The sequence below is a fragment of the Ovis canadensis genome, chromosome 24 (assembly GCF_042477335.2).
Source record: "Ovis canadensis isolate MfBH-ARS-UI-01 breed Bighorn chromosome 24, ARS-UI_OviCan_v2, whole genome shotgun sequence".
Classification (NCBI taxonomy): Eukaryota; Metazoa; Chordata; class Mammalia; order Artiodactyla; family Bovidae; genus Ovis; species Ovis canadensis.
In genome coordinates, this window is record NC_091268.1 from 17488005 (window position 1) to 17540962 (window position 52958).

The following is a 52958-nucleotide window of genomic DNA, read 5'->3' on the forward strand; positions in this document are numbered from 1 at the left end:
ATATGAAAGTGGAGGTTCCCAGGGTCAGGAACAATGTGGAGAATGGGTTCTCTTACTTCCTTGGGGGGAGTGTACTGAGGACCTTCTCATGACCTAAAAATCTTACAAACATGAAGGCCATTTGGCTAAAACATTATGCCCACAGAAAAGGGAACCTAAGAAATGATGAGAGGGACTTCCCTGGTGGTCCAATGGCTAAGACTCCATACTCCCAACGCAGGAGGCCCAGGTTCGATCCCTGGTCGGGTAACTAGATCCCACCTGCCACGAATAAATGACCCTGCATGTCGTCACTAAGACCGATGCAGCCAAATAAATAAATGAATAGAAGTGATTGGGAGGGTGTGCCAAATTTATAAATTAAGGTTTTCCTGAAGATATCATTTTTAGTGACAGCAACTTTTCAACTATCCAGCACTAGGAGACTGATTACAAGTTTGGTTCTGGTGATTTTTTTTTTTTAAAGTTTCTTCTTTGAGCTCCTTTGATTGCCTTTTATTTTCTAACAAGAAGGCATTATTTTGATAATCATCATAAAGTTACTTTTACTTTGCTAAGAAGTCTGGTTCTGCAGAGCGATTTTCCCCGTTATCTGAACATTTGCCCAAGGTGGGGGCGTGATGAGCAGCCCCAGCAGCCCCACACGTGCTAATTCTTCAAGCCATGATGTGCTTCCCACTTTAAAAGGAAAAACAAGCCTTTTCATTAGTCAGATGACCTGGTGGCTCTGCCATCGGATTCTGTAGGGGAGAGAGAGATCTCCTGGAGGTGGACAGAAAGGGAGACCCCTGTGAAGAGGGACTCTGCAAGGGACCTGGGCAGCTGGTGAATGACAATGCGGGTGAGGGCGATGGGAAGGCAGGGCCCAGAGCTGTCACAGCGTAGACAGGAGTGCATGGAAATGAGCGTCATTTCACCCACCTCAATTTGCTGCATTTTCATCTACCGGCTGTATTTAGCAAAAGGAGAAAATGTCAATGTTGAGCCATTTCCTCACTTCTAGATAAACACCAGGCCGGCTTGAGCAGCCGGATCTCAGCTCACCAACGCCCCCTCGTGTCAGATGCGGTCCCTGGGAGGGACAGGTGCGGAAAGGAAATGAAATTGTGCTGGAGAAAAATCCACCTGAGAAGGGAGAAGCTCTCAGCTGGGGGGCAGGTCCTATGAGAGAGACAGAGAGAAAGAGAGAGACTCCAAGGGAACTGGGAAGATTCAGCCTGGCCCTAGAGACGGTGGGGCAGCATCTACACATCCCTTAAGAAATCCCTCACAAGTGACGGTTCTATGGTCAAGAAGTCTGGGAAATGCAACCCACTATATTTTCTCTTTCAGATTCCTGATGCATTTTAGCAAGTAAAAGTCATTGAAAAGTTCTGCAACAAAAAATTTTTTTATTATTAAACTTTTATTCTGAAAAACTATTTTCTTTATATTTTTAATTTTTATCTTTTTATTGAAGGATAATTGCTTTACAGAACTTTGTTATTTTCTGTCAAACCTTGGTATGAATCAGCCATAGGTATATCCCCTCCCTTTTGAACCTCCCTCCCATTTCCCACCCCATCCCACCCCTATGTTGATACAGAGCCCCTGTTTGAGTTTCCTGAGCCATGCAGCAAATTCCCATTGGCTGTCTATTTTACATAAGGTAATGTAAGTTTCCATGTTATTCACAACATACATCTCACCCTCTCCTCCCCTCTCCCCATGTCCATTAGTCTATTCTCCATGTCTGTTTCTCCACTGCTGCCCTGGAAATAACTCTTCAGAACCATTTTTCTAGATTCTGTATATATGTGTTAGAATATGATATTTATCTTTTTCTTTCTGAGTCACTTCACTCTGTATAATAGGTTCTAGGTCAACAAAAAATGTTTTTCAAAGATTTCACTTTCCCCAAAGTCTGATCATAGGATCCTTTTACAAATGAAGTCTATTCACAGCCCTGGGAAATAACATTCCATGGAACACATAGTTGGGAGCCACTGCTAAAATAGAGCCATGGCTGAGGAGGGCTGGGCTGTTCCAGAATTGATCTAGAGAAAGAGAAGTAAGGCGGTCATTCTGGTGCTCACACTGGGGCCTCGGGAGCTGGGCGTTCTCTTCCTTTCAAAACTGCTGGCTGGGTCACAGGGTGGCGATGGTGATGTTGGCGATGGTGGTGATCGGGGTGTCGGTGGTGATGAGAGCCCAGGAGCAGTACTTATTCCGGGTCTGTTGTTCAGTCACTCATTTGTATCTGATCCTTCTGCGACCCCATGGACTGTAGCCTGTAAGGCTCCTCTGTTCACGGGATTTCCCAGGCAAGAATACTGGAGTGAGTTGTCATTTCCTCCTCCAAGGGATCTTCCCAACCCAAGGATCGAACCAGCATCTCCTGCATTGCAGGCGAATTCTTTACCACTGAGCCACCAGGGAAACTTGCTTCTTCTATACCAGATATTGTCCTAAGCCGTTTATAAATTAACGCATTTTATTCTAACCATCTGTAGGAAAGATACAAATTGTTAGATATAAAAAATGAAGCTGAACTCATTCATAGCTGGTGGGAACATACTATTGGTACATCCAGTTTAGAAGACAGTTGGGTGTGTCTCCCAGGCCGCTGTACAATTTGTGACATGTTCAAATCAAAATAACACCTTCGGGGCCACCCACGGGGCCTCCCGATGGCCTGAGGGGGCTATTTCTTCAGATAAGAGGCTTCTTGAGAGGCCCATCAGTCTCAGGTGAGATTTTCAGAGGTTGATACTGAGGGGGGTGAGGATGGCGTGGTGGCTGGCTGCAGCCTGTTTTCCTTCTGAAGGAAGGGCACCGTCACCCAGCCCAGGGGACCCCACCTGAAGCTGGGCTGGGGGCTGGGGGCTGGGCTCTGGGCACCACCTCTGGCTCTGCCCCCAGCACCTTTCAGGGTTAAAGTGGGAACTTCCTCTCGGGGCCGGGAGGGGGTGCCGCCCGTGAACTGCAGAGCAGCCTGGGCGGGCCAGAGCCCGGCAGGCACTGTGGGAGACCTCCTCTCCCAGGACGGGGGTGTGAGACCCTCAGAGGCCATCCTAAAAAAAGAGGGGAGATGTGAATATTTCTTGGTTTTGTTCACTTATTTGTCGACTAGATGCCCTCCCTCCCAGCCATGAGAAGGTTTGTCTGGGTCACTTGTGGGCCACCAGCTCTGAAAGCAGAGATCACACCCCCACACCCACGCCCTCCCCTTTCCCAGGTCCCCTCACTACACGTGGCTACAGGGCAGGCCTGCCCATCTTCCTGGTATCGGCTCAGAAGCTCCTGGGCTCCACCCCTGCTGGCTCTACAGACTCCTGGCCAGGCCAGGCCCAGGTCCCCGTATGGGTCCCTAGAAGGGATCAGTGAGGGACACTGTGTCTCAAGGGCCAGGCCTGGGCAAACAGGGCTGGCAACATATCTGGGCCCTACTGCCCGCCTCCCAGGACCTTCCTCCTCCGTCCTGCCCTCTGCACCATCAGGGGACTAACTCTGGCCCCAGAGGGAGCTCCCTGGTCTTGTCTTCCCAGGACAACACTGGGTCTGACATGAGCCTCATCAGCCAAACCTATGGTTTTTCCAGTAGTCATGTATGGATGTGAGAGCTGGACCGTAAAGAAGGCTGAGCACCAAAGAATTGATGCTTTCAAATTGTGGTGCTAGAGGAGACTCTTGAGAGTCCTTTCATAAATGATCTTTCTGATCGAACTAACCTTGAAAGGGTTTTGTTGTTTGCAACCAAAACCCACATAGCACAGATGGGTGGACGATGATTTAGGAGTTAAGGAGTGGTCTTGGAGTGGATGGGACGCAAGTGTCCGTGAGGGTGTCCAGGAAGCCACCCGGGGCCACCGAAAGTGCAGCAAGGTGTCAACTTGAACATATACACTTTTATTAGTAAAGGGGACAGAAGGGGACTGGGCCTGACTCAGCAGATGGCCCCAACTCTCGGGGGCCATCGGCTGGGCTCAGGCCAGCTGTAGGAATGGCAGAGCCCAGAGCAGAGGAAGGAGCAGCAGCATCGGGCAGGGGTCCAGCCTGCAAGTGTCGTTTTGGGCCAGAACCTCTCGGATCCACATGTAGTGCGCACTGACATTGGTGTAGACACCCGGCCGGTTGGGCCTACCGCAGCCCACTCCCCAGCTCACGACTCCAACTTGATACCACAGCCCTTTCTTTTCACAGACCAAGGGCCCACCTGAGTCACCCTGGGGACCAGCATGGGTGAGTCCAGCCTGGGGCGGCACGGGAGGGGTGAGCAGAGAGGCCAGGAGAGCAGGAGGGGCTGTGGAGCCAGGCAGAGGGGGTGCAAATCCCACCCCTCCCCTCCACCGAAGTGAGCAAGCCTCAGTTTCTGCATCTGCAAAGTGGAATAGTCGTCCCTCCCCCCGCCCCCCAGGGTGGACACGAGGCCTGAATGGAGGGCAGGGACACAGGGTGCTTTCTGGCCGGGGCAGGGAGGTGGGCGACTGGGGTGATATGTGAGCTGGGGACGGGAGGGACACTCACAAAGCAGGAATCCTTGCCGCCTTGAGGGTCGCCAGCGCAAATCATGTCTCCCCAGATGTCAACGCGGAAATCGGGCATTGAGAACAGGTGATTACACATGGTCGTGTTTATGATCCCGACCTGCACTTCCTGGAGGGTGTAGGGATATGGCAGACCTTCCACGGAGTTGAGGGAACAGAGAAAGATGGCATCCTGAGCCTCTTCTCTGCCATCAGAATGGCACAGGCTATGAAGGTACGCGGTGGGGGGACCCTGGGGCACCCACAGTACCTGGGACATTGCCCTTGACTCCTCTGCTATAGCCCAGCACCCAGCACGTGGTGGGTGATGAACACACCACAGAAGGGCCTAGAGACGGGACAGGCTGTTACAGCTTCCCTCTCTGCAGCCTGCAGACAACAGGCCCTGCTCCAGCCCCTGGGGAGAGACCTTAGCACTCCGGGGTGGGGCTGGTGCAGCTGGGACGGTTTAGGATCTGCACAGTCCAGCGCCCAGTGCCTGCAGGCGTGGGGCAGCCTGGCGCTCTCTCTCTCCCCCTGCAACGCGCCTGCCCAGCCCGAGCCCAGAGCTCTACCAGGCGCTCCTGCAGCACCCATAGGATGCAGTGCAATCAGCCTCCATCTCGGGTAAGAAAAGATTCAGGAGGAAGGTCACCCTCCCTCAACCCCGGCAAAGCACCAGGAGCCGCCAGAGCCTAATATGAACCCATGCATGCTAAGTTATTTCAATCGTGTCCAATTCTTTGCAACCCCACGGACCATGACCCACCAGGCTCCACTGTCCATGGGATTCTCTAGGCAAGAGTAGTGGAGTGGGTTGCCATGACCTCCTCCAGGGGGTCTTCCCGACCCAGGGATCGAACCCAGGTCTCTTATGTCTCCTGCGTGGGTCAGCGGATCCTTTACCACTAGCACCCCCTGGGAAGCCCTGATATGAGCCCAGGCCTGTCCAAAGTCTAGACCTGAATCACCTCCTTGTCCTGCAGAGGATGGTGACCCCATTAACACTGGAAGCTGGTGAGGCAATTGTTTCTCGGCTGCCAGGCGCTCTGCTAAGCCCTCATGTAGGAATGCTTTTAAGGCTCGGAACTACCCTCTCTGGTAGGAATTATTATTACCTCACTTTACAGATGAGTAAGGTGAGGCAGAGTGAGATGAAGTGCTTTGCCCAAGGTTTCCCCACTAGTACAGAGTATATCAGCTCTGAGGATGGGGTCAAGAAGTCACCTTCTACCTGTCGGACTGAGGGTTCAGCTGGCGCTGGGTGTAATTGCCTGTCAGCTGGGGGAGGGGCAGTGTCAGCCTGGCTGGGCCCCTCAGCTCAAGGCCATCCAGCCCTTTGGGCCCAAGAAGTCTACACTGAGGCACTTTCTCCAACCCCCTGGGGTGCAAGGAAAGGACAGGGCAGGTCTCCAGTCGACTCCCCTCTCCTTGCTGGCAATGCCAGGTGTGTGGCTGGCTATCCTCTCTGGGCCAAGGAGCCCTGGCTTCTCCATGGATCCCCAGGGCCTGGGAAACGCCCCATGCCTCTCTGGGCTTCCTCATCTGTAAAGCAGGCATAAAGATGCTCCCAGCCTCTTTGGCAGGTAGACTTCAGAAAGAAGAGAGTCCTTGGAGCCCAGAACCGTGCTGGGACACACAGTACACCAGGGGAGCTTGGTCTGTCACGGCTGCTGTGGTTGAGGGCGAGGCAGGGCCACGCTAGGCCCGGGAGCAGCGAGACCGGCGGTCTAATCTGTGAGCCCCTCTGGGGGGCCTGGGCCCAGTGGATTCAAGGGACTCGTGGTAAGAGAGAAATGGGTGGCAGCTAATGGCACCCCACTCCAGTGCTCTTGCCTGGAAAACTCCATTGGCGGAGGAGCCTGGTGGGCTGCAGTCCATGGGGTCGCTAGGAGTCGGACATGACTGAGTGACTTCACTTTCACGTTTCACTAATGCCAGCACATGCAGCCCCGCACAGACTGGATGGGAGCAAGGCTGGAGCAAGGCTCGAAGTTTCAAGGAGAGAGAATGAATGAGCTGGCACTCCAGGATGGGAGGGCTCCCCCCTCCCACCGCCCCTGTCGGTGCAGAAGGGGTGGGGGAGCTGGAGTGGGAGGCTGGATGGAGGGGGTGGGGGGAGCACCCTGCTGGGGTAGAAAGAAGGGTTTCCTGAAACACACACACACCCTCCCCCCACAGCACCCAACAGACACCCAGCAGGCTGGGGGTGCTAGCCTGGGCCTTCCTCTCTGGTTTCTGGCTCACAATCTCCGGAAGAGAAGGGGAGCTTAGGGTACAGAAAGCCCTGCCCTACGGGCGAGGGGCAAGAGTGGAGAGCCAGCGTGGGGAGAACACTGAGCAGGCTGCCCGTGGGAGGCTGGCGCAGCTGGAACCAGCAGGCGATGACACTGCCACCCTCGCCTGGCCCAGACCCATCTGTCCCCACACTCACTCAGCTCTTCTTCGACGTCTCCCCAGCCGGTCACCCAACAGTCACTGCTGTTCTCAAACTCGGAGATGGAGGCCATGACACAGATGGGCTGGATGTACTTAGTGTAGGTGACTGAGGAGGACAGCTTCACCAGGGCGATGTCATACACCGGAGCGCCCAGATAGAAGGGGCTCAGGAAAATCTGGTCCACATAGTACCGGTTGTAGTAGGCTTGCAAGTTCCAAATGGATGGTGCGGCTGACAGCTCCCCAAACTGGACTGACCAGTGAAAGGGATTTCGGTTGCTATCAAGGGAGGAGAGAGCCCTCAGGGGTCTTCAAAGGGAGGGTGGGCCACCCCAGCACGCCTGGGGCCGCTCCCTAAGATCGCCGGGCCACTGCCCGACTCATCCCGGACACAGGTCCTCCTTCCACAAAGAGGCCAGGGTAGAAATGGGGAGAGCCCCGAGCCCCAGCCAAAGTCCCACATCTGGGGACTTGGGGCAGGAGGGTGCCTCCCCTGCCAGCTCACCTGGCCAGTCACTCAACCACCTGTCGCCTCCAGGGCCCTCCTCTTAAGGGGACCAGCAGGTTCACGGGGGTCACACAGGCTGGGCTCCACACAGCTTTGGGGACCACTGACCCCACCAGCTGGGCTCGTGTCCAGCACTTACCTCAGCTCATTCCTCCCCCAGGGGGCACACCTCCTCTGGGAGGTGAGGTGAGGAAGGTGGAGGCTGGAGGTGCCATTTGGGGACAAACGAAGCAAGAAAGAGAACAAGACACACAAATGTTCCCGAAGAAACCACATAGGGTTTCCTCCAGGAGCGCCCTGGGGGCCTCTCTCCGGTGTGGAACGGGCTGCAGCCCAACCTGGGGCTCAGGAGCACTCGAGGGCAGCGCCCACGTGGGACATGGGCGCGCTTCCTGGCACAGACCCGGGACGCAGGGTAAGCGGGCCCCCTTCCCCCAGACTCACTTTTCAAAGCAGTGCGCAGCCGAGAGCGCCCAGCGGCGGTTGAGCAGGCTCGCTCCGCAGAAGTGGGAGCCCCACAGACGCAGGCTGCCCTGCCACGGCCACTGCCCAATCTCTGCATCCTTTCCACCCACTATGCGTGTCGGCATGACCCGTTGGCCACAAGGCCCTGGGATGGACAGACGGACACCAGGCTGAGCTGCGGGAGCCAGGCTCATCCTGTCCACCCTCACCCACTGGGAAGGGAAGGGGCTCCCCGGGGAACCGCGCGTCCTGGGGTCCTGCCACCCAGGAAGCGTCGAACGCTGGGGACCCGCCCCACGTGGCCCGAGGCCGCCCGCCCCGTCCTGCCCGTCCCCGGCCCCCCGGGGCCCATCAGTTACATGCGAGCATCGACGAGTTCTGAAAACCTGGAGTGGGGAGAGGGAAAGCTGAGGCGCCCTTCGCGCTCGGGCCCACGAGCCCTCCGCGGGGAAGCGCCTCCTGCACGCCTTACCTGGAAGCAGCAGGTCCTTGTCCCGAAAGGCTGGGGGCAGGAGACGAGGTGAGCTCGCCCCTGCCTCCTCGCGCCCCAGCCGCCCCCTCACCCCGGCTCGCGCCCGCAGCCCTCGCCCGAGCTCACCCTGCTCGGCGATTTCGATCCGCGCCAGCAGCTGCGCCAGCAGCAGCGCCGCCCCGTGCGGGCGCATGGCCTCGCCCCCGGCCGCCCGGCGCCCTCTCCGCTCCCGCCCGCTCCAGGGCCCCGCTGAGCGCCCCCTGGGGGAGAGGCAGCCGCGGGAACCCTGGCCGCCCTCGCCAGCCCGACGACCTCGCTGGTCCAAGGTTTGTTTGGGTACCTGGGACGTCACAGTGCCCGGCTTTGAGCTTGTTACTGGGACTGGTCCTCAACGACGTACCTTGCTATGGCCCGGGAACCGGTGCGAGCAGCCGACCCCTCTCTGGTTCGCCACGCTGGGGGCCTGGCCGCCCGCTGCTGCCCTCTGTACTGGCCGCTCCTTCCTCTAGAAAGGACCGAGGACCTGGCCTACCGTCAGGACTCTCGTGAAAGCAGAGTCCCAAGTCCTCACTGAGTACCGATTGGGGCCGGGCAGTGTTGGGCTGAGCCGGGAGGAGAAGAACCCTCACAAGCCTCTCCTGGGAGACTGGTGGTCTTGGGTCTCGTCCCACTCTCTGCGGGCCTCAGGCTGGTCCCCGCGTGTGGCCCAAGCTGCCCCCTAGTGGCAGGTTCCAGCCCTTTTGGTCACCCTCTGGGTGATTTTCAAGTTGAAATCGCCTTTTACAAACGTTCTTACCTGGGTCCTACGGGGAAGGAAATGGCCAAAAAAAAAAAAAGGAAGAGGGAAACATCTCTGGTTATTTATTCCTGTGTCCCTGTGACACTACAGACAGGAACCTGGGAGGAACCTGTGCCTACTTGGTGCCGCTCCGTGTGCACCAAGTGATGAGTCCCCATTGGCATTGGCTTTTGGGCAGGGGTCCCTCCAGGCAGGAGAGGCAGTCTGGAGTCTGGACTTGCAGGAATATCCCAAGCAGGTGGGCACCTTCGGGGATACTGGGCCCTGGTACCCTCAGCAGGGCCCAGATGGTGACTCTAAGGGAAGCAGCCGCTGCAGGCCAGAGCAGGCAGAGCAGGGTGTTCTTGACCTCAGGGCACATTGGGGAGACATGGGGGACGTGCCTGGTGCTTGGGGAGCGTGGAAGCTTCTCCAGAGGTTGAAGCTGGGCTGGCAGCACCCCTCCTGGACTTCACACACTGCAGAAGGGGCAGCGGGCGTGGGCTCTGGCTGGTGGGCTCAGGGGCACACTGTGTGCAAAAAGGGGTAAGGTTTCCCCAAAGAAGGTCCCCTCTGTGGTCTTTGTTACCCAGCGCTTGTGACTGGCCAGTCCCCATGAGCTTCCCGGGTCAAGGCTGAGTGCAGCCCCTTGCAAGAGATGAGGCACAGTGCCAGCACCTGCCTCCCCCACACCCAAGGGACCGCTTACACAGGTCCTGCCCTGGTCCTTGACAATGGTCCCAGAGCTCTCTCCTCCTCCTGACCACCTATCTGCCTGTCCCCTGCCCCAGCTGTCCTTTCCTGGTGAACACCAAGCTTGCTCCAGCCTTGGGCTGGCTTCTCTCTGTGGACTTCTCTCCCAGATGGTCACAGGGCAAGCTTCTTCTGAGCCTTCAAGTCAAGCCCATATGCCCCCCAATGACTGTCCTTCTCACTGACCTGTTGTATTTCCTTCCTGAAAGTGAAAGTGTGTCGGGAGCCGCGTTAGGCATTACTGACAAAACGGAGGCATGGCCCCAACTCCCTCTCCTTGTCCCGCAGGCACAGACCCGGGATAAAGGAGTCAGGCTTTGTGATTCTGACTTGTTTTTTCCTCTCCTTGGCTGAGTTGACTGAAAAGAATATTAAGGTGCTTATTGTTCTTGAGAGGAGCATGAGAAGGCACAAAGCCTTCTGCAGCTGTGCTCAGAGAATAATTCATAAAGTGAATCACTGACATTCATTCAAGGACCTTTACAGAAGAGTGTTCCAGGATGAGCACGTAGGCCACAGCTTGAGGCCATGGGAGGGATTGCCATCTGAAACCTATTTGTGAGGAAAATGTTTATGGCAAAGGAGTTTGCTGAATTTAGGGCTTAGGAATAATTAAAATAGTTAGAAGCTAAAGATTTAAGGAATGCTGTAATGTTAGCATATTTTACTATAGCTTACAGAGATTAGGAATTTGGGAGATATTAGTGGTTAGAAACCTTTTTAGAGAAAGTGAGCTCAGGATACTAGGGGCAAACAGGATTTAGAAAGATAAGAAATAAACTGAGGAATGTGGTATGCAGCCCAGACATTAGCATGAGTTACTGTGCATTCACAAGGACACATGAGACGAAGTAGATAAGAGAATCGCTGAGGCAGGAACTCCTTTTGAGGGGCAACAATGATTTATGGAGACAACAAATCTGGGTCGGGGGAACTGAAAATGTCAAATCTCTGACCTAATGCTTTTGTAAAAGTATAAAAGAGAATCTTAAGTTTGAAATAAATATGCAGTCCAAGAAAACTGAGAGGCTGCATCGTTACTTGCCGACACCACCCATCCCTTCAGGTTGATTCCCTGGCTGCTGGAGCTGGACTCCGGCAAAAGTGAAGTTGCTCAGTCGTGTCTGACTCTTTGTGATCCCATAGACTATAGCCTACCAGGCTCCTCTATCCATGGGATTATGCAGGCAAGAGTACTGGAGTGGGTTGCCATTTCCTTCTCCAGGGGATCTTCCAGACCCAGGGATCGAACCTGGGTCTCCTGCATTGCAGGCAGAGGCTTTATAATCTGAGCCATCACGGAAGTCCATTTCCTTCCTAGAACTTAGCGATATCCAAAATGATCTTGTTCTGTCATTTGCATGTGTAGCTGTCAACTGCCTCTAGGGACTGTATGTGACACAGCCGGTGAACGTTCAAGAAATTGAAAGACTGATGGAGGTCCCAAAGGACGCCCACTCCTGCCTCCTCTCCCTGCACAGTGTCAGCCCCCTGCCCCTGCCTGAGGTCCTGCCCTGTACTCCCTACGCCAGTGGCTGGCTTACATTTCTCCAGCCAGTTCTCAGGCTTCCCTGGAAAGATAGGGGCTGGAGAAAGAGGAAAAGAGATACGGAGCAAGCCCAGGGGATACCCTGCTGGTCCAGTGGTTAAGAATCCACCTTCCAATGCAGGAACCCTGGTTCCCTGATCAGGGAACTAAGATACTGTGCAGTGCCGCCAAAAGATTAAAAACAAACAACAAAAAAGTACCTATCTTGGATTGCCCCTCACATCGGCCTAGCCTGCAGGCAGCTCCCCCTCCAAGGGGCTCCTTGGGTCTCTGAGAAGCCCCAGATGCTTGCGTGTGTGCTCATTCTCAGTCATGTCTGACTCTGTGACCCCATGGACTGTGCCCCACCAGGCCCCTCCATCTGTGGGATTCTCCAGGCAAGAATACTAGAGTGCGTTACCATTTCATTCTCCACCCAAATGCTTGATTTAGGCCAAAATCATGCTCAGTACTGCATTATTGCTTTTTCATTTACCTGATCTCTTGATTTCTGAGAGGAAAAAAAATGTGGATTTATTAGTTCCTTGAATATTTAGAACATTTTTGTCTTATTTTTATGTATAACGTCTTTTGTTTTATTTTTATTATTTCAAAACAAAAATTGTTATTGGGGTATAAAAGCTCATGCCTCTTATATCTTTTCAGGCGCTTGTAACTCTTACCAACGTAAAATACCCCTGTGGCTCATAGCTCATTCTCAAGACTTTGAGCCTTGGGTTCTATTTTATCTGCAAGTATCTGGTGCGTGATCATCCACAGCCACTTTTATCTTGCTTGTGACTTTCCCCCCAGTATATATCCTTAGTCAAAACAAAATAAAAAGAAGATGTTTAGAAAGAAAGTGAAAGAAAGAAAGTGAAAGTGAAGTCGTTCAGTCATGTCTAACTCTTTGCGATGCCATGGACTGTAGCCTACCAGGTTCCTCCATCCATGGGATTTTCCAGGCAAGAATACTGGAGTGGGTTGCCATTTCTTTTTCCAGGGGATCTTCCCAACCCAGGGATCAAATCCGGGTCTCCTGCATTGTAGGCAGATGCTTTACCATCTGAACCACCAGGGAAGTCCTAGAAAGAAATTACAAGAAGTTAAATTTCTTAACCTACTTATGTGTGCATGCCGTGTCTGACTCTTTTTGACCCTTTGGCGTGTAGCCCACCAGGCTCCTCTGTCCATGAGGTTTGCCAGCCAAATACTGCTGTGGGCTGCCATGCCCTTCTCCAGGGAATCTTCCCGAGTCTCCTATGTCTCCTGCGTTGGCAGGCAGGTTCTTCACCACGTGTGCCACCTGGAAAGCCCAGCCTACTTATGCTTGGCCCTTATTGGAGTAGACTTGCTGGAATCCCTGTAAAATAGTAAAGTACCTCCACTAACAGTATTAACAGATTTTTGTTATTGGAAAAAAACAAACAAACAGAAGTTTCATGATTTACTGACACCTTATGGGGATAAAGAAAGACACATCCTGCCTGTTTGTGATTTTTTGTTTCTTTGGTCCCAGAAATTATTTTGAGAATGTCTAGATTATCAGAATTATGGAAGAGCCAGTGCATTTAACAGTAAATCTGATGTAAAGACATCCTTGTAATCAGCTATACCCCAGTACAAAATAAAAAGTTTTGTTAAAGAAAAGAAAAAAAGAATGAGATAATATCATTTGTAGCAACATGGATGGACCCAGACATTATCATACTAAGTGAGGTAAGTCAGAGAAAGACAAACATCACATGATATCACTTATATGTGGGATCTAAGAAGAGAATGATACAAATGAACTTATTTATGAAACAGAAATAGGCTCACAGACATAGAAAACAAATTTATGGTTACAAAAGGGGGGAGGGATAAACTTGGAGTTTGGGATTAAAATATACATATTGCTATATATATAAAATAGACAACCAACAAAGACCTACTGTATAGCACAGGGAACTATACTTAATATCTTGTAATAGCCTATAATGGAGGCAAATCTGAAAAAGAACGTGTGTGTGTGTGTGCATGTGTATAAAACTGGGACTTTCCTGGTGGTCCAGTGATGAAGACTCTGAGCTTCCACTGCCAGGAGGTACAGGTTGGATCCCTGGTCAGGGAACTAAGATCCCACATGCCACACGGCTCGGCTGAAAGAGCAAACAAAAAACTGAGTCACTTTGGCTGCACGCCTGAAACTAATACAACATTGTAAATCAACTGTATTTCAATTGAAAAAACTTTAATAAAAAATAAGAATGAAGACATCCTGACACTCCTGATCATCAAACGTCCCTTAGAACTCACAGCCATTCAACGAGTCTTTTGTTGCTTTGTTGCTGTTGTTATTTTTGTGTATTTATTTTCGGTTGTGCTGGGTCTTCCTTGCTGTGTGGGTTTTTCTCTAGTTGTGCCGAGCAGGGCCTACTCTCCAGGTGTGGTGCTTGGGCTTCTCTTTGCAGTGGCTTCTCTTGTTGCGGATCAGGGGCTTTAGGGTCCTCAGACTCCAGTAGTTGTGGCTCCCGGGTTCTGAAGCACAGGCTCAGCAGTTGTAGTGCACAGGCTTAGCTGCTCTGCAGCATGTGGGATCCTCCCAGATCAGGGATCGAAGCTATGTCTCCTGCACTGGCATGCGGATTCGTCACCCCTGAGCCACCGGGGAAGCTCTCAATTACTCTTTTTGTGTTCACAAGTGTCTAGTCACCTATTCAGAATGATATTGAGGAGGTAAAAATAGATATGGGACCAGTACCATGTACAGACCTGCTTTCTTTTCTCCCTTTGGCTGCGGTACTCCTCGTTGCTCCTGGTGGGCTTTCTCTAGTTGCAGCCAGTGGAGGCTACTCTTTGTTGAGTTGCACGGACTTCTTGCAGTGACTCCTCTTGTTGAAGAGCATGGGCTCCAGGCGCACAGGCCTCAGTAGTTGAGGTACACGGTCTTAGTTGCCCTGCAGCATATGGGATCTTCCTGGATCAGGAATTGAACTCCTGTCACTTGCATTGGCAGGAGGATTTTTACTCACCGGACCACCAGGGAAGCCCCCAATCTGCCTTTCTAATGGTTTGCTAATGGGGATTCTAGAGGCAGGCCTGATCTTCACCTTTTCTCAACCCCCTATTTTATTTCACTTAAAGTGCTGTTTATTGTGGAGAAACGGATAGACAAGAACCACTCTTTATTATTATTTATTTGGCTGGGGCGGGTGTTAGTCGTGTCACACGGGGCATCTTCCTTTGCTGTGCACGGACTCTCTAGTTGTGTCTCTCAGACTCCAGAGTGAGCGTCAGAGCTCTCAGACTTCAGTAGTTCTGGTGACATGTGGGATCTTAGTTCTCCAACCAGGGATCAAACCCTTATCCCCTGCATTGCAGTGCAGATTCTTAACGACTGGGAAGTCCCAACAAGAACCATTCTTGACCGTCATTCCACACCTCTACATTTATCTCCCATGTAATTTGCCCCCTTTAAACTTTGGCTCTGAGTTCTCCATGTTTCACTACTCTGTCTTCAAGTTTGCCAATTCATTTTTTAGCTATGTCCATTTTCTTATGGCAGCCCACTCCAGTGTTCTTGCCTGGATAATCCCATGGGCTGAGGAGCCTGGTAGGCTGCAGTCCATGGGGTCGCTAGGAGTCAGACACGACTGAGCGACTTCACTTTCACTTTTCACTTTCATGCATTGGAGAAGGAAATGGCAACCCACTCCAGTGTTCTTGCCTGGAGAATCCCAGGGATGGGAGAGCCTGGTGGGCTGCCGTCTATGGGTCGCACAGAGTCGGACATGACTGAAGTGAATTAGCAGCATTTTCTTATTCAGGTGTTTGGCTAAACTGCTTTACTGCAGAAATATTTTAAATTTCCAGACACTCTTTCTTGTTGTCTGATTGCTTGGTTTTCTGTAGTATAATTCTTATTTAATGCTGATAAACACCTCTTCAGGCTTTCTGAGGAAACCAGTTAGAATTTTTCAAGCTGTCTGCTGTTCCGTGTAATATCTCAGTTTCCTCTGGAGTCAGTTCAGTTTATTTGAATAGATCCTTCCACTGCATGTACAAATTTTCTGTGAACATTTCTTCATTCTTGGTTGCTGTGCAAGTAAAAGGTTAACTGAACAGGTCTAGGGTGGTTAAACCCTGCATAGTCCAAAGAAATGGCTGGCCTTTTAACAGCTCTTAGGAAATAACATCCACCCCTTGGAGAGTCCTGCCTGAAAAGACTGTCTGTAGATCTGGGGTCCTGGGGCCTCTCCAGATAGTTGCTAATGATGTAATTTATGGTGGGGCCTTGGGTCAGACTGGATCAGCTGGACCTCTGAAGGGGCTGCAGTCAGAACTAAGGTCAGCCACGTGGGCACCCCATACCTTTGCGATGAAATCCCAATAGAAACTCCAGACACCAAAGCTTAGGTGAGTGCCCCTGGTTGACAGCACTTCATGAGTGGGAAAATTAAGCGGTGCCCACCCGACCTCTGTCCTCTGGAAGAAGACAGCTGAAAGCCTGTACCCGGTCTCTCCCAGACTCTCCTCTGCACCTTTGGCATGTGCTGATGTTATCTGTATCCATTCACTGTAAGGTACCACAATCAGGAGAGGAACAGCTTTTCTGAGTTCTGTGAATCCTCCTAAAAAATTATTGACTTTGCACCCACAAAGTGACTTTGGTGCCTGCAACACTGTCCACAAGGAGGGGAAGCAACCTGTAGGCTCTGTAGAGATAGGTGAAGCTCCTTGCCCAGCAACAAGCAGATAGGGAGGTTAAGAGCCCCCTAGATGGTCAAATCAGGCCAGCGTTTATTCTGTGGGTCCAGTGAAGGTCATCACTTTTAACAGCAGATAATATAGTGCCTGGCCCCAATCAGCACTCAGTGAGGACTTGGGACTGCGCTTTCACGAGAGTCCTGACGGTAGGCCAGGTCCTCGGTCCTTTCTAGAGGAAGGAGCGGCCAGTACAGAGGGCAGCAGCGGGCGGCCAGGCCCCCAGCGTGGCGAACCAGAGAGGGGTCGGCTGCTCGCACCGGTTCCCGGGCCATAGCAAGGTACGTCGTTGAGGACCAGTCCCAGTAACAAGCTCAAAGCCGGGCACTGTGACGTCCCAGGTACCCAAACAAACCTTGGACCAGCGAGGTCGTCGGGCTGGCGAGGGCGGCCAGGGTTCCCGCGGCTGCCTCTCCCCCAGGGGGCGCTCAGCGGGGCCCTGGAGCGGGCGGGAGCGGAGAGGGCGCCGGGCGGCCGGGGGCGAGGCCATGCGCCCGCACGGGGCGGCGCTGCTGCTGGCGCAGCTGCTGGCGCGGATCGAAATCGCCGAGCAGGGTGAGCTCGGGCGAGGGCTGCGGGCGCGAGCCGGGGTGAGGGGGCGGCTGGGGCGCGAGGAGGCAGGGGCGAGCTCACCTCGTCTCCTGCCCCCAGCCTTTCGGGACAAGGACCTGCTGCTTCCAGGTAAGGCGTGCAGGAGGCGCTTCCCCGCGGAGGGCTCGTGGGCCCGAGCGCGAAGGGCGCCTCAGCTTTCCCTCTCCCCACTCCAGGTTTTCAGAACTCGTCGATGCTCGCATGTAACTGATGGGCCCCGGGGGGCCGGGGACGGGCAGGACGGGGCGGGCGGCCTCGGGCCACGTGGGGCGGGTCCCCAGCGTTCGACGCTTCCTGGGTGGCAGGACCCCAGGACGCGCGGTTCCCCGGGGAGCCCCTTCCCTTCCCAGTGGGTGAGGGTGGACAGGATGAGCCTGGCTCCCGCAGCTCAGCCTGATGTCCGTCTGTCCATCCCAGGGCCTTGTGGCATCCAGGGCATCCATGTGCGCGTGGTGGGTGGAAATGAGGCCAAGCTTGGGCACTGGCCGTGGCAGGGCAGCCTGCGCTGGAATAAAGTCCACAGCTGCGGAGCGAGCCTGCTCAACCGCCGCTGGGCGCTCTCGGCTGCGCACTGCTTTGAAAAGTGAGTCTGGGGCAGGGGGCCCGCTAACCCCGCGTGCCGGGTCTGTGCCAGGACGCGCGCCCGTGTCCCACGTGGGCGCGGCCCTCGTGTGCTCCTGAGACCCAGGCTGGGCGGCAGCCCGTTCCACACCGGTGAGAGGCCCCCAGGGCGCTCCCGGAGGAAATTTCTTCGGGAACATTTGTGTGTCTTGTTCTCTTTCTTGCTTCGTTTGTCCCCAAATGGCACCTCCAGCCTCCACCTTTCTCACCTCACCTCCCAGCAGAGGTGTGCCCCCCGGGGAGGAATGAGCTGAGGTAAGTGCTGGACATGAGCCCGGCTGGTGGGGTCAGTGGTCCCGGAAGCTGTGTGGAGCCCAGCCTGTGTGACCCCCGTGAACCTGCTGGTCCCCTTAAGAGGAGGGCCCTGGAGGCGACAGGTGGTTGAGTGACTGGCCAGGTGAGCTGGCAGGGGAGGCACCCTCCTGCCCCAAGTCCCCAGATGTGGGACTTTGGCTGGGGCTCGGGGCTCTCCCCATTTCTACCCTGGCCTCTTTGTGGAAGGAGGACCTGTGTCCGGGATGAGCCGGGCAGCGGCCCCAGGCGTGCTGGGGTGGCCCACCCTCCCTCTGAAGACCCCTGAGGGCTCTCTCCTCCCTTGCCAGGAACAGTCAACCCTCCGAATGGTCAGTCCAGTTTGGGGAGCTGTCTGCCGCACCATCCGTTTGGAGCCTGCGGGCCTTCCTGCGTCGATATGGAGTCCAGGATATTATCACATTCCCCCACTTCGGGAAGAATTTTCAGCATGACATCGCCCTGGTCAAGCTCTCCTCCCCGGTTACCTTCAATAAGCACGTCCAGCCCGTCTGCGTCACCTCCTCCTCTTTGGAGTTCAAGAACCGGAATGACTGCTGGGTGACTGGCTGGGGGGACATCCGTGAGAGACAGAGTGAGGCTGGGGACAGATGGGCGGGGGAGGGCAGCGCTGCCCGCCAGGCCCTGTGCCGGCCCGCACAGCAGCTGCAGGGGCCCCGCCTTGGTCTGTGCCCACGCTGCCCTCGCTGTGTCCCCTCAGCAGTCGGCCCTCACCCCCTCCCCGCCCCCACTGCGGAACAGTGCCCTCTGCACCCACACTCAGCTCCCCCTCCCTTCCAGAGGCTTAGAGCCCGGAGCCAGGCACCGAGGCCCACCTGCCCAGACCTGCAGCCCCAGCCTGCAGGGGTGTGCGAGGTTTTGGGGTGCACTTATCAGAAAAGCACTGGGCTTTTTTTTGGAGATACAGTTCACAAAGCATAAAAAGCATCCTTTTAAAGTGTACAATTCAGGGACTTTCCTGGTGGTCCGGTGGTTAAGACTCTGCCCTTCCACTGCAGGGGGGCATGGGTTCAATCCCTGGCTGGGGAACTAAAATCCCACATACTATGTGGTATGACAAAAAAAAAGAATGTAAAATGCAGAGGGGTTTTGTTGTTGTTGTTGTTACTCAGAGTGGTGCAGATATCACCACTATCTAATTATGGAACATTTTCATCATCTCAAAATGAAATCCCAGGCTTATTAGCCATTACTCCTTATTCCTCGTTGTCCTTGGCCATAGTCCCTGGCAACTGCTAATCTGCTTTCTGTCTCTATGGATTTACCTACTCTGGTCACTTCATATGAACACGATCTACAACATATGGTCTTTGGGGCCTAGCTTCTCTCACTCAGCATAACATTTTCAATGTTCATTTTTGTTTTGGCATGTCAGTACTTCATTCCTTCTTTTTGAGTTATTTCTCATATTAACCATTTTAAAATATATAATTTGAGACTTCCCTGGTGGTTCAGGGGTTAAGATTTCATCTTCCAATGCAGGGGGTGTGGGTTCCATCCCTGGTCAGGACTAACTTCTTACATGTTGTTGTTCAGTTCTTTAGTCGAGTCCAACTTTGTAACCCCCATGGACTGCAGCATACAGAATGCCACATGCCTCGAGGCCAAAAAAAAAAAAAAAAACATAAAACAGAAGTGATGTTGTAACAAATTCAATAAAGAGTTTTTAAATGTCCACATCAAAAATAAATGCACTGGCATTTCAAACATGCACAGTACGTAACCATTGACTCTATCAAGTTCAAAAACATTTTCATCACGCCCAAAGGAAATCCCATAACCATTAAGCAATCACTCCCCATTACAGCCCTCCGTCCAGCCCTTAGCAACCACTACCAGCCTTTTGTCTCTATGGATTTATGTGTTCTGGGTATTTCAAGTAAATAGAATCATCCACTACGTCACCTTTCATGTTTGGCTTCTTTCACTTGGTATAAAGTTTTCAAGATTCATCCATGTTATAGTATGTATCAAAACTTCATTCTTTTTTACAGCTGAATGATATTCCATTGTATGGATGCACCACAATTTGTTTATTCATTCATCCACTGATGACTATGTCGTTCAATCTTTTGGGTATTTGTGTCAATAGTGAAGTCGCTCAGTCTTGTCCGACTCTTAGCGACTCCATGGACTGCAGCCTACCAGACTCCTCCATCCATGGGATTTTCCAGGCAAGAGTACTGGAGTGGGTTGCCATTGCCTTCTCCATCAATATTGTGTCGATATTAGTATACAAATCTGTGCTTGAATACCTCTTTTTGGTTGTTTTGTGAATGCATTTAGCAGTGCAATCCTGGATCACATGATAATTCTATTTTAACTTCTTGAGGAGCTGACAGTGTTCCATAGCAGCTGCTCCATTTTATAGTCCCATCAACAAGGAGAGTTATAATTTCTCTCCATTCTCCTCCACACGTATTATTTTCCAGGTTGTTGCTGTCTGGGGGGAGGGTGTCCTAGTGAGTGTGAAGTGGTGTCTCACTGTGGTTTTTTAAAACTAACAGTATTTATTTTTGGCCGTGCTGTGTCTTTGTTGGGGCGCAGGCTTTTTTCCTCCGCTTGTGGTGTGCAGACTTCTCATTGCAGTGGCTTCTTCAGTCACAGAGCTTGGGCTCTAGGGTGCAGGGGCGTCAGTAGTTGGCGGCTCCTGGGCTCTAGAGCACAGGCTCAGTAGTTGTGGCCCACCAGCTTAGTTGCTCCACAGCATGTGGGATCTTCCCAGGCTAGGGATGAAACCTACATCTGCTTTGGCAGGAGGATTCACACCACGGAGCCACCAGGGAGGCCCCCTCTCACTGTGGTGTTGATTTGCATTTCTCTAATGACCAGTGATGTTGAGCATCTTTTCATGTGCTAGTTGGCCATTTGTATGTCTTCCTTGGAGTAATGCCTATTTACATACCTTACCCTGGTGTGTTTTTGGCTTTTCTTTTGGCCACACTACATGACTTTTGGCATCTTAGGGATTCAGCCTGGATCTTCAACAATGAAAGCATGGAGTTGTAACCACTGGACCACCAGGGAATTCCCAACTCATTTTTCCAAAAATATTTATTTATTTATTTGGCTGATCCTGGTCTTAGTTACTGCACAAGGGATCGTCGATCTTCGCTGCAGCATGAGGGATTTTTTTTTTTTAGTTGCTGCATGTGGGAGCTAGTTCCCTGAGAAGGGATAGAACCTGGGCCTCCTGCATTGGAGCAGGGAGTCTTGGCCACTGGATCACCAGGGAAGACACCCAACCCATTTTTAAGTTGAGTTGCCTATGCAGTTGAGTTATAATAGTTCCTTATATATTCTGGATATTAGACTCTTTGTAGAGATGTGATCTGCAAATATTTGTTGCTATTTTGTGGGTTTCTTTTTTTTCTTTTTTCCCCTTTTTCTTTTTTTTTAAACTGGTTCCTGGGTCTCACTCCATAGATTTAATTGGTCTGGGATGCGGCATGGACTCTGGGGTATTTTAAAGCTTCCCAGGTGGTTGTAATATGTAGCTAGGGGTGAGACCAGCTGGTTTGTTGGGGTTTATGATGAGCAGAGGGCCAAGTGATGCCGGGAAGGAGGGTTATGATAATCTCCAGGAAACGGATAAAGAGCTAAAGATTTGAAAGTTGAAATGAAGACCTCGCCCAAGTTCTGTCGAACAGGTAGGCTTTAGTGTCTGAAAGCTGTGTTTTGAATCCTCTTACATAACTCTTCAAATTCCTCGAAATAGGGATCGTAAATTCCTTCCTCCCAGGTTGCTCCATGTTGTCAGTCCCTGGTGTTGATGCGGGAATAGCACTTCAGATGCAGGGCTGAGCCAAGACTCACGGACCACATCTCTTCACTTTCATGATAGTGTCAGTTGTTTAAAATATATTTAATTGTTTATCTTTGGCTGCACTGGGTCTTTGTTGCTGCTCATGGGCTTCCTCTCACTGCAGTGGCTTCTCTTACTGTGGAGCACGGGTTCCAGGGCAGGCAGCTTCAGTAGTTGCGGCCTGTGACCTCAGTAATTGCGGCTCACGGGCTCAGTAGTTGTAGCACGTGGGATCTTCGAGGACCAGGGATCGAACTTGTGTCCCCTGCATTGACAGGTGTATTCTTAGCCACTGAATCACCAGGGAAATTCATGATAGTGTCTGCTGATGCACAACATTTTTAATTTTGATGAAGTTCTGGTTGCTTTTTTCTTTTGCTGCTTTAACTTTTGATGTCATGTCTAAGAAATCATTTTCAAGTTCAAGGTCATGAGAGTGTACTCTCATGTTTTCTTGAAGAGTTTTAAGTTTCATTATAGTTTTAGCTGTTATATTGATATGTATGTCTTTGATTCATTTTGAGCTGATCTTTGTTTATGGTGTGAGATAAGGGGTCTGGCTTCATTTTTTGCATTTGGATATCTAGTTGTCTCAGCACCATTTGGTGAAGAGACTGTTCTCTACTCTACTGAAGTGTCTTGGCACCCTGGCCAAAAATCGGCTGGCCAAAGAAGAAAGGGTTTGGGTTTTTTTTTCTACACTCAAAATTTTATTCCACTGGTCTGTATTTCTTCTATCCATTTGCCAGGACCCCGTTGTCTGATGCATTCCAATTATGTTTTGAAATTGAGAAGTGTGTGTTCTCCAACTTTGTTCTACTTTTTAAAATATTGGTTTTGTTATTTGGGGGTCTCTTGATATTTTACATAAATTTTAGAATCAGCTTGTCAATTTCCACTCAAAAGACCTTTGAAATTTGGATAGAGGTTGCACTGAATCTGTAAATTGCTTTAGGAGAGTATTGTCATTGAAATAATATTAAGTCTCCAGTCCATTAACATGAGATACGTTTCCATTTATTTAGATCTTCTTGAAGGAAATGGCAACCCACTCCAGTATTCTTGCCTGGAGAATCCCATGGATGGAGGAGCCTGGTGGGCTACAGTCCATGGGGTCACAAAGAGTTGGACATGATTGAGTGACTTCACTTTCACTTAATATCTTTCAGCAATCTTGTGAGTGCCTCTTGTGTACGGATCTTTCATCTCCTCAATTAAATCTATTTCTAACTATCTTATTCTTATTGACGCTATTATATAAATGAATTTTCTTTTCTAATATTGTTTTGGAATTGTTCATTGGCAGTGTATAGAAATATAACTGATTTTTATGTCGATTTCATATCTGCAGATTTGCCAAGTTTATTAATTCTAGTCCTTTCTTGTGTATTCTTTATGATTTTCTGTATACAAGATCATGTCATCTGTGAATAAAGAGAGTTTCACTTCTTCCTTTCCAACTTGAATATGTTTTAATTTCTTTTTCTTACCTAATTTCTCTGACTAGAACTTCCAATAAAATGTTAAGTAGAAGTGGCAGAAAAAACTGGCATCTTTGTCTTAGGGGGAAAGCTTTCAGTCTTTCACAATTCTGTATGATATTAGCTGTGGATGCTTCACATATGATCATTCTCAGGTTAAGAAAGTTCTCTCTATGCTTAGTTTACTGATTGTCTTTATAATGAAAGTGTTGAATTTTCCTGCATCAATCGGGATAACCATGTCGATTTTTTCCTTTATTCTGTTACTATAGTATGCAGTATATTGATTGATTTTTTTTATACTGGACCTCCCCTTGCACTCTTCAGGTAAATCTCACTTGCTCATGGTGTTAGAATTCCTTTAATATGAAAGACAGGGAAGCCTGGCATGCTGTGGTCCAGGGGGCTGCAAAGAGTTGGACATAACTGAGCAACCAAACAACAATGCCACTGGACTCAGTTGGCTCGTATTTTGTTGAGGATTGTTGCATATATGTTGATCTGTAGTTTATTTTGTGAGATAGCTTATCTGGGCTTTGTTGTCACAGAATGAGTTAGGAAGTGTTCTTCAAAAAGGTCTGATGTTAATTTCTCTCTGTATTTAAAAATAATATATTTACTTGCTTGGCTCTGTGCAGTCTTAGTTGCAGCATGTGGGATCTTAGTTCGAACCCTCATCCTTTGCATTACAAGGCAGATTCTTAACCACTGGACCACCTGGGAAAACCCTCTTCCTGTGTTTGACAGGTGTCACCTTTTTAAGTTATCTGGCCCAGGACTTTTCCTCACTGGGAGATTTCTGACTACCGACTAAATCTCTTTACCTAGATTTTCTATTTCTTCTTGAATTTGTTTGGGTATTTTGTGTGTTTCTAGAAATTTGCTCACTTCTTCGAGGTTATCTAATTTGTTGGCATACAATTGTTCATAGTACTCACAGTCCTTAAATTTTCTTTAAGGTCAGTGATAGTGTCCCCAATTTCATTGTCAGATTTGTTGATCTTTCAAAGAACCAGTGCTGCACTCAATATGTCAGCAAATTTGGAAAACCCAGCAGTGGCCACAGGACTGGAAAAGGTCCGTTTTCATTCCAATCCCAAAGAAAGGTAATGCCAAAGAATGCTCAAACTACCACACAATTGCACTCATCTCACACGCTAGTAAAGTAATGCTCAAAATTCTCCAAGCTAGGCTTCAGCAATACATGAACTGTGAACTTCCAGATGTTCAAGCTGGTTTTAGAAAAGGCAGAGGAACCAGAGATCAAATTGCCAACATCCATTGGATCATGGAAAAAAGCAAGAGAGTTCCAGAAAAACATCTATTTCTGCTTTATTGACTATGCCAAAGCCTTTGACTGTGTGGATCACAATAAACTGTGGAAAATTCTGAGAGAGATGGGAATATCAGACCACCTGACCTGCCTCTTGAGAAATCTGTATGCAGGTCAGGAAGCAACAGTTAGAACTGGACATGGAACAACAGACTGGTTCCAAACAGGAAAAGGAGTGCGTCAAGGTTGTATATTGTCACCCTGCTTATTTGACTTCTATGCAGAGTACATCAGGAGAAATGCTGGGCTGGAGGAAGCACAAGCTGGAATCAAGATTGCTGGGAGAAATATCAATAATCTCAGATATGCAGATGACACCACCCTTATGGCAGAAGGTGAAGAAGAACTAAAGAGCCTCTTGATAAAAGTGAAAGAGAAGAGTAAAAAAGTTGGCTTAAAGCTCAACATTCAGAAAATGAAGATCATGGCATCTGGTCCCATCAGTTCATGGCAAATAGATGGGGAAACAGTGGAAACAGTGGCTGACTTTATTTTGGGGGGGCTCCAAAATCACTGCGGATGGTAATTGCAGCCATGAAATTAAAAGATGCTTGCTCCTTAGAAGGAAAGTTATGACCAACCTAGACAGCATATTAAAAAGCAGAGACATTAGTTTGTCAACAAAGGTCCGTCTAGTCAAGGCTATGGTTTTCCCAGTGGCCATGTATGGATGTGAGAGTTGGACTATAAAGAAAGCTGAGTGCAGAAGAATTGATGCTTTTGAACTGTGGTGTTGGAGAAGACTCTTGAGACTCCCATGGACTGCAAGGAGATCCAGCCAGTCCATCCTAAAGGAGGTCAGTCCTGAGTGTTCATTGGAAGGACTGATGTTGAAGCTGAAACTCCAATACTTTAGCCACCTGATGCGGAGAGCTGACTCATTTGAAAAGACCCTGATGCTAGGAAAAATTGAGGGCAGGAGGAGACGGGGACAACAAAGGTTGGATGGTTGGATGGCATCACCTACACAATGGACATGGGTTTGGGTGGACTCCGGGAGTTGGTGATAGACAGGGAGGCCTGGTGTGCTGCAGTTCATGGGGTCGCAGAGTCAGACACGACTGAGCAACTGAACTGAACTGAATTACTTTTTGATGTGTTGTGTTCTTATTTCCATTCATTTCACAGTGCTTTCTAATTTTCCTCATGATTTCTTCTTTGGTTAGGAGTATGTTGTTGAATTTCAATATGGTGAATTTTTCAGTTTTCCTTCTGTTCCTGAAGGAACAGAATTCTAGCCTCAATCAGCTGTTTTCTATGTGGTCAGTCTTTTCTACTTTATTCTAACTCATTTTGTGGTCTGACATCTATCTTGGAGAATGTTTTGTATCCACTTAAAAAAAAATGTGTTCTGCTCTTCTTTGAGGGGATTGTTCTGGTCTACTGACTATTCAAGACCTCTATTTTCTTAGTGGTCTTCTCTTTGATTGTTCTTTCCATTAATAAAAGTGGGACATTGAAGTCTCTGCTGTTATTCTAGAACTGTCTGTTCTCCCAGCAGTTACATCAATTTAGCGTCATGTAGTTTGGGGCTGTTATTAGATATGTAGATATTTATAGTTATTTTATCTTGAAGACTTGACACATTTATCAATATGTAATGTCCTTCTTTGACTCTTATGACATGTTTTGACTCAAAATCTATTTTGTCTAATATTAGTTCAGCAACCTCAGCTCTTTTTGGTTACTGTTTGCATGGAATCTCTTTTTCCAACCTTTCACCTTCAACCTATATTTGCACTTGGATGTAAAATTATTGTCTCGTAGATGGGATATGGCATCTCAGTCCAGTATTCTTGCCTGGAAAATCCCATGGACAGAGAAGCATGGCAGCCTACAGTCCCGGGGTCACAAAGAGTCAGACACGAGGGAATAACTTCTCACCTCAGAGACAGGATATAGTTGGATCCTTGTTTTTAATCCATTCTGCCAATCTCTGCCTTTTAATTGGTGTTTAATCCACTTACATTAAAATTAATTTGATAGGAAGAATTTACTGCTTTCTTGATTTTGTTGGTTTTCTATATTTTGTCAGATCTAGAAGATATAGATATTTTGTATCTATATCTTATATCTATCCCTATGCCTTATATCTTATTTCTTATTTCTTTTCTTGTTTAATTGATTTTTATTAGTATACTGTATTGATTTTCTTCTCATTTCCTGTTCTGTGTATTTTTTAGTTATTTTCTCAGCAGTTGCTCTGGAGATAAGTTAACAACTTAAACTTATAACAATCTATTTTGAATTAATACCAACTTAGGTTCAATAGCATACAAAAATTCTGTTCCTATACAATGCTATTCTTCTCCTTCAAGTTGTTATTGTCACAGTTTCCATCTTTATATATTGTGTAGTCATTAACAGAGGTTTATAATTATCCTTATGCATTTGTCTTTTAAATTGTATAGGGAAAAAAGTTATGAACCAAAATCATAATAATACTGGCTTTTCTATTCACCTGTGTAGTTACCTTCACCGTTGTTCTCTATTTCTTCCTATGGGGTTAAGTTTCTGTCTACTGTCCTTTCATTTCAGCCCGAAAGGGTCCCTTTTCCATTTCTTGAAGGGCAGGCCTACTATGATGAACAGTCTCAGCATTTGTGTGTCTGGGGTTGTCTTAATCTTGCCTGCATATCTTTGAAAGGTAGTTTTGCCTGGTGTTGAATGCTTGGTTGACTGTTTCCTTCTCTTAGCACTTTTCATATGTCATCTCACTGCCTCTTGGGCTCCAGGGTGTCTGGAAGGAATTTAGCTGTCAGTCTTGCCAAAGATCCCTTCTACTTGATGTGTGTCTTCTCTCTCCACGTTTTTTTAATAAGAGTCTCCCTTTGCCTTTTGATATTTTGATGAAGATGTATCTCTATGTGGATCTCCTTGTGTTTATCCTCCTTGGCGTTTGTCCATCTTCTTGAATGCGTAGACTCGCGTGCGTGCGTCCTCATTCCTGTCCTACTCTTTGTGATTCCGTGGACTGTAGCCCACCAGGCTCCTTTGTCCGTGGAATTTTCCAGGCAAGAGTACTGGAGTGGGTTGCCATTTTCTACTCCAAGGGATCTTCCCAGCCCAAGGATTGAACCCACATTCCCTGCACTGGCAGACAGATTCTTTATCACTGAGTCACATCTTTCATCAAATTTGGGAACTCTTCAGCCTGAATCATGCAGCTGTAGTATACTGATTACAAACAAACTCAGCAGCATCAGCCCCTCCCCACTGTGTAGCTTCAGCCAAGATCTCTCCCCACTGGTCCAGGCAGGGCCTGCCATCTGCATGCCACGAAGAGGGACACTAAATCTGGGGGAGGAGCTGTAACAGCCTCCCCATCCACTGGGTCCTTCTGTGGCCCACCGTGTGCTGGGTGCTGGGCTGGAGCAGAGGAGCCATGTCCTGGGGACTGTGGGTGTCCCAGGAAGTCCACTGCCCCACTTCTTACCCCGTTTCCCCAGACGGCAGAGGAGAGGCTAAGGTTGTTTCTTTCTCTCTCCCACCCTCAACCCCTGGCAGAGCTGCCGCCTCCCTATAATCTCCAGGAAGTGCAGGTCTCCATCATAAACAAATCCAGGTGTACCTACCTGTTCCAGCAGCCTTATTACCGCAGAAATGTCAGTCATGACATGATTTGTGCTGGCTCTGAGGATGGCGACGCCGACAGCTGCAAAGTGAGTGAGTAGGCCTGCCGCAGTGAGGGCCGCACCGCTCCTCCAAGTCTTGGTTCTGAGGGCAGCCCTCTCGACTCCCTGCCAGTCCATCCTCAGAGTGTGTTCATGAGACCACTGTAGACCTCACCTACCCAGCCTGTAAAACAGGCTTCCCGCTTCACATTCACTGTACCTTCTTGGATCCTTATGTGAAATCCAGAGGACAGACTCTGCGCTCCCAGTCTCTCCTTGGGCCCCTCCTGCGCCGCCCCCGGCCTTGCTCACCCACACTGCTTTCCAGGGTGACTCAGGCGGACCCTTGGTCTGCGAAAAGAATGGGCGGTGGATTCAGATTGGAATCGTGAGCTGGGGAGTGGGCTGTGGTAGGCGCAACCGGCCTGGCATCTACACCAATGTCAGTCATTACTTCGGCTGGATCCAGTTGCTGACGGCCCGCAGCACACCCAGGCCAGACCCCTCTCGGTTGCTGCTCCCCCTCGCTCTGCTCTGGACTCTCTTACTCCTGCAGATGGCCTGGGCACGCTTGAGCCCATGAGGATGCTGTGGTTACTGCAGCTCTGGGCACATTCACCAAGGGCTGGGGGCACCCTGGTGGCAGGACGGCCTGCTGGATCAGGCCTCGTCCCCTTCTGCCCCCTTTGCTAATAAAGTGTGTATATTCGAGTTGACACCCTGCAGCACATTCTGTGGCTCCGGGTGGCTTCCTGGACACCCTCATGGTCACCAGCGTCCTGTCCACCCCAAGACCACTGCTTAACTCCTTAATCATCATCCGCCCAGTCTGGATTGCAAACAACAGAACCCTCTCAGGTAGCTTAGTCTGAGAGGATGTTAGGAGCAGCAGGGTGGCTGGGGGCTTGGAGGGCTGGAGTGGGGGTGCTGTGGCAGAAATGCCCTCAGACTCCCCAGTGCTCATACTGCGTCCCCCACCACACAGATGCAGACACTCTGGTCTTACCACGGTCCCTAAAGGCTGACCTGGGACCAGGACAAGGGTGTGGATAGTTCATCTGGGAGGCAATGCCAAGAAGCCCCAGTGAAGGGCAGAGAAACTGAGGCAGAAGGGGCAGGAGCCAATGACATTTGACCCTTGGGGCAGCTGAGGCAGAGTCTGGCTGGGGCCTCCCCTGAGAGTTCACAGAGACACACCTCAGCATCGCCTGGGGGACAAAGACCCAGTGTGGCCACTTTTCTCCCGATTCCCTATGGTTGAGGGTTGTCCTGGGGGCATGGAGGCTCCAAGCTCCATCACCTGGCCTGGATGGAGGGGGCAGCATCAAGCATGTCTGCCCCACCCCCACTAGGCTCCCAGAACGCAGCCTCATTGTGGCCAACGGACAGGTCAGCAGGGTTGTCTGGGGCCCCTGGGAACTGCTCGGGCAGATGTGCGTTTTCATGGGACCCACAGGTGCTGTGAGCACAGAAGGTGCTAGAAGCTCTGGTCCGGCTAGGGCTGGTCACTGTGGAGAGGCAGGCGGAGGAGTCCGGGAGGGGTGTCCTCGTCACCCCTGCCTGCTCAAAAGCCACATTGGCTGTGACACCACGTTCATGCCCCTTAGCAGCCCCCAGAGCTGGAGCTTCCCCTTCCCCAACTACTGAGCCCACAGGCTGCAGTGAAGACCTGACTCAGCCAAATAAATAAATGTTTTTAATAAAATAAATAATTTTAAAAAATGATGAGGGGCTTCCTTGGTGGCCTGATGGAACGGAACTCGGCTGTCAATACAGCAGACGGGGGTACGATCCCTGTCCTGGAAAGATCCCACCTGCTGCAGAGCCACTAGGCCCATGCACCGCGACCACTGAGCCCGTGCTCCGTGACGAGAGAAGGCCAAGCAGCACGGCCAGAGAGCAGCCAGCCCCCGCTCACCACGGCTAGGGAAAGCCCACGCAGCAGCAAAGACCCGGCACAGTCAAAAATAAATACATTTTTTAAAAAATGATGAAACTGAGACCCAGAGAGGTGACAGAATCCTTCAAGTCACCTAGCTCACAATGGCCCGTGTCGACCTCAGGCTGTGTGGTGTGCGTGACTCAGAGGGGCCAGCAGGTGCCTGGTGCCTGGTGTCTTCCACGTCTCCTAGGTGGGACTCACCTGCTTTGAGATTTCCACCCTCCGCCATCTGCCCTTCGGAGCAGTGAAAACCTGAGGGCATCCTTGCTCATCTCCCCCAAAGGCCCTCCGGGCTGACCCCACACAGAACGCTCACTGCCTGGTGTCCCGTGTGTTACTGGAGGACCGCATGATTCAATGCCTGCGAAGTGCTTGGCCCCAGACCAGCCGCCCTGCGACACTGCCCCGCAGGCCTGCCTGGCGGGGTGTTACGGCCGCTCCTCCAGCAGTAGGCCGAGTAACCTCTGGTGGCCTAGTGCCTGCGTGACAGTCTTGTCCACAGAAATACCGTCAAGCCCGGCCAGGCGCACGTCCCCCAGCCCAGCCTGGTGCCACAACGCACCCCTCCCTGTGGCCCGGCTCGCCCCACACCATTGTTCCTCCTTGCATGACTCTGGTTGTTGGGGTCGGCATCAGGTGGGCTCAGGCTGCAGCCCTCCCAGAGGGCCCGGGTTGTGCTGGGACATCAGTGGGAAGACACCTGGGTCCCAGGCAGGCCACCCCCCACCACCTCATTTGCTGCCAGGTCTGCAGGGTGCCTGGGGGTCTGGCCAAGAGCAGGGTTGGGCACTCATCAGAGACGAGTCCTGTGCTGCAGGCGGCAGGCTGGGTGCCACCATCCTGAAACACACTGGCAGGGCAGCCGGCTCGGGGGCACCTCCCCTCCACCTTTGTTGAATGTAATTTTGTTTTCATCTTTGGCACTTAAAGACTTTGGTGGTAAGCAGCAGGATCCCTTAGAACCAGCACGAGTGAAGGAGAGTTGGTTTAGAAGGATACAGGGCAGCCCTCCAAGCACAAGGATGGCTGGAATGAGGAGCTCCAACTCTACAGGGCACTCTTCCTCAGTCCAGAAGATTCCAGGCTCTCAGGCCGGCGGAGAGTCCTTGCCTGTGGCCGCAGTCGTGGCGTCCCCTGCCCGGGTCCCAGTGGTCATCCTGCAGGGTGAAAATCTCAGGGAAGGATTCTGATTGGCTGGTCTGGGGTCACATGTCGCCTCTTGACCCATCACTGTTACCTGGGGGCCATGGTGGGATGCTGGCCCCGGCTGGGTCATTTGCCCACACCTGAGAGTTGGGGCAGGTCCGGCAGCAGAGAAAGCTGGGGCTGACTCAGCTGTGGCCCCAGGAGGGCGGTGAGACGGGCAAGTAGGTGACACTTGTCCGGGGGCCGTTTGTGCAGGGTGACTCCGGGGTGGGCCTGAGGGCATGTGGGCCAGCAGGGGCCTGTGCCTCAGTTTCTCAATCTGAGACAGGGGGCTGGGTTGGGGTGAACCCCTGGGAAGGGGTTCCCTTCCTACTCCCCTCAGGTTTGATCGCCCGTTAGTCAACCAGTTCCAGATCCTCCCACCATAAGCCAGTTCCTCGGTGGGAATTTGTTTCAAGGTCCTTGCCCTCAAGTGTCCTCCAGGCCTCCAAATTGCAACAGGTAGAGGCCCCCGCAGCTCCCTCACTGGACTGGGCATTCAGCCTTCCAGTGAACCCCCTCTCAAGGTATGGCCCAAGTCCCCGGAGACAGCTGTGTGTCCCCAGGGTCCTGGGTCACCCTCCGTCCCACCAGCCTCTCCAGCTACCCCAGCTCTGCCCAGTTGGCTCCACTGCAGCCAAGGCCTCCAGTGGCGGCTGGATCCAGGGCAACCAAGGTCAGCACCTCAGGGAGGGCACTGCTTTTATTCTCCTGGCCCTTCTAGAGCGTTTCCATCAGCCGGGCATGGTTCCAGGCTCTGCGAGGGCTAACATGGTTAATTGTTGCAACCACCCGGGGGGTGGGTTTTACAGAAGAGGAAACTCTCCCAAGGTTTCGAGGGTGGGAGGGATGATGTTCCACCAGGCTCCTCCGTCCATGGGATTTTCCAGGCAAGAGTACTGGAGTGGGGTGCCATTGCCTTCTCCGTATCTCTTTCTATAAGGACACTAATAAGTCCAGCCTATGACTTCATTTAATTACTTCTGGAGTCATTGGGGTTAAAGATTCAAAGTATAAATTTTGGAAAGTTCACAAATGTTCTTCCTAGGTGGCTCAGTGGTAAAGAACCCACCTGTCATGAAGCTCCGGAGGCTGGAGCGTGGGCTTGAGCCTGGTCCCGGAACGTGGACAGTGGAAGTCAGGCCCGAGGCCACCCTCCCTCGCTTTGTGTGGAAGGGCTGGGGCTGGTTCACCCCTAGGTCCTCTCGTTCGTCCCCTTCACCCTCGCCACCCCCTACACCTACTGGCCCGTTCCACTTACTCCCAAGCACTCAGTGCCCACTCTGTGCTGGCACCGCTCTTGCCAGTGGGGACTGGATATTTGGGCATGTGCTCAGCCTCTCAGTCGTGTCCGACTCTTCGAGATCCCGTGGACTGTAACCCACCAGGCTCCTCTGTCCCTGGGATTCTCCAGGCAAAAATACTGGAGTGGGTTACTGTTTCCTCCATCAGGGGATCTTCCTGACCCAGGGATGGAACCTGTGTCTCCTGCGTCTCCTTCATGACAGGTGGGTTCTTTACCACTGAGCCACCTAGGAAGAACATCTGTGAACTTTCCAAAATTTATACTTTGAATTTTTAACCCCAATGACTCCAGAAGTAATTAAATGAAGTCATAGGCTGGACTTATTAGTGTCCTTATAGAAAGAGATACGGAGAAGGCAATGGCACCCCACTCCAGTACTCTTGCCTGGAAAATGCCATGGACGGAGGAGCCTGGTGGGCTGCCGTCCATGGGAGTTGCTAACAGTCGGACACAACTGAGCGACTTCACTTCCACTTTTCATTTCCATGCATTGGAGAAGGAAATGGCAACCGACTCCAGTGTTCTTGCCTGGAGAATCCCAGGGACGGGGGAGCCTGGTGGGCTGCCGTCTATGGGGTCACACAGAGTTGGACACGACTGAAGCGACTTAGCAGCAGCAGCAGCAGCAGCAGCAGAAATGGTCCAGTGGCTAGGACTCTGAGCTCCCAATGCAGGGGGCCCAGGTTCGACCCCTGGTCAGGGAAAAGGTTCGACCCCTGGTCAGGGAAATAGATCCCACATGCCACAACTAAGACCTGGTACAGCCAATAAATAAATAAATAATTTTTTTAAAAAAGAGAGAGAGAGAGACACACCAGGGGACTTCCCTGGCAGTACAGTGGTTAGGACTCCATGCTTCCACTGCTGGGGGCCTGGGTTCAATCCTTGGTCAGGGGACTAAGATCCTGCACGCCACACAGCACAACCAGAAAAGAAAAAAAGACAGCAGCACCTTCCCCCACTACCCCTCATGCCCAGCAGACACAAAGAGAAGGCTATGTGATCATTCAGTGAGATGGCAGGGCAGCCCACTACAAGCCAAGAGAAGAGGCTCCCATCTGGCCAGTTCCTTGTTCTTGGACGTCCAGCCTCCAGAATGGAACTTAAGCCCCTAGTCTGTGGGCTCAGACGGTAAAGAATCTACCTGCCATGCAGGAGACCCGGGTTCGACCCCTGGATTGGGAAGATCCCCTGGAGAAGGCAGTGGCAAACCACTCCAGTATTCTTGCCTGGAGCATTCCGTGGACAGACCATGGGGTCGCAAAGAGTTGGACACGACTGAGCGACCAACACTGTGGTGTTCGGTCCTGGCAGCCTGAGCTAAGACAGGGACAAAGACCCAGACCCTGCCTCACGGAGGGGAGACAAACAGGTACGAATCAGATCTCCCCTGTCACACATCACCTCCTTCTGGGACACGGACAAGGAGGGGGTGTGCTGGACAGGAAGGCCCCCAGGAGGGGGAACCAAGTGGATGGCAGCTGGAGGGGGTCACTGACTTGGTAAAAGGAGGTTCTGGAGCCTTTCTGGGAGGTGGGAGCAGTCCAGGCCCCCACCCCACCCCATCCCGTGTACCCCACCGCCGCACTCCACCCTTGCCTGGCTGGACTCAGGCTCCCAGCCCCAGTTCCGTGCACCCTGGCCCAAGCCAGGCTTCCTTCGAGAAACTCCAGTGTCCCTTTCCTGCCGCAACAAAAGCACTGCTCAAAGCATCTTTGTTCAAGGCTGGACTGAAGAAGCCGCAACCCCGCCCTGACCTCCTTAATTACCTCCTGCCCCCCACCCCTCTCCTGGCTCTTTAAGCCCCCAGATCCTCCCCCAGCCCAGTTAGCAGGGAGGACACCAGCTGCAAGGGTGAGAAAAGAATGCAGGGTCTGCGGAGAACAGGGTTGGGGGGCACCTATCAGGGAAATACAAGATGGGGGAGGGGCTGGGCTCCAGGGCTTGCATGGAGACCTAGTGCCCAAATCGTGCAGCACTTGAGGGGGCAGGGGTGGTCCCTGGGGCCTGGGCATAGGGCATAGAGCCTGGGCCACAGGGCTAGGTCTGGGACCAACCAGGGTCTGAAGGAAGACAAAAGGAGCTCAGGGTGGGTGGGGGGGCTAGATCCTCCTCTTCTCTCGGCAGGCTCCAGCCGGGCTAGTCCTGGGCAGCACCATCCTTACCAGGCCCAGCCCTGAAGACAGAATGAAGTGGGCTTCCTCCCTCCAGGTCCTGCTCCTACTGCTGCTGGGTGAGTGGGGGCGGGGCTGGGGGTGCTGACCACAGGAGCTTGGCTTCCATCTGCCCAGCCTTCCTGCTTCCTCTAGAGCACTCTAAGGCATCCTACTCTTTTTCCTATTTTTGGCTGCACTGGGTCTTCCTTGCTCCTTCCAGGCTTTCTCTAGCTGCCACAAGTGGGCTTTTCACTGCTGCGTCTTCTCTCGTTGCATGTAGGATCTTCTCCAACCAGGGATTGAACCTGTCTCCCAGTCCACACTGGGAGGCGGATTCTTAACCACTGGACCACCAGGGAAGTTCAGGCATCCTATTCTTGGCTCCAGAGCTTCCCCAGTGACTCAGCGGTAGAGTCTGCCTCAATGCAGGAGCCACAGGAGACGCAGGTTCGGTCCCTGGGTGAGGAAGATCCCCTGGAGAAGGAAATGGCAACCCACTCCAGCATTCTTACCTGGAGAATCCCATGGACAGAGACTAGCGGGCTACAGTCCCTGGGGTTGAATAGAGTCAGACACGACTGAAGTGACCTAGCACACCTGCACTACTGGCTCCAAGAGTTCCAGTTCTCTCTGTCACTGACCTTGGGCTCTCCAAATCTGGTTGTGCTCATCTGTGTAATCGGTGTTAAGTCCCCACCTCACAGGGCTCTGGGGAGGGTTTAATCCTGGTAGCCGATTGCACAAAAATCTGGCATCAAGTCAGTGCGACATATTCATTCTACCCTCCTTCCTAATCTGTGACCGCCCTCCCCGTCACCCCGTTACCTGACACCAGACCCGTAATCCAGTCCCTTCCCTGCTTCCACCTCCAGGAGCAGCCGGGACCCTGGCCACTGAAGGTAAGAAAGCCGCGGAAACCCCCTGTGCCTGCCTCTCCCTAACCCCGCCCCACCCGCCTCCCCGGCCCCACCCCTTCCTAACCCCGCCCCACCCACCTCCCCCCGCCCCACCCACCTCCCCCCGCCCCACCCACCTCCCCCCGCCCCACCCACCTCCCCCCGCCCCACCCACCTCCCCCGCCCCACCCACCTCCCCCGCCCCACCCACCTCCCCCGCCCCACCCACCTCCCCCGCCCCACCCACCTCCCCCGCCCCACCCACCTCCCCCGCCCCACCCCTCCCTAACCCCGCCCCACCCACCTCCCCGGCCCCACCCCTCCCTAACCCCGCCCCCACCCGCCTCCCCGGCCCCACCCTCCCTAACCCCGCCCCCACCCGCCTCCCCGGCCCCTACTGCTCTGCCCACCCCCTAGTCCCCTTGTCCTCCCAGCGTGTGGGCAGCCTCGGGTGTCTAGTCGTATCGTGGGCGGCCGGGACGCCAGGGCCGGAGAGTGGCCGTGGCAGGCGAGCATCCAGCACCGCGGGGCGCACGTGTGCGGGGGCTCGCTCATCGCCCCGCAGTGGGTGCTGACGGCGGCACACTGCTTTCCCAGGTCAGCAGGCAGCCGGGCCCCGCCGAGGGACGGTCCCCTCCCCCTAGGGCTCCGCGTCGAGATTTGCCAGGCCGGGGCGGGTGGAGCAAGACCCAGGGAAGGTCTTGGATTCGGGGGCTGTAAGTGGCCACGTTGGTACAGACCCCCGGGCGGTTGGGCAGGGCACAGCCCTTGCTCCAGCGTCCCACACCCACCGGGACCCCGCGCCCAGACTTCGCACAGGTCTCACCCCGGGCTCTGAGAGAGAGGGCGACGGGGACGAGCGCTCCAGGGCTGGAGGGGAAGCTGCCTTAATTAGACCTAGCGCCCCCGTCACGCAGGAAGGCTGTGCCCGCTGAGTACCGCGTGCGCCTCGGGGCGCTGCACCTGCGTCCCAGCTCGCCCCCTGCTCTCCTGGCGCCCGTGCGGAGGGTGCTACTGCCCCCGGACTACTCGGAGGACGGGGCCCACGGGGACCTGGCGCTGCTGCTGCTGCGCCGCCCAACACCCCTGAGCACCCGAGTCCAGCCCGTCTGCCTGCCGGAGCCTGGGGCCCCCCCGCCGCCTGGCACACCCTGCTGGGTCACTGGCTGGGGCAGCCTCCGCCCAGGAGGTGAGGCAGAGGGCAGGGCAAGGGGGTACTGGGGGCGGGCCAGAGGCTCTCTCCCCAGCTCACTCTGACCTCCAGGGACCCAGACATCCTCTCTGTACTGCCAGGGAGCCCTGGGCTGGCAGGTGAGGATTTTCCCACCAATACCTGCTTTCCACCTCATCGTCTGCGGGCTCTTCCTGGGTGTCTGACTCTTGCAACCCCATAGACTATAGCCCACCAGACTCCTCGGTCCATGGGATACTCCAAGCGAAAATACTGAAATGGGTTGCCATGCCCTCCTCCAGAAGATCTTCCCAACCCGGGGATCAAACTCACATCTCTTAAGTCTCCTACATTGGCAGGCGGGTCCTTTACCACTAGTGCCACCTGAGAAGTCTCTGCCGCCTCTTAGACCTCCCCCTTCTCCTCCAGTGCCACTCCCGAAGTGGCGACCCTTGCAGGGAGTGAGAGTGCCACTGCTGGACGCTCGCACCTGTGACCACCTCTACCACCTGGGCACCAATGTGCCCCAGGTCGAACACATAGTGCTGCCGGGGAGCCTGTGCGCCGGCTACGTCGGGGGCCAGAAGGATGCCTGCCAGGTTCGAGAAGCTGCCTGGAACGTCTGGAGCTCACGCCCCTGTGGCCAGCACCCCACCTCCTTAGAACCTGGGACCCAGGATGTACCACCTCCAGGCTCAGTGTGCTGAACCCCGACCCAGAGGCACCACTGAGGGATGGCAGCCTGGGACCCAGAGTCCCTGGGGGGCTGGGACCTAAGCTCTCCTTTCTCCTGCAGGGTGACTCTGGAGGACCCCTGGTCTGCATGAAGTCTGGGCGCTGGGTCCTGGTGGGTGTGGTGAGCTGGGGCAAGGGCTGTGCCTTGCCCAACCGTCCAGGGGTCTATACCAATGTGGCCACTTACAGCCCCTGGATTCAGGCTCACCTCAACATCTGATGCAGTGACTGACCCGAAGCCAGACTCTGGGGCCCCTTGGCTGCCCGGTCTGTCTGGGGACTGACACATCCCTCACCCTTCTGACTGAAGGCTCAGAGGCCTGATAAAGCCAAGGAGCCACCCATCCATCCATTCGTCTGTCTGTCCCCGGCGTCCTCCGTGGAGCTCACCAAATGCGAGTTGCCAACCCTCCTCCAGGAGCCTCCCGTGTGTCTATGGGTCTCACATTCCCTCTGTTCCCTTCCTGCTCATATTTACCCTCCTGAACTCCAGCCAGGGCACCCAAAGACAAGCAAGTGCTGAGTCTGGTCTGCATGCTCCTCTTTTCCGGAAGGAGTCAGAGAGATACAAATGGGACCAGTACCCAACCCCAAGGAGGTGATTGTCCATTGCTAGCTTTGAAGATGGAGGGGCCTCGTGGTGAGGAGCTGAGGGCGGCCCCTGGCCAACAGCCAGTTGGAAAAGGAGCACCTCGGCGCGACGACAGCTGCAAGGGACCAAATCTGGCCAATAACCTGAACAGGCTTGGAAGCCAACAACTCCTCCCCCAGCCTGCAGACCAGAGCCCTGAAAGTCTATGCCCTTGGTTTCAGCCTGGTGAGACCCTGAACAGGAACCCCGCTGAGCCCACCCACAGAGTTGTGATTTAATAAATTAGTGTTTAAGCTGCTGTGTCTGTAGTCATCTGCTGTAGCGGTAGAAAACTCATATTTTGCCCCACTGTAGTGAAGGTGCCCCAGGAGGCAGGTGGCGACCACCAGACCTGGCCTTCCCATACATTCAGGAGTCTGGGGCACTTGGCATCATGCCCTCTCCCAAGAGGGGCCCTTCTGCTGTCCTTAGCTTTTTCTGCCACTCCTCCATTCCGTGCCCTGGCTGGGTCTGGGGCTTCCCGGCCCAGGACCTCCCTTCCCGGCCTGCACCTGGAGACCGGCCTAGGCCCTTTCAACTCCCTGACCATGCTCATGTGCTGACACCTGGCGTCCTTGCCCCTCTCTGCCATCTCACCCCCAGGCCAAGGGTCATCAGAGCTCAGTTTCTAGAGCACCAGAAAGAACAAGAACCTGAACAAAACCTAGAAACGCCAACCTTCGGAACTGACAGGGGCAAGGGGGGCAGGGGGGCAAGGAAGGCTATCCCTGAAGGGGCAGCCTGCCTGGATGAGGCCAAGTGCGGCTGCCCCCACGCAGGCCTGAGCCATGGCTCCCCCCCTTTTCTTTCTTTTCTTTTTCTGCCACTCCGTGTGTCTTATGGGATCTTAGTTCCCCAACCAGGGATTGAACCCATGCCCTCTGTGGTGAAAGTACTGAGTCCCCACCACTGGACCGCCAGGGAACTCCCCCTTCCTTTTTTTTCATCTTCTCCCAGGGGAAAAAGTGACTGCGGCAGGTGGGTCACTGCTGGGCCAGACCTGACTGGGAGAGAGGGTGGGTCTGTAAACAACGAGGGACCTCCAGGCTGCCGCCTCCCCGCTAGGCTGAGCACCATCCATCGGGGGCAGAGGTTGGCTGTAGCGGGCCAGGTGAAAGGCTGTGAGCACATCGCAGTGGGGCCCTAGTAGCCCCGGCTGGGCAATGCTGGCTGTCCTCCCATCCCGCCCTCAGCCTGGGGCCCGCCAAGAGAACATCCTCAAGACGCCTCCCAAGGCATTGAGACCAGAACAAGCCAGGGACTGAGAGCCAGGGTACCTCAGTCTTGGGCCTGCCATGATCAAAGTAATGGGTCCCCATTCAGAGCTCAGTGTTTCTTTTATATACATATAAAATTTATTACTATATAACTTATTACTATATAATTTATATTTTTTGTTGATTTATTTAAATTGTGGCTGTGGTGGGCGTTCATTGCTGTAGTCTTTCCCTGGTTGCGGTACTTGAGCTTCCCCTTGTGGCGGCTTCTCTTGTTGCAGAGCAAGGGCTCTAGGGCACAGCTGCGGCTCTCGCGATCTAGAGCACAAGGGCTCAGGAGTCGCATTGCACGCTACACTGCTCCTCTGTGCCCCGCAGGGTCAGTGGCGCAGCACCCTGCGTCACTGCATCCCGCCTATCAGCAAGGTCAGTGAGGCCAGAGGGGGTGTGTGACAGGTGGACCGGGCCCAGCATCAGTCTCACGCTGCATCCCGTCCCCGAAGGCCTCAGAAAGCCAGCCTGACCTGCCGGGAGGGGCTTTCAGAGTAGTCCTGAGAACCACTCTTGCCGAGGACAGGACACTGGGCTCCTGTCCATGCAAGTATTTTTTAGCCGTTCACCTGCTCCAGTTGGTAGCGCTGCAGCCAGATGGCCCAGCCTCTCCCAGAAGTACTGATGCACCTGTTTCCCCATCTGTGATCTGACCTGGTAACATCTGCCCCATTATGGCTGTTGGGAGAGTCAAAATGACTCAGTTCTGCCCAGCGAGCATGCGGGTTGTGCCAGGCATCAGTGGGCTCTCAACTGATCTCTGAATACTCGGGAGGTGTTCCCGTTTCATGAATGGGGAAACAGGCCCCGAGAGGCTAGGTTATGTGCCCCACGACCTACAGCAGGCAAGAGGTGAAGCCGGATTTGAATCTGGGCCGTCAATTCAAATTCCACAGTGAGTTGTGTCACTTCCCTTATAGAAAATAGTTGTAAAATGCTGCAAATGAAAGACACACTAGTAACTAGCAGTGATTGACAATTACTATTTATTTTTAATATGTGTTTTGTTTATTTCGCTGTGCTGGGTCTTAGTTGCGGCATGTGGGATCTAGTTCCCTAACCAGGGAGTCAAACCCAGTGCGTGCATGCTGAGTCACTTCAGTCATGTCCAACTCTTTGTGAACCCATGGACTGTAGTCCGCCAGGCTCCTCTGTCCTTGGGATTCTCCAGGCAAGAATACTGAAGTGGGTTGCCATGCCCTCCTCCAGGGCATCTTCCTGACCCAGGTATCAATCTCTTATATCCCCTGCATTGGCAGGTGGTTCTTTACCACTGAGCCACCTGGGAAGCCCCCAGCTCCCTGCATTGGGAGCACACAATCTTAGGCACTGGACCACCAGGGAAGTCCCTGACAATTGCTATTTACTAATAACATTTTAAGAAATGTAAATAGAGCAAAGGAGAAGGTCCACCAGCCGAGACCCTACACACTTAGTTTAGAAGCCAGGGAGTGTCTCCATGGTGAGCTTTGAGTGGCTGAAGCAACAGGGCAGAAAGGACCCGGGAGGACTTCCTGTGCAGGGAAGCAAGAGCAGCTGGCCAGCTGCCTCACCTGCCATCTGGAGGAGGGTCTGCACCCAGCTACAGAGCTAGGGGCTGGGGGCTGAGCCGCTACACCTCCCTCAAGCCTCTCCTGACCCCATTCTCCCTGCAGGAGGTGTCATTGTACTCATTGACCCGAGGATGGAAGTTACCTCCTGCAACTGACCACCCACCACAGCACCGTAGGGTGCACAGAGATCCCAGGTGAGGGGAAGGGCTGCCTTGAGGCCTAGAGAGGGAGGAGACCCAGGAAGGAAAGGGGCTTCAGAGGACTCCTGAGGAGCCAGAGGTCAGAAGTCAAAAATTATAACTATGGCTATAGCTTAGGAAACATCTATATTTATTGAGTGCTAACTCTTGGTGATATTACCCAAAAGCTGGGTTTGCTTCTTGGTGGGTATTGAGCAAAAAGATACAACCAAGAAGTGAGGATTTATATTATTTGCGGCAAGTGAGGCAAGCACTTTGGGTATCTCTTCCAAAGCAGTGTCTGCCTGGACAGCAGCATTGGGGGGATTTTAAGCTAAGGGTATGTGCACATTCAGGAAGGGGGTTGCATTGAGGCCAGGCACAGATCACAAAATGGCCCAGGCCAGAAATGGCTTCTCTTCTGCCGATAAAACCACACCAGGTTCTCTTTCTTCCGATAAAACCACACCAGGTTCTCTTTCTTCAGGGACAACCCGCCCCCCATCTGCTTACAGTAAGGCTCCACAAACTTTACAAACAGCTATTCTGCTGTTTCAGAGAGGTGGACACTGGGCTTTGGTGAGGTTAACTGCCCAAGGCTGCACACTCAGTGCCAGAGCAAGGATTTGAATTTCAGCAGGTCTGAGCCCAGAGCCTGCATGACTAGCCACCAACCTGATTCAGGGCCAAAGCAGCATCATCTTCAGATTCCACCCACTCTAAAGAATTATCCATTTGTGGCCTCAATAACTGCTGAGCTGTTCAGCATCCAGGATCATCACTGGCTCATTTCTCATTGGGTGCCACAGCATGCCTCTCTGGCACACGCCAGCAATGACCCAGATGAGATTCTCCTTCTCCCTGAGAGAAGTTGTGAGAAAAGCCTCCTTTGGGTGCGACACAGGAGAGTGTCCAAGGAGGAAGCCCTAGGCTGTTAGTAGGGATGAGGGGTGGCCAGACAGGGAAACCAAGTCCACATGCCCTTCCGGAGCCAGAGTGGACCTGGGCAGAAGAGTATGTAGGTGCCCAGGGCACCTTCTGCCTGGGAAGACTGAACACCAACTTTGGCCATGCATGGTGCTTCTAACAAGTTAGGCTGTTCAATGGCCTAGTTAGTTATCGAATGGAAGTCCTACTGCTTGCCACTCACAAAATCAATTACATACTCACAAATGTTGGTGGCAAAAGAAAAGTACTTTTAATCAGAATGCTGGCAATCTGGGGAGATGGTGGACTCAACCTCCCCAAAAAACTTTTAAGGGGAAGAAATCTCAGTTAGTCCTGAGATCAGGTGTCAGAATTGTCACGAAACTGTTTACCTCGGATTGGAACTTGAACCCATGTGCTGGGGTTCCAACTCAGCCAAAACGTTGCTTGGGACTTGAACTGACAAGATTGGGACTTGAACCCAGCCAAAACCAATAGTCTTCCAACTGAGATCACAGACCTGGTTTCAGGACCTAACAAACCTCATATCAGAAAGACTTCAGTGAGACACAAAGTGATAGCTAAGAAATGTATTTATTCAGAAAGAAACAACACTCCATAGCGAGCAGGCCATCACAGAGGGTGAGTGTTGTGGTCTTGAAACACGGGTGTAGTTACCTTTTATGGGCTGGGTAATTTCATGTGCTAATGTGTTAGTCGTGTCTCTTTGCGACTCCCTGGACTGTAGCCTGCCAGGCTAGTCTGTCCATGGGATTCTCCAGCAAGAATACTGGAGTGGGTTGCCATTTCCTACTCCAGGGACAGGCTAATGAGTGGGAGGATTATTCCAACGATTTGGTGGGGAGGGGGTGGAGATTTCCAGGGGTTGAGCCACTGCCCACTTTTTGGGCTTTGAGGGTCAAGCTGTCATGGTGGCTCACATTAGCTTGCTGCTGTGTTACAATTAGTTTATACTGAGAAGCAAGGTCTAGGCAACTTGACTTGTCTGCCATCTTGGACCCATTTGATTCTAATCAATTTATGTTATGCCCCCTGGTTATGTCATTCTTTCAAAGGTTGTGCCCTGCCTGCTTGCCTCCTGTTTCACCCATGCAGTTAACTTCTTGGGCTCTTCCTCTAGAGGCTATCTTGTTCATAGTTTGTTCAGATTACTGAATTAGAGGCTAGGGAAGCAATCCAGTCATCTGCTGAATTCTTCATTTCTCCTTTCTTGATCTGCAGAAAGAACTAATATGGCAAGATATTGTGCGATTAAAAATTTGAAAGGTGTGCTTAGCCCAGAGACAGGTAAAGTATGGTTTCAAGGAGGGGATGTGTGTGCTGGTTCAAAACTTGTTTACAATTTAGCTTTGCTAAGAGACAAGAAAAGGAGCTTCCTGCTGAGGGCAGTTTCCTGCAAAGAGCTGCTTTCACACTGCCTCATACCAACAACAGCTTCCAAGGGTCCTTATTGGACCCGCTAAACTGGTTTAAATAATCCTAAAGCCCCGCAAAACTGGTTTAAATAATCCTCACAACCTAGGCTAGGGCGGGGAAACAGTACAGTTTTCTGATACGGTGGCCGAAAGATCCAGAATTTAACACCTCCTCAAAATGGCCACCAGGGAGTCCCATAATCATGAGTCAGACTACCAGGTCTGACTGTGATGAATACAGGTCTATGGCAGCCCAGGTCTCTCTGTGATGCGATTGTCTTGACGCCGCGATGACCAAGACATATCATTCATACATTCTCCTTGGGGCGTGAGGCACCCTACACTTGCGAACTTCAGCCCCGTATTCCCTGCAAGAAGGATAGACCTGCGCCCAGGCCTCCGCGTGACTGCATCAACACGGGGACCTCGCCTTTGCCACAACCAAGATGGCTCCACCGCCCACAGTCCCTCCCGCGCTCGCTCCCCGCCCGACTCCCACCGCCTCCATCACTCCGCCAACCGGCCCCGCCCGCACCACGGCGCCAAGATGGCGGCCAGCCGCTCAGTCGGAGCGCCCCCTTGGCGGATTACTTAAAATGGCGGCACGGGGCGGGGCCGTCGGGCGCGAGGCACGCTGGGGCCGGCGCGCGGGCTGCCGGGAACGGGGCGGAGCGCGGCCGCGCCGGCGCGTCGAGGGGGAGAGGCAGCCGCCGCGATGGTGAGCGGGTGCGGGGGGAGGGGCGCCGGGCCGGGGCCGGGGCCGGGGCCGGGGGCGGCGGGGGTGCGGGGCCGCGCGGGGGGGCCCCGGCTCCGCGCTCACGCTGGCCCGCCGCCCCCAGGACGTGTTCCTCATGATCCGGCGCCACAAGACCACCATCTTCACGGACGCCAAGGAGTCGAGCACCGTGTTCGAGCTGAAGCGCATCGTCGAGGGTATCCTCAAGCGGCCGCCGGATGAGCAGCGGCTGTACAAGGTGCGGTCCCGTAGGTTCCAGGCGCTCGGGGGCTGCAGGCGCCGGTGGGCGCACGGCGGCAGCGTCGTTGATGTAAACATCGGCGACCAGCCGCCGCGGGCCGGAACTCCCCCGCGTAGGGCCGTTGCTCGAACTCGGGGAGGTGAAGCCCCGATAGCGCTCGCTGCACCGGGGTTCTCCATCAGGAGGGCGTGAGCGGCTCGCGCCAGACCCTATGCTGAGCGCCGAGGGCCGGCGTCTCATCTCATTCCTACAGCGGTCCCCCTGCGCCGTTCCGGCTCTTGACTTCCTAGCTCGGCCATGGAGAAAACTGAGGCTCGGAGGTGGCCACTTGACCAACCCAAGGTCGTTGGCAGAGTTAGGATTCCAGCCGTGATGCTCTTAATCCTCTGAAAGCCTATCACTCGCCCCTCGGCCCAGACACTCCTTAATGTAAAGAAACGGAGGGTTTTGAGATGAGTCAGGTCCCACCACTTCTTCCCTCAACAACTGTTTATTACTCCCCAGCTTAATGGTGATGTTCTAAAAGCCCCGCGCCCTACCCCCTTTCCCCTTACAAACCAATCGCAGTTATTCAGCCAGGATCGCTCGGGGTTTGGCGTTTTGGGGCAATCCAGTGTCGTCCCCTCTTTGAAGTCTGGCAGCAAGAGGTCGCTCACCTAAGTGCATTGATCTGCTTCTGCCTGGAAACTGATCTTTTGCTCCACTCCCTCTGTCTATAAAGGCTTTTTTTCCCTTATCTACTGGATTTCTGTGATAAGGACCCTTCCTGCTGCCTGAGTTCCTTCCACTGTGTAGCCTTTGCTCGTTGAAGCCTCTTGGCTGCCCTATGAGTTAGGAATTCCAATAACTTCTATTTTACAGATAAGAAAACTTCACATCAAAAAGAAGAAACTGTTTGTCCAAGGTGGTAGAGCTGGGGTGCAACCAGAGCTACCTGTGGCCAGATTGGTTAACTGGCACTTGGAATCGCATTCACCTAGAGTTAATGGGTGGGGTGGGGAGCAGGGGAGATTCCAGAGCCCTATCCTGGAAGATTCTGATATGGAAAGTCTTGGCTGTAGCCCTGGAAACTTACTCTCTGGGGTGGTTCTGGGCCCTACTGGGGCTGTGTCTCTTCCCTCTTCTGACTTTCAATGTAGGTCTTGACCAGAGAAGTCTTTGTGACTTGCCTCTCTTGGGGCCTCTCCTGAGACCCTGCCATCCTCTATCCTCAGGACGACCAGCTTCTGGACGACGGCAAGACATTGGGCGAGTGTGGCTTCACCAGCCAGACAGCACGGCCTCAGGCCCCCGCCACTGTGGGGCTAGCCTTCAGGGCAGGTGAGAGGGGCAGTGACAGGGTGGAAATGGCCAGTGAAAGGGGGTGTTCAGGGAGCCTGCAGTTGTTCCTCCAAGCCTCTTAAACCCTGTCTCCCCGTACACCATCCAAGCAAGCAATGGATAGTGTGAAGCAATGTGAAGGATGTAAGATGCTTGTGGAAACTGAAGCCCATTTCTTGGAAGATTCAAAGATCCTTAGTCACAGTACTGGCTTACATTTAGAGGACTAAGGGCCTGGCCCTGCAGTCTGCATCTTATTTCCATTGTCCAGTCCAGTCCTCTGGCTAGCCCTGAGGGGCAAGCACTGCCATTCCCGTTTGTGAGCTTTGGATGTCCAGTCTTGCTGGCAGTCACGTGGGGACCCCCCAGTCCAGATGCAGGCTGCCGGGACCTTGTTTGAGCTGGGTGCCATGCCGCCTGCTGTCTCCATGGTGCATTTCTGTACTGGGCAGACTTTTATCAGGATCATTTTAAGGATGAGTGAGCTGAGCCTGCAGAGGTTAGAATGGATTCTGCCCTTTCTTGCCCTCAGAGCCGGTACTCTGCTCAACCACGTGCCACCCTGACCAAGGCTTAGATACCTGAATGGTGGGGGTGGTTTGTGTTGCTCCAGTGTCTCTCTTTTTCTCAAGAAAAAGATTTAAATTTTATCCTTTGTCTCTCTGAAAATTTGAACAGAGGTTATAGGGTTTTTTCACATCTGTAGACTCGGGGGCTGGTGAATTTGGATGAAGTTACAAGTTCATTTTTGTAGCTTGTAAGAAATCTTAGCTAGGGCTCAGGAGGGAGCATATGGCCTCAGTTAACTTTAGCCTCACAAATATCCTGTTCTGAGGACAAAGCAAGTGAAGAAGCCTCAGCAGCTGTGTCCTTGGACAGCTACATCATGCCCCGTGCCTCCCAGACTGGTGTGGTCTCCAAAAAGGAGTATGATGCCGGGACCAGCCTCACAGTGAGGGGGTGAGCCCTCGTGCACCCAGGCCCCACGAGTGCTCAGGAAAAGGCAGTTCTTGGGGCCTTTATGTGGGTTCCCTTGAGTCTCAGTGATGGGCAGGCAGGTGCGGTGCTCTCTAAAGGTGTTCTCTGAGGCAGGTAGGGGAGGGCTGAAAGTACATATATTCTTCCTAAGCTAGGCCAGGCTGCAAGTATCTGCATGTATCCAAGAGAAAGTATCTGTTCCTCTGATTTGAACAAAGGCACTCTACGGACTGGCAGCACCTCAGCCATCTTGCAGGTGAACACTGTCACAGAGCAGTGAGGTGATTGGTTTTCCCCATGACCCCCAGTTGTGACATACGTTGTGGTGACTGCACCTTGGGTGGCAGCACCTCAGGTATGGAATAGCCATTTTGATGAGGGCTGTGCTGTGGACTGAAGACAGGCTGCTTCTACTCACAAAAGTGCACTTCTGGGCTGGCGGGGGGCAGTGTTGTTTCCTTGTATAGAGAGTGGTCTCCCCACCCCACCAAAGTGGCTGCTTAGGTAGGGAGGTGTGGTAAGTGTCCGATGTTAAATGGCACCTTTCAGACCATTTCCAAAGAATGGGGAGAGGTGGTGACTCAGATTGTGTCTTGGAAGATGAATTGGTTATTAGGCTGGGGGTTATTAGGCTGGGCCGGGTGTCTTTAGCACTGCTGACGTTGGGGCTGGATGATTCTGGGGTAGGTTGTCTCTCCACTAGAGGCCAGTTTCAGCTGAGTAGGGAGCCTAATTGGTTGAGATCCTGAGCCAGGTGGAGAGGTTTTTCATGCAGAAGAAAAAGTGCGGTTCATTTTGCTGTGCTGAGGTCACAGCAAGAACAAGACAGGGAAAGCTTCCTGGGACCCGCTGTTCCTAGTAGAGCAGTGGCCATGAGAAACAGAGCATTCCCAATTGGTGGTTGTGTGTCCTGGGCGCTGGGAACATTGAAGGACTGTATAGGGTGCCTGGGGAAGGTTTCTCTGAAGAGGGAAGAGGTGGTATCTGAATGCCCTTGGGTGCCTGGAGGCAGCAGCCATTCTAAGTGGCAGAGGGCAAGGCAAGAAAAAGTTTGATGTGGGAACATGGGGAGCATAGGAAACATGAGGAGCAATATGTCTTGATGCGAAGCAGGGAGAAGTGTGAAGGGAATGGAGGAGATTGTAGGTGGATGCAGATAAGCCCGGAGGCTCATTCAGGGAGACAGAGTAAGGATGAGGGCCCCCCGCATGGCCAGGCTGGGGGAGGGCAGCAGAGGCCACCCCAACTCCAGCGAGGCCCCCTTTCCTCTCCCCTAGATGAGGCATTCGAGGCCCTGCGCATCGAGCCCTTCTCCAGCCCACCTGAGCTGCCGGACGTGATGAAGCCACAGGACTCAGGAAGCAGCGCCAACGAACAGGCTGTGCAGTGAGAGGCCTCCCCAAACTGTCCCCCCTTAATAAAAGATTTGGGCGTCCATCTGGTTGCTGCCTCTTTCTGCACCCTCTCCTGTGTCAGGCGTGCCCCTTCCTGGTGTGTGGCCCAGCCTTCTCAGCCTGGGGACAGAAAGGTCTTCCGCTTTGTTTCTTCAGGGCAGCACCCCCCTTGGGGGCAGGGGACACAGCCAGAAAGCAAAGGCAGCTCCTCTCCTAGCCCTCCCACCCCCAATAAAGTTTGTAGACCCAATTCCTGCATTTCTCATTTTTATTTGACAGAAAAAGTTGCTCTTGCTGTACAGATTTTAAAAAACCAAAATGCCTTTAAGAAACGTGAAGAAAAGTTGGGGGGAGGGGCCACAACCTCACTGGGAGGCCAAGAGGAGCCAACTGATTTCAACTCCCCTTCCTTCTGGGTGTAACTCACACAGGTCTGCTAGTTCCAAACCATCATCCCCCCCAGGAACTCGGGGTTCAAGGGGGGCAGTGCCTCCGAAGTCCTTTCTGAGTCAAAACCTGGGAGTCCCAAACCGTATCCTCCCCTCCCACAAATCCCATTCTCATTCCCAACCCACCCCAAACCCCCCAAAACATGTGAACCAGGAAAAACTCACAGAGATTAACATTTCACAGAACAAAGAAAAAAAGGAGGGAGGGAAATAAGGGAGCCCTCCCCAACGGGATGCTGCCAGGGTTGGGGGGGAGGGCAGACAAGGACCCCTTTCCCCCAGCTCTGTTGGGAAAAAAGGAGGGCACGCCCCGCAGCTCCAGAACTTGGGGCAGGATGGAATTCCCCTGAAAGGATTCACGGAGACCTGAAACAGAGGAGAGTCATCAACGCAGAGGCCCAGGCAGCCCCACGGCACTCAACATTGGGCCCAGCCCCAGAGTGTGACAAGGACTCACCTTGAGGAGCGGTGCCGCACGGGGCGGGGGCTGGGCGTCTCCTTCCTGCGCTTGTGACCCGGGGAGCGGCTGTCCCCACGCTGGCTTCTCCGGGAACCCCGCTCGCTGCTGCTGCAATGGAGAACCGTCATGAGACCACACACAGCACACCACCAACACCTGGTACCCTGGAACCTGAAAACTTCATTCTGCAGGAATCAGCTGCTAGAGCGGGCTATCGCAGGAGAGCAGTGGCAACTGTACCTCTGCTGGTCCCGTGGCGAGGGCTGGGGTGAGGGGCGGCGGCGCTCAGCAGGCGAGTAGCTGAGGGACCGGGAATCCCGGAGGGAGTCTATTGGCTTCCGGGGGCTGCGGGACCTGGGGATCAGAGCAGGTCGCCATAGTGCCTCACTCTTCCAAACTCAGCAGCCAACACTCAGGACCACCTCCACCCCACCCCAGGTCCTGACCGCCAAACCTCATACCACACAGGGCCAACCTCAGACCCACCTTCATCTGCTCACTCACCCATCCGCCCGCACACCATCCACCGAGTCCCCCAACAGGCGGGGCACGGGGTGCAGCGGGGGACGCAAAGATAAAGACAGTCCCTGCCCTTGGAGGGACTCAGTCTGATGGTGAAGGGAGGCCAAGGGAGGCTCGCTGTGCCCCATGTGTGGGAAGCAGCCCCACAGTTGTACACAGGATGTACACGGGGTCTGGGGACCCAGGGGAGGGAAGACAAGGGCAGGGCAGGGAAGGGGCAGGGCAGTCTTCTCGAAGGTGCTGTTTGAGCGGAGTCTTGCAGAACGAGGAGTTCACCAGGCGGACAAGGGAATTCCAGGCAGGAGGAACAGCATGTCCAAAGGCATGGGGTTCTCCTTAGACTGCAAGGCGCTGTTGAGTGTGGCTGGAGCACAGGGCATGTGTGGGGGCGGGCAGGAGAGGAGAACACAGGGCAGGCAAGGCCAGTTGGTGAAGAGCCTCACACGCCATTCCCGCAGAGGTGGGGCTTTTTCCTGCAGGCCACAGGGCGTCCCGGAAGGATTTGTGGAGTGAAGGGAGTAACCAGATGTGCGGTTTTAGAAAGATCCCTCTGGCTACGTGTGGAAGAGAATGGCGTGGAGGCAGGGAGACAGGGAAGAGGCTGTGGACAGAGTCGGGAGAAGATGACGGTGGCCAGACCAGAGCCCTGGTAACAGTAACAGGCTGACTTAAAAACTAGAATCCCTCAGACCTGGGACCAGGTTGTATGTCACGGGCAGGGAGAGGAAGGAACCTAGGACTCCCCAGTTCTGGCTCACGCACCCGCTTGGATGGCGCAGCCCTCCGCCAGCACAGGGCACAAGAGGAGCAGGCAGGGAGAGGAGAGCCCAACTCCTCCTGTACGAGCAGACACACCCAGGGTCACACCCCACCCTTGTGTCCAGCAAGGCAGCACTCACCTCCGCTCACCAGGGGGTGGCTTCTTGGGGCTTGCAGGTTTGGGCAAGGCCTGAGGGCCAGGCTTAGCAGGGGAGGGGGAGGAAGAAGTAGAGGAGGAGGAGGAGGAGGAGGATGAGGAGGAGGAAGAAGAGGAGGAGGAAGAGGAGGAGGAGGAGGAGGATGAAGAGGAGGAGGAGGAGCTGGAACTGGAGCTGCTAGAACGCCTCTTCCGCTTGGCTGGGGCTGGCTCCTGAGGACGGCCCTCTCGAACAGCCTCCTTGGGGGCTGGGGCAGGGCTGGGGACCCTGTGGGAGAATAAAGTGTCACGTGGAGACGAGCTGCCCCAGCCCCAACCCTACCTTCCTTGGCCTGGAGGAACGGCAGTGGGGGAGGGGTGCTGAGGAAGGCCCTGGGAGCTCTCCGAGCCGAGAGCTGAGCCTGAGCTGGGAGCCTGTGAGCGCATTCTCTGGAGAGCGTGGCCCCAGCCGACCCAACCTCTGCTAACACAAGCAACAGGCTGGGGCCCGCAGCAAAAGGGATCAAGGTTAAACCTCAAGAATGTCCCTGAAGGAGGAATAAGGCCCCTGGGCTCAGGTGTGGAAGCCGAGCTGGGTGGTCTCCGTCCACGGAGAGGAGAGCCGCAGCTTGGGGAGGCCACCGTGTGTGCGGGTTGGCTGGGGGAGGGGCCGTCCTGCCTGGAGGCAGGGAGAGGGATAGGATGACCTCTGAAGATCCTTCCAGCCCAGGGAGTTCCTCTTGAGGTCTAACTGCCATCCCTCCTGCTGTAAAATTAAGTCCATTTCCTCTAGTTCTGTCCTCTGTAGAGACGGAAAACTTATCATTATCCTCTAGAGAATTAACCTTCGGAGACTTTTACCTGTCCCATCCCTCCCCCCGTTAACCCCCACCCCAGCATTCTCTTCTACCCCCAACTTAAGGGTCAGGGTCCCATACCTCCTCTCAAAGAGCAAAGAACCTCTGGACAGGGATTCTCCCTCCCCACTCCCACCAACCATCCCTGAAGCCTTCCCCGTACAAGACTTCTACGAGTCCCCTCACCTCTTCAGTGCTACCTCAGGTTGCGCAGGAAGGCTAGAGCCCTCCGAGTCACTAGAGCTGGAGCCAGAGGAGGAGGAGGAGGAGGACGAGGACGACGACGAGGACGACGAGGAGCTGGAGGACGAGGAGGACGAGGAACTCCGCCGCTCCTTGGCTGGCTGCAGGGCAGCCAGTGTGGAAGGCTGCTGGGCCCCCGCACAGGCGGGTGGTTCCCCGCCCTCTGAGTGGGACACCCCGGGGACAGGGCCAGAGAGCATGCCATTGTGGTCACCAGCAGAGGACGTGGTCTTTGCCACCGTCCCGGAGGAAAGGGACTGAGACCCCGCTACAGGGGTGGTCTGGGCAAGCAAAGATCGAGATTGGTCAGAAAAAGCAGATGGCACAGGGGACCTAGGCCGATCCTGAGCTGGAGGAAGAGCAGACTGTGAGGGAGCCTGGACCATTCTAGAAGCAGGAGAGGGAGCCCGCTCAGAGGTCACTCTAGACTGGCTTGGGGCAGATGGCGGGGTTCTGGAGCCTGGGCCCCCTGGTGGGGTTCTGGACCTGGCTCGGTCAAGGAGTGGTGGTGAGGTTCTCCCACTAACACGCTCATAAGCAGAGAGGGGCACCCTGGGGCTGGTGAGGTTTGCACCAGACAAGGCTGGAGCCATTCTAGCACTAGTGAGGTTTGCAGGGGCCAAGGCTGGAGGGGTTCTTGAGCTGGCGATATTCACAGGTGCTGTGGCATGTGCAGACCTAGGACCCACCAGGTTTGCAGGGGCTGGAGCCTGGGGTGCTCTGGAGCTGGACGGATAGTTTGCAGCAGTTGGAGCTGTGCCAGAACCCGTGAGACTCAGAGCTGCCAAAGCAGCGGGGGTTCTGGCTCCTGCTAGGTTCACAGCTGGGGCTGTGGGAGTACGAGGGTCAGCGAGGTTCACAGCCGAAGGTGCCACCGCTGTTCTGGGGCTGGCCAAGTTCATGGCTGCTGCTGCAGCTGGTGTTCTGGAGTCAGCCAGGTTGACTGCTGAGGGGAGGGCAGGTGTCCTGGCACTGGCCAGGTTCATGGCTGCTGCAGAGGCTGCAGGGATCCTGCTGGCAAGACTGGCCGCAGGGGCCGTTCGGAGACTCATGAGAGGCACTGGAGCTGGAACCTGGGACATTCTCGCAGCAAGGCCAGCTGCAGACATGGACGGAGGAGGCCGAGCGGTGCCAAGGCTGATGGCCGTCAGAGCAAGTGCAATTCTTGACTGAGCATGGTTTTCAGGTACAGATGCTCTTGGGTGATCAGGAATTCGGGGACCTGGACCATCCATCATGGAACCGCCAGCTTGCTGCAGGACAGACATGGGTGTTCTGGAGCTGCCGAGGGGCTCAAGTACTCCAGGTGACCTACAGCGGTCAAGAGGAGTTGGTGACATGCTAGGACGGCTGAAGCAGCCCATTCTGGAGCTATTGAGAGCTACAGGAGGTGTCCGAGAACCAGAATGGTTTCTTGTTGCTGGAGGAGTAGCAGAACGTGATCGATCGGAACTGCTTCCAGAGGCAGAACGTCTGCGGATGGCCGGAGGAGATCTTGTTAAGGACCGTTTGCCCCGAGTTGTTCGT

The 52958-nt window shown here is 53.4% G+C and overlaps 5 protein-coding genes across 10 annotated transcripts; 3 read left to right on the plus strand and 2 right to left on the minus strand.

The window, feature by feature from the left end:
- Positions 1-3877: 3877 nt before the first annotated feature.
- LOC138429792 (testisin-like) lies at positions 3878-8701 on the minus strand. The gene is made up of 7 exons (XM_069571521.1): positions 8516-8701; positions 8390-8419; positions 8277-8303; positions 7897-8062; positions 6940-7223; positions 4507-4661; positions 3878-4205 (listed from the first exon to the last, which is right to left on the minus strand). The coding sequence occupies exons 1-7, from the start codon at positions 8580-8582 to the stop codon at positions 3966-3968; spliced, it is 969 nt and encodes a 322-aa protein (XP_069427622.1). The 5' UTR covers positions 8583-8701; the 3' UTR covers positions 3878-3965.
- A 7665-nt stretch (positions 8702-16366) lies between these two features.
- On the plus strand, positions 16367-19617 carry LOC138428701 (testisin-like). Of its 4 annotated transcripts, none has more exons than XM_069569481.1 (5): positions 16367-16475; positions 16846-16875; positions 16962-16988; positions 17203-17368; positions 18009-19408. In XM_069569481.1, the coding sequence occupies exons 3-5, from the start codon at positions 16979-16981 to the stop codon at positions 18637-18639; spliced, it is 807 nt and encodes a 268-aa protein (XP_069425582.1). In that variant the 5' UTR covers positions 16367-16475; positions 16846-16875; positions 16962-16978; the 3' UTR covers positions 18640-19408. The 4 variants fall into 4 exon arrangements, with proteins under 4 accessions (XP_069425582.1, XP_069425581.1, XP_069425583.1 ...); XM_069569480.1 differs by lacking the exon at positions 16367-16475 and adding an exon at positions 16672-16749 and having other exon boundaries at positions 18009-19617; XM_069569482.1 differs by lacking the exon at positions 16367-16475 and adding an exon at positions 16672-16749 and having other exon boundaries at positions 17600-19408.
- A 16204-nt stretch (positions 19618-35821) lies between these two features.
- On the plus strand, positions 35822-38232 carry PRSS33 (serine protease 33; the record flags this gene model as incomplete). Its single annotated transcript, XM_069571464.1, has 4 exons — positions 35822-36033; positions 36354-36625; positions 37037-37206; positions 37404-38232. Coding segments are annotated over 4 exons (813 nt in total), but the record flags the coding sequence as incomplete, so codon positions are not given.
- Positions 38233-39622: 1390 nt separating this feature from the next.
- ELOB (elongin B) lies at positions 39623-48255 on the plus strand. 2 transcript variants are annotated; one of them, XM_069569785.1, is made up of 7 exons: positions 39878-40136; positions 40897-40988; positions 43143-43208; positions 43578-44054; positions 44176-44310; positions 45528-45633; positions 47889-48255. In XM_069569785.1, the coding sequence occupies exons 4-7, from the start codon at positions 44052-44054 to the stop codon at positions 47999-48001; spliced, it is 357 nt and encodes a 118-aa protein (XP_069425886.1). In that variant the 5' UTR covers positions 39878-40136; positions 40897-40988; positions 43143-43208; positions 43578-44051; the 3' UTR covers positions 48002-48255. The 2 variants fall into 2 exon arrangements, with proteins under 2 accessions (XP_069425885.1, XP_069425886.1); XM_069569784.1 differs by having other exon boundaries at positions 39623-40136; positions 43143-44054.
- Positions 48256-51465, minus strand: LOC138428848 (serine/arginine repetitive matrix protein 2-like). Of its 2 annotated transcripts, none has more exons than XM_069569780.1 (6): positions 51375-51465; positions 51039-51133; positions 50336-50620; positions 49155-49268; positions 48912-49019; positions 48256-48820 (listed from the first exon to the last, which is right to left on the minus strand). In XM_069569780.1, exons 2-6 carry the CDS (start codon positions 51113-51115, stop codon positions 48811-48813), a joined length of 594 nt encoding a protein of 197 aa, XP_069425881.1. In that variant the 5' UTR covers positions 51116-51133; positions 51375-51465; the 3' UTR covers positions 48256-48810. The 2 variants fall into 2 exon arrangements, with proteins under 2 accessions (XP_069425881.1, XP_069425880.1); XM_069569779.1 differs by having other exon boundaries at positions 48912-49022.
- Between the last annotated feature and the right edge of the window lie 1493 nt (positions 51466-52958).

Coding starts and splice junctions, on each gene's coding strand:
- LOC138429792 (XM_069571521.1), bottom strand. CDS start 8,582: ATGCGCCCGCACGGGGCGGCGCTGCTGCTGGCGCAGCTGCTGGCGCGG. Junction 8,420..8,515: donor GATCGAAATCGCCGAGCAGG/GTGAGCTCGGGC, acceptor TCCTGCCCCCAG/CCTTTCGGGACAAGGACCTG. Junction 4,206..4,506: donor GCGGCAAGGATTCCTGCTTT/GTGAGTGTCCCT, acceptor GCTGGTCCCCAG/GGTGACTCAGGTGGGCCCTT.
- LOC138428701 (XM_069569479.1), top strand. CDS start 16,683: ATGCGCCCGCACGGGGCGGCGCTGCTGCTGGCGCAGCTGCTGGCGCGG. Junction 16,989..17,202: donor GAACTCGTCGATGCTCGCAT/GTAACTGATGGG, acceptor TGTCCATCCCAG/GGCCTTGTGGCATCCAGGGC. Junction 17,369..18,008: donor GCTGCGCACTGCTTTGAAAA/GTGAGTCTGGGG, acceptor CTCCCTTGCCAG/GAACAGTCAACCCTCCGAAT.
- ELOB (XM_069569784.1), top strand. Junction 44,311..45,527: donor ATGAGCAGCGGCTGTACAAG/GTGCGGTCCCGT, acceptor CTCTATCCTCAG/GACGACCAGCTTCTGGACGA. Junction 45,634..47,888: donor GGGGCTAGCCTTCAGGGCAG/GTGAGAGGGGCA, acceptor CCTCTCCCCTAG/ATGAGGCATTCGAGGCCCTG.
- LOC138428848 (XM_069569779.1), bottom strand. CDS start 51,115: ATGGACTTAATTTTACAGCAGGAGGGATGGCAGTTAGACCTCAAGAGG. Junction 50,621..51,038: donor GGCTGGAAGGATCTTCAGAG/GTCATCCTATCC, acceptor ATTCTCCCACAG/GGTCCCCAGCCCTGCCCCAG. Junction 49,269..50,335: donor CCACCCCCTGGTGAGCGGAG/GTGAGTGCTGCC, acceptor TCTGATCCCCAG/GTCCCGCAGCCCCCGGAAGC.